This window comes from Rutidosis leptorrhynchoides, chromosome 2 (genome assembly GCF_046630445.1).
Source record: "Rutidosis leptorrhynchoides isolate AG116_Rl617_1_P2 chromosome 2, CSIRO_AGI_Rlap_v1, whole genome shotgun sequence".
NCBI lineage: Eukaryota > Viridiplantae > Streptophyta > Magnoliopsida > Asterales > Asteraceae > Rutidosis > Rutidosis leptorrhynchoides.
The window spans coordinates 87,552,545-87,624,633 of NC_092334.1; the positions used below are offsets into that span (position 1 = coordinate 87,552,545).

The window sequence follows — 72,089 nt, forward strand, 5'->3', positions numbered from 1 at the left end:
TCGAGAAAGTACAAACTGAAGAAAAGAGCATCAATGATGTTCCCATTGCAAAAGAATTTCCCGATGTATTTCCGAAAGAATTACCGGGATTACCCCCACATCGATCCGTTGAATTTCAAATAGATCTTGTACCAGGAGCTGCACCAATAGCTCGTGCTCCTTACAGACTCGCACCCAGCGAGATGAAAGAACTACAAAGCCAATTACAAGAACTTTTAGAGCGTGGTTTCATTCGACCAAGCACATCACCGTGGGGAGCTCCTGTTTTGTTTGTCAAGAAGAAAGATGGTACATTCAGGTTGTGTATCGACTACCGAGAGTTGAACAAACTTACCATCAAGAACCGCTACCCACTACCGAGAATCGACGACTTATTTGATCAACTACAAGGCTCGTCTGTTTTTTCAAAGATTGACTTACGTTCCGGGTATCATCAAATGCGGGTGAAAGAAGATGATATTCCAAAGACTGCTTTCAGAACACGTTATGGTCATTACGAGTTTATGGTCATGCCGTTTGGTTTAACTAATGCACCAGCTGTGTTCATGGACCTTATGAACCGAGTGTGTGGACCATACCTTGACAAGTTTGTCATTGTTTTCATTGATGACATACTTATTTACTCAAAGAATGACCAAGAACACGGTGAACATTTGAGAAAGGTGTTAGAAGTATTGAGGAAGGAAGAATTGTACGCTAAGTTTTCAAAGTGTGCATTTTGGTTGGAAGAAGTTCAATTCCTCGGTCACATAGTGAACAAAGAAGGTATTAAGGTGGATCCGGCAAAGATAGAAACTGTTGAAAAGTGGGAAACCCCGAAAACTCCGAAACACATACGCCAGTTTTTAGGACTAGCTGGTTACTACAGAAGGTTCATCCAAGACTTTTCCAGAATAGCAAAACCCTTGACTGCATTAACGCATAAAGGGAAGAAATTTGAATGGAATGATGAACAAGAGAAAGCGTTTCAGTTATTGAAGAAAAAGCTAACTACGGCACCTATATTGTCATTGCCTGAAGGGAATGATGATTTTGTGATTTATTGTGACGCATCAAAGCAAGGTATCGGTTGTGTATTAATGCAACGAACGAAGGTGATTGCTTATGCGTCTAGACAATTGAAGATTCACGAACAAAATTATACGACGCATGATTTGGAATTAGGCGCGGTTATTTTTGCATTAAAGACTTGGAGGCACTACTTATATGGGGTCAAAAGTATTATATATACCGACCACAAAAGTCTTCAACACATATTTAATCAGAAACAACTGAATATGAGGCAGCGTAGGTGGATTGAATTATTGAATGATTACGATTTTGAGATTCGTTACCACCCGGGGAAGGCAAATGTGGTAGCCGATGCCTTGAGCAGGAAGGATAGAGAACCCATTCGAGTAAAATCTATGAATATAATGATTCATAATAACATTACTACTCAAATAAAGGAGGCGCAACAAGGAGTTTTAAAAGAGGGAAATTTAAAGGATGAAATACCCAAAGGATCGGAGAAGCATCTTAATATTCGGGAAGACGGAACCCGGTATAGGGCTGAAAGGATTTGGGTACCAAAATTTGGAGATATGAGAGAAATGGTACTTAGAGAAGCTCATAAAACCAGATACTCAATACATCCTGGAACGGGGAAGATGTACAAGGATCTCAAGAAACATTTTTGGTGGCCGGGTATGAAAGCCGATGTTGCTAAATACGTAGGAGAATGTTTGACGTGTTCTAAGGTCAAAGCTGAGCATCAGAAACCATCAGGTCTACTTCAACAACCCGAAATCCCGGAATGGAAATGGGAAAACATTACCATGGATTTCATCACAAAATTGCCAAGGACTGCAAGTGGTTTTGATACTATTTGGGTAATAGTTGATCGTCTCACCAAATCAACACACTTCCTGCCAATAAGAGAAGATGACAAGATGGAGAAGTTAGCACGACTGTATTTGAAGGAAGTCGTCTCCAGACATGGAATACCAATCTCTATTATCTCTGATAGGGATGGCAGATTTATTTCAAGATTCTGGCAGACATTACAGCAAGCATTAGGAACTCGTCTAGACATGAGTACTGCCTATCATCCACAAACTGATGGACAGAGCGAAAGGACGATACAAACGCTTGAAGACATGCTACGAGCATGTGTTATTGATTTCGGAAACAGTTGGGATCGACATCTACCATTAGCAGAATTTTCCTACAACAACAGCTACCATTCAAGCATTGAGATGGCACCGTTTGAAGCACTTTATGGTAGAAAGTGCAGGTCTCCAATTTGTTGGAGTGAGGTGGGGGATAGACAGATTACGGGTCCGGAGATTATACAAGAAACTACCGAGAAGATCATCCAAATTCAACAACGGTTGAAAACCGCCCAAAGTCGACAAAAGAGCTACGCTGACATTAAAAGAAAAGATATAGAATTTGAAATTGGAGAGATGGTCATGCTTAAAGTTTCATCTTGGAAAGGCGTTGTTCGATTTGGTAAACGAGGGAAATTAAATCCAAGGTATATTGGACCATTCAAGATTATTGATCGTGTCGGACCAGTAGCTTACCGACTTGAGTTACCTCAACAACTCGCGGCTGTACATAACACTTTCCACGTCTCGAATTTGAAGAAATGTTTTGCTAAAGAAGATCTCACTATTTCGTTAGATGAAATCCAAATCAACGAAAAACTCCAATTCATCGAAGAACCCGTCGAAATAATGGATCGTGAGGTTAAAAGACTTAAGCAAAACAAGATACCAATTGTTAAGGTTCGATGGAATGCTCGTAGAGGACCCGAGTTCACCTGGGAGCGTGAAGATCAGATGAAGAAGAAATACCCGCATCTATTTCCAGAAGATTCGTCAACACCTTCAACAGCTTAAAATTTCGGGACGAAATTTATTTAACGGGTAGGTACTGTAGTGACCCGAACTTTTCCATGTTTATATATATTAATTGAGATTGATGTTTACATGATTAAATGTTTCCAACATGTTAAGCAATCAAACTTGTTAAGTCTTGATTAATTGAAATAGGTTTCATATAGACAATTGACCACCCAAGTTGACCGGTGATTCACGAACGTTAAAACTTGTAAAAACTATATGATGACATATATATGGATATATATATAGTTAACATGATACTATGATAAGTAAACATATCATTAAGTATATTAACAATGAACTACATATGTAAAAACAAGACTACTAACTTAATGATTTTTAAACGAGACATATATGTAACGATTATCGTTGTAAAGACATTTAATGTATATATATCATATTAAGAGATATTCATACATGATAATATCATGATAATATAATAATTTAAAATCTCATTTCATATTATAAACATTGGGTTAACAACATTTAACAAGATCGTTAACCTAAAGGTTTCAAAACAACACTTACATGTAACGACTAACGATGACTTAACGACTCGGTTAAAATGTATATACATGTAGTGTTTTAATATGTATTTATACACTTTTGAAAGACTTCAATAAACTTATCAAAATACTTCTACTTAACAAAAATGCTTACAATTACATCCTCGTTCAGTTTCATCAACAATTCTACTCGTATGCACCCGTATTCGTACTCGTACAATACACAGCTTTTAGATGTATGTACTATTGGTATATACACTCCAATGATCAGATCTTAGCAGCCCATGTGAGTCACCTAACACATGTGGGAACCATCATTTGGCAACTAGCATGAAATATCTCATAAAATTACAAAAATATGAGTAATCATTCATGACTTATTTACATGAAAACAAAATTACATATCCTTTATATCTAATCCATACACCAACGACCAAAAACACCTACAAACACTTTCATTCTTCAATTTTCTTCATCTAATTGAACTCTCTCAAGTTCTATCTTCAAGTTCTAAGTGTTCTTCATAAATTCCAAAAGTTCTAGTTTCATAAAATCAAGAATACTTTCAAGTTTGCTAGCTCACTTCCAATCTTGTAAGGTGATCATCCAACCTCAAGAAATCTTTGTTTCTTACAGTAGGTTATCATTCTAATACAAGGTAATAATCATATTCAAACTTTGGTTCAATTTCTATAACTATAACAATCTTATTTCAAGTGATGATCTTACTTGAACTTGTTTTCGTGTCATGATTTTGCTTCAAGAACTTTGAGCCATCCAAGGATCCATTGAAGCTAGATCCATTTTTCTCTTTTCCAGTAGGTTCATCCAAGGAACTTAAGGTAGTAATGATGTTCATAACATCATTCGATTCATACATATAAAGCTATCTTATTCGAAGGTTTAAACTTGTAATCACTAGAACATAGTTTAGTTAATTCTAAACTTGTTCGCAAACAAAAGTTAATCCTTCTAACTTGACTTTTAAAATCAACTAAACACATGTTCTATATCTATATGATATGCTAACTTAATGATTTAAAACCTGGAAACACGAAAAACACCGTAAAACCGGATTTACGCCGTCGTAGTAACACCGCGGGCTGTTTTGGGTTAGTTAATTAAAAACTATGATAAACTTTGATTTAAAAGTTGTTATTCTGAGAAAATGATTTTTATTATGAACATGAAACTATATCCAAAAATTATGGTTAAACTCAAAGTGGAAGTATGTTTTCTAAAATGGTCATCTAGACGTCGTTCTTTCGACTGAAATGACTACCTTTACAAAAACGACTTGTAACTTATTTTTCCGACTAGAAACCTATACTTTTTTTGTTTAGATTCATAAAATAGAGTTCAATATGAAACCATAGCAATTTGATTCACTCAAAACGGATTTAAAATGAAGAAGTTATGGGTAAAACAAGATTGGATAATTTTTCTCATTTTAGCTACGTGAAAATTGGTAACAAATCTATTCCAACCATAACTTAATCAACTTGTATTATATATTATGTAATCTTGAGATACCATAGACACGTATACAATGTTTCGACCTATCATGTCGACACATCTATATATATTTCGGAACAACCATAGACACTCTATATGTGAATGTTGGAGTTAGCTATACAGGGTTGAGGTTGATTCCAAAATATATATAGTTTGAGTTGTGATCAATACTGAGATACGTATACACTGGGTCGTGGATTGATTCAAGATAATATTTGTCGATTTATTTCTGTACATCTAACTGTGGACAACTAGTTGTAGGTTACTAACGAGGACAGCTGACTTAATAAACTTAAAACATCAAAATATATTAAAAGTGTTGTAAATATATTTTGAACATACTTTGATATATATGTATATATTGTTATAGGTTCGTGAATCAACCAGTGGCCAAGTCTTACTTCCCGACGAAGTAAAAATCTGTGAAAGTGAGTTATAGTCCCACTTTTAAAATCTAATATTTTTGGGATGAGAATACATGCAGGTTTTATAAATGATTTACAAAATAGACACAAGTACGTGAAACTACATTCTATGGTTGAATTATCGAAATCGAATATGCCCCTTTTTATTAAGTCTGGTAATCTAAGAATTAGGGAACAGACACCCTAATTGACGCGAATCCTAAAGATAGATCTATTGGGCCTAACAAACCCCATCCAAAGTACCGGATGCTTTAGTACTTCGAAATTTATATCATATCCGAAGGGTGTCCCGGAATGATGGGGATATTCTTATATATGCATCTTGTTATTGTCGGTTACCAGGTGTTCACCATATGAATGATTTTTATCTCTATGTATGGGATGTGTATTGAAATATGAAATCTTGTGGTCTATTGTTACGATTTGATATATATAGGTTAAACCTATAACTCACCAACATTTTTGTTGACGTTTTAAGCATGTTTATTCTCAGGTGATTATTAAGAGCTTCCGCTGTCGCATACTTAAATAAGGACAAGATTTGGAGTCCATGCTTGTATGATATTGTGTAAAAACTGCATTCAAGAAACTTATTTTGTTGTAACATATTTGTATTGTAAACCATTATGTAATGGTCGTGTGTAAACAGGATATTTTAGCTTATCATTATTTGATAATCTAATTAAAGCTTTTTAAACCTTTATTGATGAAATAAAGGTTATGGTTTGTTTAAAAATGAATGCAGTCTTTGAAAAACGTCTCATATAGAGGTCAAAACCTCGCAACGAAATCAATTAATATGGAACGTTTTTAATCAATAAGAACGGGACATTTCAGAAGGAGTGGCACGAACAAGCCGACTTGGCCCGAGCATCACTAGATAAGGCGGCCAAGAAAATGAAGAAATGGGCGGATGAGAAAAGGCGACATGTTGAGTTCAAAGTTGGGGACCAAGTGATGGTGAAGCTTTTACCTCAACAATTCAAAACATTTAGGAAGGTGCACAAAGGATTGATCCGGAGATATGAAGGCCCATTCCCAGTAATTGGACGTGTTGGGAACGTATCTTATCGAGTCCAACTACCGCCCAAGTTAAAGATTCATCCAGTCTTCCACGTAAGTTTTCTAAAACCTTATCATGGGGACGAGGAAGAACCAGAACGAGGAGTTTCCAAACGAGCACCAATGGCAGTTGCGACTTCGTTTGATCGTGAGGTGGAAGATATCTTGTTACATCGAACGGTACGAAGACGAGGTGTGCCGAGCTATAGAGAATACCTAGTTAAGTGGCGTAACTTACCCGATAGTGAAGCAAGCTGGGAGGCCGAAGACCTATTGTGGCAGTTCACAGACAAAATCAAGAAGTATCACGAGGATCACACGACGAGGACGTCGTGAGCTTAGGTGGGGGAGAATGTCACAATCCAACAATTTTATGGCCCAACCCACTAAGTTTATGGCCCAATATGTGAAAATCAAAGAAGGCCCAAGAACCTCATGGAAGTTCACTAGAACTTTCCCATGAGTTCTTCCATGTAATGGTATAGAATGTCCATGGAAATATCTAGATACATGAAGCTTCTAGTTCTTAGATCTTAGCCATCTATTGTATTTAATCCTAGCCATCCATTTTGTGATATGAGTAGTATAAATAGGGGTGGCCTCATTTGGCACACCACACCTCAAAACTCAAGTATTCTCTCTTGTAAAGCTTACATAATCAATATAAGCACTTTCTTTAAGTTCCCACTTGTTCTCTATTTTGTTCTCTTTTAGTCACTTAAATCATTAGAAGGTCCGAGCTAGGCTGACTTAGTAGAGACTAAGTGCCGCACGGTGAGCTTATCGAGATAAGTCCGTGACATTAAAGCTCACATACATTTTTTTTTTTTTAAATTTAATCACTAACTAAATATTTTCAATAACATTTTTAACTATGGGCTATATGCTAATTATTAATATTTTTTCTTTGACGACGTTTAGTTTTGAGCTATATCTTTTCTATTGAAATCTATAGTTTCTATTAAAAATCCTATAATGATGATTTCATTATTAGGCTAATTCCTTTGTTAAGAAAAAATCAAAAAGAAAAATAAAAAAATCTAGGTCATTTAGATGATGTCATTAATTCTAAATATTTTATTATTAAAAAAAACTGTAATTATAGTAACTAATTATTTAATAACTTAAATAAATTATTACCCCGTAATTATTATTATTAAAATATAAATACTTAATTTTAAAACAAACTTTATTATTATTATTATTATTATTATTATTATTATTAATAATAATAATAATAATAATAATAATAATAATAATAATATTATTATTATTATTATTATTATTATTATTATTATTATTATTATTATTATTATTATTATTATTATTATTATTATTATTATTATGAGTTCTCTTTACGGGATTACTTACGTTACATATGTACCCGAACTACATGTATCAATAAAAGGTTGTAATGTAGGTTTTTATGACAAAAAAAACAATAATTGTGATGAAAATTGGAAGAGGGTGGTAAGAGAATGAATGTAGTTCATTTATTCTAACCAAGTTACGTACAACAATATGTTTGTAAAAACAACGAAAAGTTTTTTAATCGGAATCCGTGGTTCCACGGGTCATTAAACTAAATGACTTTAACATTAACATTCACTTAATACCTAAAACATATCATTAAACTATTTCGTTTAAACAAACCCGTGATTACACACGTCATTTCACTAGTATTATTAATTATTAATATGTTCCTTATATTTGAAACTTTCGATTTAAATAATTCTAACAAACTTATACTACGTATACGGTTCTTTCAATATTTTCAATTTTAATATTTTAAATTTTGCCTCTACGTCGTTGAACCTGATACCCACATAAACAAGTAACATTCGTTCAAATAAGCTAAGAAGTCCCCCCTCGTTCATTAATTCCGCATTCTCTTTTCAATTCCGGCAGCCACCATCGAATATCCGGTAACCTGATCCTCTTCGGTACTACTATTTTTATACATATACACCACGGCTCGTGCTATATGGTATAAACCCAGGGTTTATGCGGATCGTACTTATAATTTAGTGTTGTTAGATGCTCGATTTGTGTTAAATCATGATGTTAGCTCTTCAATATCTGGAATCACTGTGTTAAGTGTTCAATAAACCTAGGGTTTGTGCGTAATTTAGTGTCGTTGAATCACATTGACTCAGTAGGTTTGATTTCGTTAAGCCGTGCTTACGATCGCCTTCTACCTTTCCGTTATACAATTATAATTAGATAATTAGATTAAATACATGTTTATCCCCGTTTAAGTTTGTTGTAGTATTAGTGTATTATGAATGCATATAATGCTTCGTTTGATGAACTTCTAAGTTCTAAGCCTGTCATGATTTTAGGGCTGGATTTAATGTTTTGGAGCGACTGTTCATCAATTTAGGGATAGATCTAGGGTTTGTGATAGCTGCTGATAATAAGATATATATGTATATGTATCTGTTTATGGATACTTTTATTGAGATGTCGATTACAATTATCTGCAATTGCCTATTTAATGTGAATGATGAGAAGAATGTGACTTTATAAAGCTCTTGCAAGCAATGTTGTGTCAATACAGGTGTCACTAAATGAAATATAGGAAAGGAACCTCAAGTGGAATATAGAGCCAAAATTTCATGTGCTTGTATAGTTGTATCACATTTTTAGTTCAATAGTTGGAGTTAAATGCAATTAGTCTTACATATAAGTTGTGTTGCCAGACCGCTTAACTCGTTGAATGTCAAAGGAGACCTCGAATTTCCTATAAGTTTTAATCATACATGCACATATATTACACAATATACTTCACTGTAAACAATCATAAATAAGTAGTTCCTATCTGTAATTCGCGTTACAATGATAAATTTCTTGTTACGGAGTGCTAAATTAAACTTGATCAATATGGGCGGATTTTTTTATTTATATTTTTAACATAGCTTTATGTGTTTACATTGACAATGAGTAACTAACTCTTTTTTTTTTTTTTTTTTTTAATTCTTTCTAAGCAGATTAAGTAATGGATAACGAAATCGTAGTTGTTGTCGAATCGAGCAACAAAGTCGGTCAAGCTTGGAACACCATAAGGAATGAGCTCTTAAACAAAATGATTGGGTAACTGTTATACCAATCTTTGTTCTTATTAATGTTTTGTCTGTTTTAGTTTCATTTTAGTCAAACATATGTTAAATCATCTATGTTAGATTTATATCACATGCAGCCCAAACGAGGGTAAAATAGTCTTTTTTTTTATTTTCTGTCTTTAATAACATATGGACACCACAAGTAAACTTTGTTGGATAATCTTGATAATGTGTTTGGCCCAAGTTGAAGCCTGATTTGTTGCCAGCAGCCAAAAGTAAAGTATGTGATCCAGTAGCAGTAGTAAGTTTAAAGTAATAAAGGAGTTGACCAATTAATTAATTTGTTGCATTTGGAATTGGCATTCGTAGACCAAATCACATGTGACTAAAAGTGATAAAGGAGTTCAGATGCTAGCTCTGCATCTGTTTCCTTCACTGCTTCCTGTTTTTATTTTTTTTTATTTTGGGTCATGTTTGTAAATGTGTGAGCTTTGGGTCTGTGCATGAGTATCTATGTCATGCTCTCTAGTTTTGGTTCTTCTTTGTACTATTGCAAGTTTTATTTATATATTTAGTTTGCTTGGCCTTTCAAAAAAAAAAATATGTGACTAAAAGTGGGAAAAGTATAACGTGTGAGAGTGGCGGTGTACCAATTCTTAAGGGGTAGGGACGTGTGTTAGTGGTTTTATTTTCTGTACGTGTGCACATACATGTAGTGGCTAATGGAAGTACTGTAAATAGGAAGTGGTAATATGCAGTGTGTTATGTGGTTTTTGTTTTCTGTACTCAAGTAATATTTGAGCATGATGTTTCAATTAACTTACTTAACTGCAGTAATTAATTTGAGCTCATTGTTGGTGTTTCTTTCAACTGCAGTGTTTTTTGTGAAAAGGGACAGAAGTGTGCATTGGTTGTTTACAGTCCTAGTAAAACCCAAAAGCTGCAGACATACCAGAACGCGTGGACTCGCAATTCGAGTGAGTTTTTTGAGTGGTTAGGGGAAATTAAGTTTGGTTTAGAAACTGATGAAACAACCAGTCGATGTGGAGGAATGAGCCAGGCTTTGGAGCTGGCTTATACTATGCCTCAGTATGATGAGGATGGCCTTGAAAAACCAAGACATTGCGACATTGCGTCTTGGTTGCTGCTCTTGTACCGGAGCATCCTGAGGAGGTTCTATCGGTGGTTGCTAACATGTATAAACAGGGCTCTATTTCATTCTCTGCTGTTTGTTCAAAAGAGTTGGATTTCATATATAAGGAGGTGAGTTAAAATTACTACTCTACTATTAATTAGACTTATATATAAATTGATGATTGATGATTGAGATTGAGATTGAGATTTAATCAAATTTACAGGGTGTTAATGATCAAACACACGTTGTGAAGCCTTTAAGTGAATTCAGAAGTGTCTCATCTATTCGACTATTATTACAAGCTCAAACTGATGACTTTGTCAATGATGCTTTGGGAGGAGGAGGGGCAATTCCTCAGGCTGCTGATTTTAACAACTCTGGCTTTTCATATAAACACGACACCGATGCTGGCCCATCAGTTCAAGGTCTTCAGGAACCAATTCAATCCACTAATGAAGAAGTTCAAGCACCACTAATCATCGATGATCCGTTTCCTTATTTAGATGATTTGGTGATAGGAGAGGAATTGGAATTAAACCTTGATGCACCTTATGACGAAAATTTTGACTTGGGCTTTTTCATGCAACATGAGTTTAATGATGATGTTGATGCTGGGTTATCAACTCCAACAGCAGCAGCAACAGTGCATCCTAATCAACATCCAACTGAAGCACAACAACTTGTTCAACCACAACCACTTCAAATAGTACCAACTCAAGCTGCTATCAATCAACTACTTCAATTAGCACCTCCACCACTGCAGGGAGACGTGGTTCCAGTTACTATTGATGGAGTGGTTATCAATGTCCCTCTACCATATTGCTCGTGTACTGGCGATTCCCATCCTTGCACACATGGTTCAGGCAAATTTCAAAGCAAGTGTTGTAGCTCTACTTATCGTGGTCACCCACTTCCAAATCAGATGAGGGGTCGCACGATGTCCCAATCGGGTTTTGAGAGACTGCTCAAATATTTTGTGGATCGATATCATATTAATCCCCAGGATGTTACACTTGATCTGAGAGACTATTGGAGAACCAGAGGGAATCCAGACTTGAATTGAAGAACTCTACTTGAGAACACAGGGTATCATCTTATCTTAGTGTAGCACCATATTACACCATACCATATTATCTCTTAGTGTAGCACCATCTTTTACTGGTGAACACCAGATATTACTCTATTCTCTATTTGTTGCAAGTCAAACAACACTAACAACTTGATACCTTCCACCCAAGTTTATGCTTTGCTGTTTTTTAACATCTTGTGTTCTAGTTTCTCAAAAAAGCAGTGGTCTTGGTAAGATCAATTTGAGCCCACTTTTATTTAGAATTTAGAATACTAATAATAAAATAATAAATAATAATAATAATAAAAAATGGATTATTTGCGTTTTCCACTCCTCAAAACCGCACAAATCTGACAGTAGGTGGTGATTTACTGTTTCAAAACGCGAATTTCAAAAATTAAATTTAATTCTACCCTTTCAATTTACCATCAGTTAATTAACCTTTATAATAATACTCCGTATAAAAAGCCTACCCCCAGCTGTTCCTGCAACTGTTATGCCTTTGCTTTCTCTTCCCGAGGAATACCTACTTCTTAACAAATTAAGTTTTTATCATATTTACCCTTATTAAGTTTTAAAAATTCATATTTATCCATTTAAACAATATATATATATATATATATATATATATATATATATATATATATATATATATATATATATATATATATATATATATATTTTAACAGCAAACAAATAATTTTATTAGATATGAAAAGATAAGATATTTACAAGCGCCAAGTCTAAACAAAACGAGTACGTTACATCTATGAAAACGTTAAAAACACTATTTTTTTTAAAAAAAAAAACACTAAAGGAAAACGAGAGATATAAGCCCACCGGTATCGTAGGAAAACGCCTTAGTCCGTTCATTATCATTAAGGAGGAGATTTTACTTGAGAGAACAAGCTGAGATGGAAACGAAGCACAGTGTTGACAATTCAACGACAAAGCACCCCGAACCACCCCAATTTCTCTCCTCCAAAACGACTATTCCAGGAGTGGGCCAAAAAACCTACATGGGGGTATATCTATTAGCCAATTCCAGACCGGCTAAAAGCATTCGACATCAAGGAGAGAGGACATGCAACCCATCTATCCCACTCGAGATTAATCAACTTGCATCTATTAGATATCCCTTCAAAGCTTTTGAGCTGAATTTCTTTAAAAATTAAATCGCTCGTGAGTTTGGATTTAGAGAAAGTCTGATTGTTTCGATTTCTCCAAATCATATAACATGTGATCCATTCCGTTGCCTGCCATAATTGTTTAGAAAACGAGTGGGAAAACGAATGACCAGGACCTCCCTGACCTAGAAAAACATCCGCCAAGTTGCGCGAAGGAGGCGGGATAAGATCCCACCACTTCAACACTTTGTCCCAGATATCTTTGGCCGTTTTACAAGAAAGGATCGAATGTTCCACCGTCTCCAAACCATCGTCACAAATTGGACAGCGGATCGTACCCAAGTCGATACCCGGCTTATCAAGTTCTACTCTAGTCGGGAGCCGGTTATGTCTAGCTCGCCACACAAACAATTCCACTTTTAGTGGCACTAGATGATTGCGGATTGTGTGAACAGCGGGGGGTGAATTTGCCAAATCAGCACGCATGAGCAGGTCCGTGAGCTTTTTAACCGAGAAAACGCCATTAGGACTAAGCGACCAATACCAGTCCTCGACACCTGAGCTACAAGGGACAAAACTAGCTAAAACATTAGTAAGATTGGTGATATCTCCTAGCAATCTCCCTGAGATGCTACGAGACCAACACCAATGAGTAAGCGCAAGGTTATTTACCCAATGAACCCGATCCCTAACAGTGGCGTTTTGATTTGTCTCGAGACGAAAAATTCTATTAAATTTATCTTTAAGTAAAAAATCCCCGAGCCAAGGGTCCAACCAAAACTTTGTTTGCGTTCCATCAACAATACGTTTTTTAAATGAAAAAGCAAAAGATGATTCAAGATTATGAAAATTACGACCTACGTCCAGGATGGAGGCCTAAGTTGATCCCATTCGGCCTGCAGCAAGCGAGGAGGAAGGGATGAGCCCACCATCTTGCCCATAGATGCTTTCTATTACTTTTACCCATAAAGAATTACGTTCAGTCTTAAAACGCCACCACCATTTTCCAAGGAGAGCTCGGTTCTTCGTTGCCAAAGAACCAATGTTAAGCCCTCCTTTATCATAAGGTAAAAGACAAGTGTCCCATTTGATCCAAGACATTTTCGAGCCATCGCTAGAACCCCCCAAAAAAAAACGACGTCTCAATCCTTCAAGTTTCTGAACAACACAAGATGGGACTTTAAAAAGAGAGAAAAAGTAAAGGGGTAGACTAGATAATACCGATTTTATAAGCGTGAGTCGTCATCCAAAAGAAAGAGATTTAGTCTTCCAATCAGCAAGCCTTTTACCAAACTTTTCGAAAACCGGATCCCAGTCTTTCACACGTTTCATTGAGGAACCGATCGGCAATCCAAGGTAAGTGATAGGTAGTGATCCTGAAGCACACCCAAGCCAATCCGCCATTTCCTCCACCGCCTCTTTCGAGACCCCAATACCGTAAACACAACTTTTGTTAATATTGATTTTAAGCCCGGAGGTTGCTTCAAAACATTTTAGGATTTTTAATAGGTTTCGAGCATTCCTTCCATTCCACTCCCCAAAAAATAAAGTATCGTCCGCATATTGTAGGTGAGTTAAACAAACATTTTCACGGCCAATTTTGATCCCACTAAACCGATTGTCATAGGCCGCGAGTTTGGTGAGGTGGTTTAAGCCTTCGGGCACCATGATGAATAAGTACGGGGACAGAGGATCCCCTTGCCGAACGCCTCTCTTTAGGTTAAATTCTTTTGTAGGCGCCCCATTTACTAGAACCGAAATCGAAGCGGAGGTTAAGCAGGCTTTAATCCACGTCCTCCATCTTACCCCAAAACCCATTAAATCCATAATCTCCATCAAAAAATCCCAATTTATACTGTCAAATGCTTTCTCGAAGTCAACCTTAAAGAGAAAACCTTTACGTTTGGTTACTTTGATGTCATGAAGCGCCTCGTTTGCAACGAGGATCCCGTCTAATATGTATCGGTTCTTTATGAAAGCACATTGTTCGAACCCAATAACTGAAGAAATTACCCGTTGTAGCCGCTTAGTTAAAACTTTCGATAAAATTTTGTAGAAGCTACCTATCAAACTTATGGGTCGATAGTCACTAAAACCTTGTGGGTCATTTTTCTTAGGTATCAACGCAATGAATGAGGAGTTGCATCCCTTGGAAATATCACCCACCTCCCAAAAACGAATAAAAGCCGCTAGAAGAGCATCTTTAATGAGATCCCAAAACTTAATAAAAAATTTCATATTATAACCATCGGGACCCGGGGCCTTATCACCACCACACTCTTTCACCGCATTAAAAATCTCGTCGATGTTAAAAGGTTCCTCAAGGAGCGCAGATTCAGTGTGTGAAAGCTTCTTTTCAAGAGGGCCACGCATTTTGAAGGTTCTCGGTTCGGGTTCATTAAATCTCGCTTGAAAATGATGAAGGGCTTCCGCTTTGATAACAATCGGGTCTTCAACCCACATACCATTCAAATTAATACCCCGAATGTTGTTTTTGTTTTGACGTCGTTTGATGCACGAGTGGAAATATTTACTATTTTCGTCACCCTCCACTGCCCATTTAATTCGCGCCTTTTGTTTCAAGATGCTTGCTTTTTCTTTGTCTTTTTGGAGCCATTTTTTCCTAGCTTCAAGCCAAGAGGCAATTTCAGCCTCGTTCAGGTCTCGGCAACCAATGGCCACTTCCCAATCCGCAACTTCTTTCTTTAGGGTATCAATTTCCAAGTTGAGAAGGCTGAACTTCAGATTGTATTTCTCCTTCAGAATCGATTTAACCTTTTTCAACTTGTCACGGAAGATACAGTCCGGCCGCGAATTGCGAGTATCACAAGCCCATGCACTTGCAACTAGGTCTAGGCACTCCTCATCCTCGAACCAGTGATTGAAAATACGAACCGGTCTAGGCCCATAATCAATATTTGAATCCTTCAACATAATAGGGCAGTGATCCGAGTGTTTTCGATCAAGTGTACAAGCGGCAATGTCACTCCAAATATCAATACATGCTTCCGAGACCAAGAATCTATCAAGTTTACTGTACTTCAAACCATCATCACTGATTCTGGTGAATTTCAAACCACCCAAAGGGATCTCAATAAGATTTGATTTATCAACAAAGTCGTTAAACATTTTTGCTCTATTTTCCATGAATAAACAATTTTTCCTTTCCGAAGGCCATCGAACTTCATTGAAGTCCCCACAAATAATCCAATCCTGAATGTTAACCTGCATGATATCAACAAGGCTTTCCCAAAACTTATGTTTGAGATCATCAGTGTGCGGTCCATAAACATTAACGAGGGTCGACTCTGAATCTTTACCCGCCCACCTCCCTTTAATAGCTAGAAAAAATTCCCTTTCGACAGCTTGTGTGACACCAAATTTTAGTGGGTTCCAAATAAGAATTAAGCCGCCCGACAAACCCACCGCAGGTTTAAACACATATTCATAATTCTGATTTCCCCAAAGAACTTCAATAAATCCATCAGTTATACATCTACGTTTAGTTTCTTGAATTGCAAAAATATCGGGGTTATGTTCACGAATTAAATCTTTTACCCAATTGCATTTGTCTTCCCCCAATTTCCCGAGTCCACGTACATTTAAAGAAGTAATCTTCATTTTAAAATAAAAAAGATAATAAGAAAACGTTTTACCACATGGGTGTTAACTCGAATGTGTGGGCCCGATCCAATCTAGTCCAATATCGTTTCCAAACTCTTGAAGGCCGATGCTACAATTAGACAATGATTTTTCAGCAGACTGTGTCGGCTTGGCCATGTGTTTCTGTGATTTTTTTGCAGCTTGACCCTTAACCCTTCGATATTTAGTGATCTTGTTTCTCCATTAGTCTCAGGATGATTCACAGGAATGTACGAAGGTAAATCTAATGTGTGAAGATTAACGGCAGTTGCCGAGGGTGTAACATCAGAATTAGGGGGTAGAAATATGTGTAAGTCGTGTTTGAACTGTGGAGGTGGGCAGAAGCCAGGTGGGCAATCGTCCTCCATCATCTCATTAACCTCGATATTTTTTTTTTCCCAGAAAAGCCATATGAAGGAGCAGGAGGATCACCACTTACGGTTTTGGGATTTTGAACATCTTTGACGGGTTCATACTCGAGGTCAGGAGAGAAATTAGGTATGGGTGGTGGCCCATCTTCCATAGGGGGGAAGGTTGTTGGTGTCAATTTCCTTCTGCCCAACCGAATTATGGGGATCAATCTGGTTGTCACGGGCAAGTGGGGCGTAGGGCAGCACCTGAACCAAAACAGGCTCAAAATTAATGGTTTGTGCAGGCCTGAAGGTACACGGTTATGGGTCAGATTGGTTCACAAGCTGCCCACTTTTCCTACACGATTGGGCCTCATTTTCCTCAGAGAGAACAGTGTTACATTTTCCATGCCCCGAAACCCTTTGGTTATCAACGTTGTCATCGTTAAAATTACTATCAGATACCCAACATTTAGACAATTGGTCCTCCCGAGCGTCGGCATCCACCAAAGTCGTGTTTGAACTGTGGAGGTGGGCAGAAGCCAGGTGGGCAATCGTCCTCCATCATCTCATCAAGATAGGCATCCACCAAAGGATCATATTTACCGCCTTTTATTAATAATATTATATTTACCCATTTTAAACAACTAAACTCATCATATTCACCCATATATTAAAATAGCAATCTAATAAATAAAATACTATCATTTTCTAATGTTTTGTGATACACATGGTATGCTGCTACTTAATTTACTCATGTATACTATTATCGTTGTTGATAACCTTCACCTAACCATCAGTAACATATCAATCGTAAATCTATACACATTATGATTACTACTAGTATGAGTACTCCGTGAATCTTAAGATGTGTTGCACTGATGTACATAGCCCATACATAGTCTACCATATCTTATACGGAGTATAGTTAAATGAAAACACGATTGCTAGTATCGGCTTATAGTTTATGCTTGATTTGATAATAATCACTAACGGTTAAATTGAAAGTCATGAGTTAAATAGCCTTATCTAAATTATCCATACTGGTCCTAGCGTTATTTCATCTAATCAATATGACGGCAGAGGTTTCTACCATTAGCAAATTATCTCGGTGAACACGCATAAAATTATGTAGATGGACAATTATAATTACAGATTTTGGATCCCAATAATGTGTATAGGGGTAGGGACATGTGTGTTGGGGACACGTGGCAGGTTGTAAGTGGTTGGAAAAATTCAACCGTTGGGAGCGGTTCGAATAAAAAAATAAATAATATTTTTTACTTATTATATTTATATCCCCCAAAAACACACACAATATTCAATTCTTTACCTCAAACACTCAATTTCATCTTTTTTTCAAAAAAAATGTTTAACACTCCAAACACTCCACACATCGAAAATTATGATGATTACGATACACCACTATCAAATACCCGTTCGATATCAAATCAATTGGTGTTCGGGAGTGCTAATAGTCCCGGGTTAAACCAACCTCTTCCAACATCAAGTCCACAACAATATGCTAATGTCACAAGAAATTTTATTCGGGTTTAACCAACCACAACAATTGCCGCCGTTGAATCATGAACGACAACAATGGGCATTTTTTCAACACCAACAAATGATGCAAAACTAACAACAAATGTTCCAAAGCCAACCATAACAAATGTTTCAAACCCAACAAACAACTTCTCAAGCCCAATCGCAAGAATCGCAAAAATTGCAAGAACCTCGCGCTACTCGCAAACGCGAAAAAAAAGAAAAAAGGTTTATTATTTATTATATATATATATATATATATATATATATATATATATATATATATATATATATATATATATATATATATATATATATATAGTGGTAGGGTCAAGGGGGAAGTAACCAATCGGAGGGAAGCGGGAGAAGCAAATTTTTTTTTTCGTTTTTTGAAAAAAACTTTGTTCACGAACATTATAGATTGGATGAAAATATGAACATTTAATAAAGACACTTTGTGATAAATGTTTTTATTTTGGCGGGAAAACGCTCGAAGAAGTAATATATAACAACTGCCAAATGAATCCGAACAACGGGCGGGCGGGTATCTTCCATTTTGGTAGGCCATTTGCGTAAACAAATTTGGCTCGTTGATAGTGGTCCAATACTTCACTATCAAAACAAACAAAATTTGGCTCGGTCACCAAAGATCTTGAAGCATGTTTCTGCATAATGAACATAATCTTCCCTACCACAAACCATATACAAAACAAAACATATGTTACATCCAAATCTATCGATTTGAACAGAAGAGCAAGTTTAATCTACATACTGCATTAATGGGCTGAGCCAAGACCCATATCGATCTTGAAGTTCTTGAGGAAAATCGTGATGGTAAATCGTCACAAATAGCGTAATTCCTGCAAGACATGCAAATTTATGGTTACTGTGTACTCTATTAATTATTCATGAAATAGAAATAACTGATGCAAAGAGCAATTAATTGATGTTACCTCTGAGTATAAGTTCATCCAATATTTTGTTATAAAACATAACCCCATCTGAATTAACTTCACCAAATCTTCCTCCTGATACAACGCAAAAACATCTTCGTGTTAGAAATATGTTCTCGGGTTGGCTACGGTTCGATCGTGGTTTGACCGTGGTACATATATTCCGAAGATATGCCCATGACATTAAATAATAAAAGTCCATTTATCCTATTCGGTCACACACAAAGGCCAATCGTAAATTGTTTGATATACATTCTAATCGGAAATTAATTTATTAATCATTAGTTAATGGTTTAATAAATTAAGTAAGTTTTTTTTATGTGTGTACATATACTTACAAATCTAAATATATAAGATTTGATTTGATTTGTAAATCTTATTTTATATAAAGATTTGTACTATAATCATATTTTATATAATATATAAGATTTGATTTGATATAAATAAGATTTGATTTGATTTGTAAATCTTATTTTATATAAAGATTTGATTTTGCAAATCTTTTAAAATCTTTCCAAATCTTTATATTTGTATTATATGTATCAATTTTATTCTATATAATACCAAGTCTTGGTATTGAAAATATAGAAGAATATTCAAATGAAATCTATATTTAAGTTGAGATTGAGGGGACAAATCTCAGCCTTTAGATTGAGATTGATCAACGGATCAGATTAAAAGTCCCAATATATGGCGGAGGGATATTTTCGTCCACACAGGAAAAATATGTTATACACCCACCGCTTGGAATTTCATTCCATCGTATCTGTATTTCACACACAAACACACACTTCTTTCTAGGGTTTCAACATCGACCGCTAATTTCCTTCGATCAACACCGATCAAAGCTGCCATTATCAACAATCATCAACAGCTATACACATTAATCGATTATCTTCCATCAAACATGGCTAAATCGGAGCATTCTCTAATCAAAAAATCGTCGTCGGCTGAAAAGCATGTTCCGGCTAATAAAAAAGCTCCGGCCAAAATTACTGGTAATTTTAACAAGTTTTGTTGATGTTCGTTTATAATCAATCAAGTTTGTTTGTATTCCTTTGATGATTTCAAATTTCAGGGTTTCGTCATATAGCATTCGTGTGTGTGCTTTGAAAGGATCCGAAACTAATCATCCGGACGATGTCCATATTGATTACAAACGAATTACAACAGTTGATAACATCGCGAGGTACTTGACCTCTATATGATACATTTTACAAACGTTGCATTTATTCTTAAAAGGCAATCTATCTTTACATAAAAAAAAAATTAATAAACTCGTCAAACATTTCTCGATATCCAAATGACCTAAACTGTCATTTACTTAATAAATGTCTTTAATGATCTTCAATGACTCGAATGCAACGTTCTTGTATCATGGCTTAAATGGTCCCAACTAGTATCCTTAATATGAGCTAACGCACAGCGGAAGTCTTAATTCATACCTGAGAATAACATGCTTTAAAACGTCAACATAAAGTTGGTGAGATATATAGGTTTGATGCTAGCAGCGATATAACGATGGACCACAAGATTTCATATATAAACATTTTAATAAAAATATTCTAAGTGGTTGAGCACTTGGTAACCATACTTAACAATTAATCACGTCGCATATTCCCTTTAATATGAAATCTTACTACACTGTACCAAGTGTAGTCACGAAACGAAGTACTGTGCAACCGTTGAATACTGGTCGTCCAGTCCGGTTGGGGTTGTCAGGCCCGATAGATCTATCAACAGGATTCGCGTTTACAATACCGCTGTAAATATTAGTTACCAAGCTACAGGGAAGTATGCCAGTGGTACAACTCAACGTAGAATATATTTTTCAGTTACTTGTGTCCATAATGTAAAACTTAAAATACATGTATTCTCATCCCGAAATATTTAGAGTTTAAAAGTGGGACTATATACTCACCACACTGTATTTTGTAGTAAAAATACATATAACATCATTTAACATGTGCTAGGTTGGCCTTCGATTCACGAACCTATATCATTTGTGTATATATTAACATACATAATCGTAATCAAATAAATGTATATCTATATACAATAATTTATAAGTTATATCATTTTTATGTTAATAACCTATATTTTCCATATATTTATTTTATATATTTAAAATAAACAAACATATAAATTTTGTTATATTATATGTATTTAATACACTTTTGTATATACATATATTTATATCTTTTATTTGTTAAATCATATTAGAGATAATAAAATATATTAATAATAATAATAGAGTTTTTTTTTTAAAAAAAAATGATACTTTTAATTTTAATGATAAAATAATAACTTAAAATGTTACTTTTAATAATAATATATACTAATAATAATAATTCTAAAAGTAATGACTTTTCTAATAATAATGGTGATAAAATTAAAAATGATACTTTTCATAGTTTTGCTAATAATAATAATAATTCTAATAATACATATAATAATTCTATTAAAAATAATAGTAATAATAATAGTAATACCTTTAAATAAGCTTTGTATAAAAAGGATGCCTGAAGTTGGGACCGAACCCGAGACCCCTTACATACACACACACGTCTCTAACCACACATCTGTCCTTGTTTTTCTGATATTATACTCCGTAATAATATAGTTAATCTATAACTTTCTGTTCCTCTCCTTTCTTCCTCTTCCTTAAAAATTAATCGACTAGGGTTTTATCAAAATCAAATATTGATGTTAATTATTGCTTTAAGACCTACAAACGATTTTAAAACTCTCTATGATCGTTACAGTAAAAAAAAATTAAGAAATCCTGCTGTTTCAGTCCACGATGGTGTTCTTCAAAAACTAATAATCAATTTTAATTTGTAAAAAGTTTTAGACTAGACTAATAACATGAAAAAGTTTCCAAATGGTTCATGTAATCTTTCTGCATCGTCAATTTAATTCAAAACATACAAACGAATCCAAATTTGGAGATGAATCAAACGTTTGACTTTTTGAAACATAAGTTTTGACTTCGAAATTACAATTCGTTATGAAGAATTAGCATTTGAAACTTTACAGCAAGTTTAAGTAAGAGATTTCTAACATATTTGCATTTATAGAATTTAAAATAAGATTCAACTTCGAGGTTTTTGAGAAATTAAGAAGAAACAGGGGTACGTGCTTTATTCCTGGATTTTGCTGGATTAAAAATCGGTTTAATAGCAGGCTGTAAAGGGTATTTGTGATTATTAGATGTGGTTGTAAGTTAAATAAGGTACCAGTCGACTGGATTGTATTCCTTTATAGTACAAGTGGCCGATTAGTTTTATTGAAACAGACATGGATAAAAAAAAATAAAAAAAAATAAAAACTATATTAAAGGTTGATGCCAAGTTGTAACTGATTTTGTTGTTATTGAAACATAAAGAATCGATGGTACTGGATATTTGACAAAAATAGATTTTATGAATCAGTTGGAAAACGATGGGGATAAAAAAAAATATATACACTTTTATTAATCCATGTATTTATATAATTTAGTATTTCATTTAATTAAATTAAAATTAATAATAATACAGGTTTTATATTGGTCTGTATGTATATATATATCTGTAAGGGTATTAATAATATCACTAATACTATATACATAATAATACAATTAATATTCATAATGATTTGTATTATTTTTATGATACAACATATAATAACTATAATATCTTTATTGATTATAACATCCTAATATTACTCATAATTTTACTACTAATTATATTAATAATGTTATAATTAATAATAATAATAATCTCAATAATATCTAAAATTACAATTTATAATAATAATTATATATGTAACAATTTAAATATATCTCAATTTTATGTATTATATTATAATAACCATATAATGATATTAATATTAATATTAATATTAATACTAACAATAAAAGTAATATAATAATATAACAATTATAATTAAACTTATATACGTTTAGGTAAAGTATTATATATCTACTACCTTTGTTAACATTTTCTATTAACAAGTCTATACATATTTATATACACATAATAGTTCGTGAATCGTCAAACACGGTCAAAGGGTAACTGATTATCCGAATATAGATTTCAAACTTTCTAGACTCAACATTACAGGTTTTTTTTTCTTATCGTGTCGGAAACATATAGAGATTAGGGTTTAAATTTGGTCGGAAATTTCCGGGTCGTTACAGTACCCACCCGTTAAAGAAATTTCGTCCCCGAAATTTTGGTAGAGGTTGTCATAAATAACAATAGGAATGTTTTCATGACGAATATGAGGTAATAATAGAGTTTTATCATTATTGGAAGATATGGATAAAACGATTCGATCATGTGAAGCGTACGAGTGAAGCTATCACAAAAGAGTGAAATGGGTAAATATGAGATTGTTTTAACCGATGACGTAGTTATGATTGATTAATGCAATAATCTTCGTAATAGGATCTAGTTCTGCGGCAATCTAGGAAATCAAAATCTTCTTTGATTAATGCAATAATCTGTTCTGATTTCTCTGTCGGATATATTGCTATAAATCCACCCCCTTCGTTTCCTTATTCTCCACACCTTTTATTCTTCCTTCCTCTACTCATTCTTAATATGCTCCATCCAATCCTGATTCTTACTATATTTCATATCTTTCATTCTTCTTTTTCATTTGCCACCAGAAGAATCTATTCACTTTTATGATTTCCTTAGAATTATAATGTTTCTAATTCTCCCGTGCCTTTACGTTGCAATACGTATTGATATACATGATTTGTAGTTTCTGGGTGGTTATTGGGTTTTATATCTTCCCGTTCTCGAGTCAAGCGAGCAAGAGTCCGAGATTCGTAAGTATGAAATTCAGAATGAACATAGCTAATTCTCTTAGAAGGAAATGGAAATGACAAAATTTTGATTTGTCAAATTACCAAAATATCTTGGAAAAGACCGAATCATCAAGAGAATATTTTCTTGATATGTTTAGAGATTGGATAGAATGTATGAGCCGTGTAACATGGCACATGATGACGGTACTGTGAATCATCACATTCCATTAGAAACTTAACATGACTTACTGTAATATAATGAAGTTGATCAAGTTTCATTATATTATACTAATTCATGCATCAATTCCCAACACTGCTTCAGAACATTCCTATTTTAAACTCGAAGGTTTTGGAACTTAGAAACTAACACAGTTTCTTTTATGTTGTAACGCATATGTTACGGAGGAATAAATGATTTCAGATAAGGATAGTTGTGAAAGTATCTTCAGAAATATTGAGGATATTTATAATGAAAGATATGATAATATCTTGGAATTTCTAATGTCGAAGGATGATGATGAAGATTGACCCGTAAGGGTTTAGATTCAGAAGCAAGGTGTTTGCTACAGAATCGTCATGATTCTTTATGTACAAGTTTAGTCCTTGAAATTTGTTCAGAGTCTCCTTCACGGTTTGCTCAATCCGGTTTTTAGTACCAAATTTTCTATCGAGCGTTCCTAACACTTCCTTCTTTTATCATCAACTTTTGGTCATTAAGACCATCTACAACCTACTGCTTTGTCAGCATTTTCAAAGTTATCGGATCTGGGTCATCGGTTATCAAACCAAGATGGTTTCAGGAGAATTGTATTTTTAGATGATTAAACGCTGATGGTAATATGATGGGATATAAAAGGTTCTCCGGTAATAATGGCGAAAGAACAACGTATATATATCGAGGTTATACTAAGAGTAATCTTACTGAGAAGTCGAAGTGGAGCTGTGACAAAATTGACTACTTTGGAGAGGAACTGCAAAGTTATTTTTGATAATAACAGCGCCAAAGGAGCTAACACAGATATGGGTTAAACGTTTACTCAGTTTTCGAGAGTTTTCAGGTGCATAAATTTTATGCAACGATCTTTTCTTCCAGAGATGAGGTGCGGTTGGTTCAACCTCTCAATTGAGGTGTTTTCAAGAATCGTGAATTGTGACTGTCGAGGTACAAATGAGGTTTAAGATGAAATCAAGTGGCAAGCTTGAAGAATTGTTTAGTTTCATATGTTATAATCAACATTTTAATTCATTTTAATTGTCCAAAGTTAGCAGTCCAATAGTCCGATAGTCCAATAGTCCAATGAATTCATATATAAATTAAATATATAATATTCGAATTAATTAATACGTATCGTGACCCGTGTACCGGTCTCAGTGTCGATCACAACTCAAAGTATATATATATTTTGGAATCCACCTCAACCCTGTATAGCCAACTATAGAGTGTCTATGGTCGTTCCGAAATATATATATAGATGGGTCGATATGATAGGTCGAAACCTTGTATACGTGTCCCGTTATTTAAAGTGCGTAAAATAAATAAATATATATCATGACCCATTATACAACGTGTTGTCTCAGAATTAATCCGACGTATTGTTGTACATGTGTCTCGACGGTATGTAAAGTGCAGAAATTAAATAACAATAAATAAAATTGCAAGAATGTAAATTGCGATAAATTAAATGTTAATCAGTTAGCTGGGAACAGTTAGCTAGGAATAGTTAGCGTGGAATCTTAACAATATTTCAATTAGTTAATCCGTTTGTTTCTAACAAATTTTATTTTATCCAATGTTTTCTTCTTTATGCCACTTGTTGGATTCTGATAGGTAAAAATCCGAATATGAAATTTGAATGAAAATGGTTATTCTGTGATGAACGGATACGTATATCGATAGTTGTAAGTAGGATAGTATATGATCGTTGAATCAGATTCGAAGAATGTAAAGTGTAACTTATTAATGTGAATTTTAAATATTCCTCGGGTACTACCCACCCGTTAAAATATTTTCATCATTAACAGTTTGTACGAAAGAATTTTTAATTACAATCTTTATGAAAATACACTTGCATATATATTTTCTTCAGAGATAATCATAGATTTAATGAGTCAATAAGATATTAAACTCATTTGATTTATCGTTAATTCTAGATTACATAATCTCTAAGACTTTATAAATTACATAATCGTCATACGATACGTAAAGCGAAGATAATCGATGTAGAACGATATATAGAACGAAGATCATACTCGAAGTACAGATATTGAGTCGTGTGATGTTGATATTCGAGATACAGATTGTGATGTTGAGATTGTGATTGGGGTGATAAAGGTACTGTCGGCGTTGACGATGGTAGTACGGATTATGCTGCTGGTGCTGCTGTTGGTGTTTGTAACCTTCGCACCATATTCTCCAAAACCACTACCCGAGCACGGAGTTCGTTGACTTCTTCTATTATACCGGGATGATTGACGGTTGGAACGAGCGAATGAACAAGATTTGAAATATGGGATAATATGTAATCATGACGAGATACTCTAGAAATGAGCGAGAAAATGGTGTTTCGAATGGGTTCGCCGGTAAGTGCTTCAGGTTCATCGTTAAGAGGGCAATTTGGTGGATGAAATGGATCACCTTCTTCTTGCCTCCAGAAATTTAGTATATTACGAACCCATCCCCAGTTCATCCAGAATAGATGATGGGAAATTGGTTGATCCATTCCGGTGACGCTGTTCTCGGAGCTCGAATGGAAATCCATGTCGGCGTAGCTATCGAAGTTGGAGGAATTCGAACTGGATGAAGAATCCATCTTGTATAGTTGGAGAAATGAATTTTTTTTTTTTTTTTTTTTTTGGAATAGATTATAGGAGTTGGGTTTGGTACTCTTCAATACATAATTTTCATATGTATATATAATACCGAAATCCCGTGAATTACGGAGAATCTTTGAAATTCGTCGGGCAATGTTTATAGTAATAGATACGCTAGGATATGAATTTTGTCTATACACTATCGATGCACTAGATGCAATAAGACGTGTCTAAACTAAAGAATGATAAGCAGGCAACTCCCTAAGGATGATAAGCAGATGGTTTCCGACTAGAAATGATAAGCAAAACTTTTTAGCAGGTAGTACGGTCAAAGTCCAGACTCACTAATGTATCCTAACAACTACCAGTTAGACACACTAATGCAAGGCCTGGTTCGCTAAGACCGACGCTCTGATACCAACTGAAAGGATCCGAAACTAATCATCCGGACGATGTCCATATTGATTACAAACGAATTACAACAGTTGATAACATCGCGAGGTACTTGACCTCTATATGATACATTTTACAAACGTTGCATTTATTCTTAAAAAGCAATCTATCTTTACATAAAAAAAAAATTAATAAACTCGTCAAACATTTCTCGATATCCAAATGACCTAAACTGTCATTTACTTAATAAATGTCTTTAATGATCTTCAATGACTCGAATGCAACGTTCTTGTATCATGGCTTAAATGGTCCCAACTAGTATCCTTAATATGAGCTAACGCACAGCGGAAGTCTTAATTCATACCTGAGAATAACATGCTTTAAAACGTCAACATAAAGTTGGTGAGATATATAGGTTTGATGCTAGCAGCGATATAACGATGGACCACAAGATTTCATATATAAACATTTTAATAAAAATATTCTAAGTGGTTGAGCACTTGGTAACCATACTTAACAATTAATCACGTCGCATATTCCCTTTAATATGAAATCTTACTACACTGTACCAAGTGTAGTCACGAAACGAAGTACTGTGCAACCGTTGAATACTGGTCGTCCAGTCCGGTTGGGGTTGTTAGGCCCGATAGATCTATCAACAGGATTCGCGTTTACAATACCGCTGTAAATATTAGTTACCAAGCTACAGGGAAGTATGCCAGTGGTACAACTCAACGTAGAATATATTTTTCAGTTACTTGTGTCCATAATGTAAAACTTAAAATACATGTATTCTCATCCCGAAATATTTAGAGTTTAAAAGTGGGACTATATACTCACCACACTGTATTTTGTAGTAAAAATACATATAACATCATTTAACATGTGCTAGGTTGGCCTTCGATTCACGAACCTATATCATTTGTGTATATATTAACATACATAATCGTAATCAAATAAATGTATATCTATATACAATAATTTATAAGTTATATCATTTTTATGTTAATAACCTATATTTTCCATATATTTATTTTATATATTTAAAATAAACAAACATATAAATTTTGTTATATTATATGTATTTAATACACTTTTGTATATACATATATTTATATCTTTTATTTGTTAAATCATATTAGAGATAATAAAATATATTAATAATAATAATAGAGTTTTTTTTTTTAAAAAAATGATACTTTTAATTTTAATGATAAAATAATAACTTAAAATGTTACTTTTAATAATAATATATACTAATAATAATAATTCTAAAAGTAATGACTTTTCTAATAATAATGGTGATAAAATTAAAAATGATACTTTTCATAGTTTTGCTAATAATAATAATAATTCTAATAATACATATAATAATTCTATTAAAAATAATAGTAATAATAATAGTAATACCTTTAAATAAGCTTTGTATAAAAAGGATGCCTGAAGTTGGGCACGAACCCGAGACCCCTTACATACACACACACGTCTCTAACCACACATCTGTCCTTGTTTTTCTGATATTATACTCCGTAATAATATAGTTAATCTATAACTTTCTGTTCCTCTCCTTTCTTCCTCTTCCTTAAAAATTAATCGACTAGGGTTTTATCAAAATCAAATATTGATGTTAATTATTGCTTTAAGACCTACAAACGATTTTAAAACTCTCTATGATCGTTACAGTAAAAAAAAAAATAAGAAATCCTGCTGTTTCAGTCCACGATGGTGTTCTTCAAAAACTAATAATCAATTTTAATTTGTAAAAAGTTTTAGACTAGACTAATAACATGAAAAAGTTTCCAAATGGTTCATGTAATCTTTCTACATCGTCAATTTAATTCAAAACATACAAACGAATCCAAATTTGGAGATGAATCAGACGTTTGACTTTTTGAAACATAAGTTTTGACTTCGAAATTACAATTCGTTATGAAGAATTAGCATTTGAAACTTTACAGCAAGTTTAAGTAAGAGATTTCTAACATATTTGCATTTATAGAATTTAAAATAAGATTCAACTTCGAGGTTTTTGAGAAATTAAGAAGAAACATGGGTACGTGCTTTATTCCTGGATTTTGCTGGATTAAAAATCGGTTTAATAGCAGGCTGTAAAGGGTATTTGTGATTATTAGATGTGGTTGTAAGTTAAATAAGGTACCAGTCGACTGGATTGTATTCCTTTATAGTACAAGTGGCCGATTAGTTTTATTGAAACAGACATGGATAAAAAAAAAAAATAAATAAATAAAAACTATATTAAAGGTTGATGCCAAGTTGTAACTGATTTTGTTGTTATTGAAACATAAAGAATCGATGGTACTGGATATTTGACAAAAATAGATTTTATGAATCAGTTGGAAAACGATGGGGATAAAAAAAAATATATACACTTTTATTAATCCATGTATTTATATAATTTAGTATTTCATTTAATTAAATTAAAATTAATAATAATACTGGTTTTATATTGGTCTGTATGTATATATATATCTGTAAGGGTATTAATAATATCACTAATACTATATACATAATAATACAATTAATATTCATAATGATTTGTATTATTTTTATGATACAACATATAATAACTATAATATCTTTATTGATTAAAACATCCTAATATTACTCATAATTTTACTACTAATTATATTAATAATGTTATAATTAATAATAATAATAATCTCAATAATATCTAAAATTACAATTTATAATAATAATTATATATGTAACAATTTAAATATATCTCAATTTTATGTATTATATTATAATAACCATATAATGATATTAATATTAATATTAATATTAATACTAACAATAAAAGTAATATAATAATATAACAATTATAATTAAACTTATATACGTTTAGGTAAAGTATTATATATCTACTACCTTTGTTAACATTTTCTATTAACAAGTCTATACATATTTATATACACATAATAGTTCGTGAATCGTCAAACACGGTCAAAGGGTAACTGATTATCCGAATATAGATTTCAAACTTTCTAGACTCAACATTACAGGTTTTTTTTTCTTATCGTGTCGGAAACATATAGAGATTAGGGTTTAAATTTGGTCGGAAATTTCCGGGTCGTTACATGCTTCTTTAAGCACATGATTTTTGTTGTGATTGTTTAATATGTGCTTTTTATCTTCTTTATGAGTTGCACATTTGTTGTTCTTAAATCAGATTGTATGTATAAGTTTTGTTATTACCTTTTAGGTTTTATCAATCACATGTGATTATTACAAGAAATCACTTTCGAATACACATTTAGCTGTTATATTTGCTTCTTTAATCACATGTTATTCGTTGTGATTGTTTAATATGTGCTTTTTATCTTTTGTATAAGTTGCACACCTTTTAGGTTTTATTCAATCACATGTGATTATATAATAAATCACTTTTGAAATCTGTTAACAAATGTTATTTGCTTCTTTAATCACATGTTATTTGTTGTGATTGTTTAATATGTGCCTTTTATCTGTGTATGAGTTGCATATCTGTTGTTGCTAAATCAGAGTGTAAGTATAAATTTTGTGAGTATCTTCTAGGTTTTTTCAATCACATGTGATTATACAAGAAATCACTATGGAATTCACATTTAGCTGTTAACAAATGATATCACCTTTGATTTGTTTTGTTCAATGTTACTGATTTACTTTTGTAAATCACATTTTTCAGGTAAAAGAAAACAACAGTCTGTTACCAATGCCGTTGATAATCCCAAACAGAAACACAAAGTTAAGGATGTTCCTTCTGATGATGAAGTTGAGTCTAAGCTACCTGCTCTTAGGCCAAGGACAACACCAGCGCAGTTTGCAAAGGTGATGTGTTCGTTGACCCCCGAACAAAAAGTTTGTGTCACGAGACTTGGGTTTCGTTCTTTAATTGGGTTTAATATAGACCAATTGCCGGGTAATCTTGTTTACTATGTTGTTGACAATTTCGATGGTGATGAGATGATAATAAAGACTCAAAAAGGAAACATTAAGGTTGATTCCCAAGCTGTCCACGATGTGTTTGGACTCGAAGATGTTGGTACTGATATAGACACCTTGGAACTCAAGCTTGGTAGTCTTTTTGTTCAAAATTGGTTGAATCAGTTTCCACCACCCCCGTTTGTCACCCGTTCATCTTCACTGTGTTCTAAGATCCTGACCTCAACGGAAGTTGATAGTATCTTTCAGATGAACTTTATCATGTTGTTTGCAAGCACGATGGTGTCATGTGAAAGAAATGGGAAAGTGAGTTCGTATGTGTTGATGAGGTTGTCTGACGATGTTGATATTTCAAGTATCAACTGTTCCATGTTTCTTCTTTCTTCATTGAAATATAGCAAAAATGGATGGAACAGAATACTGTACTAAGCAGCTACTTTTCTCACCGTGAGTACCGTGAGTTATCTTTTCATTATCTATATATCATATATGATTTTCAACAATCTTTTTTACGAATTGGTTTGATAACTATGATTTTTTTTCGTGTTTGTTTCTTAGCTGCTCTATCTCGACCGTACAAAGTTTGATTCTTTTCCTGTTGTTCGTGGGCGTCCAGTTTTCAAGAACTGGAAAGGAGCCATTGCGGTTCGTGCAAAGAAAGAGGCTGAGCTCGGATCATTTGGGCTGTTGGAACTTGCAGATGAATATGACGAAGAAGCAGAAAATGGGGAGGGTTTTCTCAAACTTGAAGATGAGGATAAGGCTGATCTGCGTGCGATTGAGGTAGGTTTTTTTTTTTTTTTTTTTTTTTATAATTCAAACACCTGTTTTTACTAATTAAATCATGCTGTGTTAGTATGATTTTTTGTATACAATCACCTGTGATTGAATTTTTGTATACAATCACATGTGATTTTATGATAAAATCACATGTGATTATTTTTTGTATACAATCACCTGTTTTCACTAATTAAATAATACTTGGTCTGATTATACATTCAGTAAATAATATTATATTATGCGATAACTTTGATCTTTTTTTATAACTATTCTAAGCTTTTTGCACATTATATGCAGGGTTATTGTGAAGTTATCGAGGAGAAGTTTAAATTGGTCAATGAGTTGAAGCATTTTTTATCACGGACAATACGTGAAAGTTTGTCCAAGTACCCAGATGAGAAGATATTGATATCTTATGAAAAGAAGTTGAACGAAGTCTTTAAAATGGATGTGTGTGATGTGAAGACTGACGATGAGATGGAGGATGAGTCAGAGGGAAAAGACGATGATGATGTCAACAATGATGAGTCAGAGGGAAAAGACGATGATGATGAGAAGAAGGCCGAGTCAGAGGGAACTGACGATGATGATGACGATGATGATGACCACGATGATGATGAGAAGAATGCTGATTCGGAGAAAAAAGATGATGAATGTGTTGATGTAAACAAGGTTGAGTCTGAGAAAAAGATTGATGATGGGCAATCCAAGGATGATGATGATGTGAATGATGAGCAAGAAGTTAATCTTGATTCCGATGATCCAATTGTTCCAGTTGTGACAGAAGTTGTAGGTCCAAAGGTTGCTGAGAAAGATGTTGACAAAGATCAAAATGAAGAAGAGTACACATCTTTGACACAATAGTTTAACAACAACGTTAATGAGGTCGTTGATATTTGTGAAATTATATCTTTACTTAATGCACCAACAAGCCTTACATGGTTACCTGTTCATAATACTCCAACAATGATGAATTTAACACCACCTACTTTTCATCTCTTATCTCAGGAGGATAAATATGAGAACAAGGAGCATGATGAAGCTGTGAAATTGTTAGACAAGGGCAAGTTGGCAAGCAGCCCTGAAGTTGGAAAAACGTTACCGAAACAAACGGCTGTCCAGTCAAAGAAATTTTGTAAAAAAGCTATAAAGAAAGATCGGACAATCGTTCTTAGATCTGCTTATATCAACAAGCTGACTGTTGTGTCTGACATTCTGACAAACTCTGAGCTTATTTTGGCTATGGAATTATTTTCGATGACGCTTAGCCCTTCGTGAGTTTTCTAAAATTTTTCCTTTTAATACATACAAATCCTTCTGCTTTATAAGCCAATCACATGTGATTATATTATGAAATCACATGTGATTTTATTATGAAATCACATGTGATTATATTCTGAAATCACATGTATTAAACTAACCCCCCCTTTTTTTGTTTGTTAGTGAGACTGTTTTTGAATCAAGAAAAGGCAGCATGATACACCGTCTTAGTTTGGAATCACTTTGCCCCGATGTTTATGTTGAGGCTAGTGTAATTGATTTATGGAGCTTTATACTGAACGAAGAGCAAAAGTACAGAGGACAATCTAGCCCGTCTAGGTTTTTTTTCCCTTCTTCAATCATTGTAAGTTTTATCGTTTAAAAATTTTTATGTACTATATTAGCTTGCTGTTTCTATCTGTGCGTTATGGTTCTTAATACTTAGTCACATGTGATTGTTATATATAATCACATGTGATTGTTATATATATAATCACATGTGATTATTATAGATATAATTACATATTATTGTTATATATGATCACATGTGTTATTTTATTTACAGTATTCTTACTTGTATGACAACAAGAACATGAAAAAGGAAGATAAGCTGATGATAATCAAAGAAAGTACTAATGCTTGGTTTCGATTTTTTCCAAAGCTTGCGTCACTCCGAAAAGTTGATCTTGTATGTTATTTCTAGCTTACATTTGTAGGTCTATTTGCCTTTATATCATAATCAATTATTTGTGTTCTAATAATTTCTTTCTTTTTTGATTTTTTACAACAGGTATTTTTCCCAATCTGCAGACATGGGCATTTCTTTGTCTTGGTGATTGACATGAAAGTTCCCAAGCTCTACATACTTGACAACTCTTCGGTAGTTAAAAACTATGCTGCAAGATACGCCAAAGTTTTCAATCTTTTGGTTAGTGTTTATTATAATATCATTACTTGTACGTTTTCCACTTCAATATCAGTTTTTTTTGCTTCCCCTGTTTACACTTAATGTTTTTAAACATCTGCTCAATCATTAATTTAATAACTATTCATTTTTTATGATTTTGTTTTTTCCAGCTATATGCTTTTGCTGAACATATGAAATTTCATAAGCATCCTTTTGCAAATCAAATTGAAAAATTGGAACGAATTAGGATTTCGCTGCCATGGAAAACAATAGATAATGTTGTGGATTGTGGCGTGTTTGCTATGTTCCACATGGACATGTTTAAAGCAAGATCAGAGAATGAGTGGTCTGATGTATTGGTGCCTGAGTCGGCTGAACAAAAGAATCAGCTACGGAAGCTGAGGATTCGCTATGCATCGAAGATTTTGTCGCATGATCTAAACATACATGCTGAGCAGATGTTAAGAAATGCAAGAAATTTTGCCGCATTCCATGAAAAGAAAGATTATAGGAAGGTTATCATTTCTGCAAAACAATCAAGAGGTGTCCGAGTTGAAAAAGCTAAAAATCAAGAGGTGCATGACCAGCAATCTAATGAAGAGTGAAGTTTTTTGAAGATGTATTTTATTGTTCTGCTTTGATAGTTCAGTGTATGGTTAGATGTAGATGGTTGGAAAGATGTGTTTTGGTTAATGACATGTTAGTGGTTAGATGTTGATGGCTCTTTTGGTCAAGATGTTTTTTGGTTAATGACATGCTACTTGATATTTTAATGCATGATTTAGATGTTCATATATTTATTGTCTCTAATGCTTGGATGGTTATGATTCTTGGTGGTTGATGGTTGATTAAAAATACTATACAGCTACAAGTTATTCCTCATGCAATCACATGTGATTTTTGCATTTGCAATCACAAGTGATAATACATAACAATCACATGTGATATTACATATATAATCACTTGTCTTATTCAATCAAATCTGATGGTAATATAAAATCACATGTGATTGAACTACTTAATCACATGTGATTTTAGTATATAATCACAACCGTTAACATACTTTATGTGATATAAAATCACATGTGATTGAACTACTTAATCACATGTGATTTTAGTATATAATCACAACCGTTAACATACATTATGTGATATAAAATTACATGTGATTGAACTACTTAATCTCATGTCATTGTCTTATTCAATCAAATCTGATTGTAATATAAAATCACATGTGATTGAACTACTTAATCACATATGATTTTAGTACATAATCACAACCGTTAACTACATTCTTTTACAAATTGATTTTGCAAAGACCTCTCACCACCATTAGGACCCATCACATGGTTTTTGGGTTTAGGGACTAATTGATTTTACAAATGATTCTTAATGTCATTGGCTTTATTCAATCACATGTGATTATAATATAAAATCACATGTGATTGAACTACTTAATCACATGTGATTACAGTATATAATCACAACTGTTGATATACATTCTGTAAAATCAAAACCATAAATAAAAAATGTTCCAAACACATTAACAATTTTTAACAGTTGTTCTTGAAATAAAGTAACAAAATATAAAAAAATGAAAGTCAAACATTTAATAGGAACACCAAAATTAACAATTGTACGAATATAAAAAATAAAAAATAAAAAATAAAATCAACGTTTGTCTTTGTCACAACCCCTGCAATTGTGTTCATGTGATCCACAATTACTGCAAGTAATCTTTCTTTTTTTGCTTTCCAAAATTCCTTTCTCTTTTCCACTCATGAGACGCTTATCTTTTCCACAACCTTTGTATCTCCCAACCGGTGGGTTTTGTATGTCTAATGAATTAGGTTTTGAAACACCAACCATTTCTTGTATGACATCATCTTTTTTCTTAAACTGTTTTGGCACTTGAGCCTCAACTTCTTTCTTCATCATTTTAACTTTTTCAAGAAGCACTTGTAGCATCGTTTCATCCTGCCCAATTAGTTCAACACAATCATCAACAACTGATGTGATTTCATTAATAGAATTTTGAACAACAATGTTTTCGTTGCCATATCTGTTTCTCCTTGATCTTAACTCTGGTGGTATTATATCCCTTCTCCAACGCCTCATTATGTATTTTTCAGGGATTTCATCTATATTATCGTTCTTCAATACCCAAAAACAATGTCTACAAAGAAGACCAAATCTTAGATAGTGTCTACATGTACATATTATTGATCCATCTTGGCGGTTATGAAGTACCTTCATAATGAAAAAAGTATGAAACTGATGTATAAGCCAATCACAAGTGATAAGTACCTATTTAAATATGACAACTGATGTATAAGTCAATCACAAGTGATAAGTACCTATTTAAACTATTTTAACAAGTGAGATTCAAACTATTGCACAAATGTTATTCCATACATGAAAAAATATGTAAATTAGTTTACCTTGTATTTGAAGAACTCTTTTTCTTCATTCGAGCCTTCCCTTTTATCCTCCATACTTGAGCCTTCATCTTTTTTCCCTTCATTCGAACCTTCATTTTTCTTCCCTTCATTCGAGCATTCCTTTCTCTTTTCCAATTTCTCTTTAACAACAAATATTTCCGTGTATTCCTCTTTGTCCATTTTATCCAACGAACATTTATACAAAGCTGCAACAATCTCTTGTTGAATAATCAGAAAAATTGTATTCGTGTATACCTTCGATGCATGTTTTTCAATTCTTAGCAACGTTAATAATTTTGGGTTTTTCTTGATTGTCTGTACATCCAAAGATTCTTGTTTTGACCTCTGTTTTAACATGGCAGATTCAAAGCCGTCCATAAAAGTCAACAGATTTGATGCAGATCTTGTAAAGTGTGAAAAAAGCATTTTCACTCTCTGATCTTGAAGTAGTTCGCATCAAACCAAACATTTCAGTCTCGATGAAATATGCTGGTATCCAACTTGATCTAACATCAAACATATATTTGAACCAACTGTCATTCTTCAATGAAAAATCGTCCATCAACTTTTCCCATTTTTCTTCAAAAACAGTTGGTTCTATGTACATATTTCACACAATTTTATCAAATCTCTTCTTGAAGTCTTTTTCTTGTTTGTCTTCAATATTAGGATTTGCTTCTTGAATCTGTAATCACATTTGATTGGTTAATAATTCATATTAAGAAAATTATGTATATGTATCATTAACCATTTCAATCGCATGTGATTAGTTACATGTAGTCTTCAATAACAAAACTCATACCTTTGATGGCACCTTCCTCATAATGTGCCACATGCATAGTCTATGCTTTGCCGTCTTAAAGACCTCTTTTATGGCTATCGCCATTGATTTATCCTGATCTGTCACAATCATGTTTGGCTCTTTCCCGAATGTCTTCATGAAGCAATTAAGTAGCCATTTGTAACTCTCGGCTGTTTCATCCCTGATCATTGCCGCAGCAACAGTGACACACCTACGGTGGTTATCTATTCCAGTAAATGGTACAAACTTGAGGTTGTACCTGTTAATAAAAAGACAATGTTAGAAACTCAAATAAGCCAAACAACCTGTCAATCACATGTGATTAGAAGCTGTAAAAACCAGGTATCATACCTGTTAGTTCTATATGTTGCATCAAATGAGATAACATCACTAAACTCCTTGTAGTTGCACTTTGCAACTTCATCCGCCCAGAAAATGGAATGTAATTGACTTTTTTCAAGCTTGTACTCAAATGAAAAACCAGGAACATATTTTTTCCTTTCTTCCATTTTGTTAACGAGCATTTGAGAATCAGTTGCATTGATAAACACATTCAAATCTCGTTTCCAGTTTCTGAAGTCAATTACAGTTCCATGAACATTTTTTTCAGACCCTTTCATATTGCTGTAAACTTCGTATGCCTTTGTTGGACCAATATTTGATACCATCGAATGGTATACAAACAACTTCTCTACATACCTCATTTGTCTTTCCTTTTTACTTAAATGTCTGTATTCTATCGGTAGCAACTCATGATTATGTTGTTCTTCAAAGTCAGCAAGAACGAAAGTATCTGTTCCATACACCCGGTCGAATCTAACTTTAGCCCTACATCCTGTGCATTCCATGTTGATTTTCCGAATTGGCTTTTTAGTTTCTTGTAATGTGTCAAAGTAGACTTCCTTTGGTGTGCCAGCCTTGTTGCATAAGTACTATTTTTGTTTCACTAATCCAGATTTTGCAGTTTTTTGTCCAGTCTTTCTTATGTCAAAACATGCATGATATGCATATAACCTATACATCTCTTCACATTGATCAAGTGTTCCATAATTATGACCAATGACCGGTAAGAAAAGTTTGTCAACAATTGGTGCATAATACAATGATCCACCCGGTGTTTCGTTTTTACGTGTTGCAGTTGCTTTTGGTGAATTATAATCTGTGGAAAACAAATTACAATGTTAATTAAATGTTTAACTGAAATAAGAGACAATATACATATCACATAATATATTATCATATAACGCAATCACATGTGATTCAATAAGTAAAAATTTACAACAATTCTATTTTCAACTTCATCTTCATTGTATTCATCAGTAATCACTTTAAATCCCAGTAATGTATTATCATAAAACAATCACATGTGATTTTTACAAGAAATTACATGTGATTTTACACCAGATATTACTTAAAGTCACAAAAACACTAATTCATTAAAAGCTAATCACATGTGATTGAATGAGTAAAAATTTACAACAATTCGATTTTTATCTTCATCTTCATTGTATTCATCAGGAACCACTTTTAAATCCCAGTAATGTATTATCATAAAACAATCACATGTGATTTTACAATATATTACATGTGATTTTACACAAGACATTACTTAAAGTCACAAAAACACTAATTCATTAAAAGCTAATCACATGTGATTGAAGACGAAACGATATACATACCATCATCATTCTGGATTTCGTTGATGTCTTCATCACTGATATCGTATTCCCTCTCTGGTTCCATTGCTTAAATTGAAGGTGTATATGAATTGATTGATCAATGAATTCGTATGTTAAGCAATTCGGAGTGAACGAGTGATTATCAATCTAAGTTAACGACGTTAGGTAATCGTATAATCAAGCAATCCGACTGAATTAATCAGAGTTAATGACGGAATCGAACTGATTGTTCGCCGGATAATCGTCAATCGCCATCACCAGGATCGTTTAGGGTTTTTGAAGGTTTTCGTTCGAGAGTGATTTGTTTCGTAGTAGGATTTCTATTTTTTGTAAAATGACCATAATACCCTCGCTGTATTAATTGGTGCTTTAATCTGGATCATTGATTAAAAGTGATCCAAAGGCTGAGAACCGCCCCTTGGATTTCAACCTTTTTAATGGTTTCTTTAGAATACAACTCTGAAAATATATATAGAAACTTGAGATACAAAAACACACATACAAAATGATATTTCTCTTTCTCTTTTTCAAGTAACCAAAATACTTGAGATCTATAATTGGGTTCGGTTTTGGTGGAAATAAGGAAAAAGAAAAGATCCGTTAAGTAGAAGGTATAGATTGAAACAAGGTTGGAACTTTGGGTGTCTACCGTTTAGAGGAACTCTTCTTTGAGTTTTTCAGATTCGATCTTCAAAAGGCTACAAAGGTTGTATTCTAATCTTCTCTTGTTTAATTTCGTTAATTTTGTTTTGTTTGCTAAAGTTTTGTACAATGATCCGTGGAAGAGTATGATTTTGTAAAGTTTTAAAAATGCTTCCGCTCGCTTTGAATTTGTATCATACTCCAACAGTGGTATCCGAGCCATCTTGTACAAGTTTTAAGAAACTTTTCTTATGATATTTAGTTTTGATGGATGCGTTGTGCATGATTCTTGGAGATGATCATGCATAACAAACATGCAAAACAAGTATCATAATTTATGTTTTATGTTTCCTAAATACTAATTTGAATCTTGGATTTTGGTAAAATGTAAAATGGGTTAAATTCATTTTTTTCATTTAAGAAATTTTTTTCAGCCTGGATAGTCCGTATTTGATGGACTGTTTCGGGGCTTTAAACTCAATATTATTGTATGAGACCAATTGCATTTGAAAGCTAACTGAAAGAACTTAAATTTGAAAAAAAAATTCATCGAAAACGGATTAGAAATGAGTAAGATATGACCATTTAAAGTTACATGTATGAATCTGCCAAAATCCGAAAATTTTAATGGTAACTTGCATGTTGACTATTAAAGATTCAATGTTTAGGAAAATAAAGTACATGAATTCTTTTCATGTTTTACATGAAATGAGAAAATTAAAATTATTAATTTTAGACTTTATGCTTTGGTAAGGTGAATAAATCTCCAACATGTTTTGATTCACTTAATATGTTTATTTGGATGGTTTTGGCATGAAAACCATACTTACAAAATATGAAGTGGGTTTACATACATATGTTATGTAAACAAGGATTGAATAATATAAGTGCCATTAAGTGTTGTTTAAATCAATCCTTATCGAAACATGTTATATGAAAATGGACGGTTGGCACTCCATTTGTTATGTATGCGATTGTTGTATGAAATCGGTAGTATTTGCCTCAATAAGACCCTTGTGTGAATGTTTGGTTGTATGATTTAATTTATTATTTATTCGGAATGAATGTAATAATTTATTAAACGACTTGCATGTCGTCTTTCTATTTATATTGTATTTGTAATAGTATAGAAAATAGAATAGTTATTTTGTAAGATAATGCAACCAAGATTGAAATCAAGAAGACGATGTTCACAAGGCGGCCCATCCGAGCATATAATGGAGATGGCGGTTTTAGTGGGAGCCAATTCTCACACAAGGTTATGTCCCTAGTTGACCATGTTTTTCCGTGTGTTGGCTCACCGGAAAAACGCATAGGACTCGAGGCATACTACCGATAATTGCGTGTCATGATTATTATTGTTTTATTATTTGTCTATGCCATGCTAGCTAGAAAATGTTTAAAAAAAAAAACAAAAAGGACAATAATCATATAAAACGGTTTGGTTAAAATTAGTTTAACAAACGCAACACGCAATACATAATTAGCAAATGTTTTAAAATGGTGTAAACTACTTTTGCTAAAAGAAAACAAAAACCCGTTTAAAATGTAAACTTTACGCTATCCATGAGTAGTACACACATCCGAACCTTCTACCTGTTAGAGTTCGCGATACCCGAGAGTCTTGGGCCGGACTTTAATTGGGTGTTGGAAAGGGTGAGGTGAATTTTGCGATACCCGAGAGTCTTGGGCCAGATTTCACGTGTATCTATCACGGACGGTTTACAATCTGAAATCGTGGTTTGCGGCAAACCCGCCACGAGGAAGGATTAGCGTAGAAGAGATTAAACATGCCAAGTGAAATAATTGATTATCACTAAATCCAGCAGAACCTAAGAATTTCATAATGGATGAAATTGGTAATATAGTTACCTACCTAAATAGCTTATGTTGGCGATCCGCGGCGAACCCGTCGTTAACATAAGTGAAATATGGATCTTAGCCTTGTTAATTATAATTGTTTGAATATTAAACACACTTGGGTAATTATCTTAACAAGGTTTAAACATATCAAACTAACTAATACAACTTACTTTAAAAATAAAAATATGACAGATGTCTGCAACAAACACAAATCCTACTCCATCATCAATCACTAATTTCTGCCTTAAAGGGCTCCTCGAAAAGGACAAGCTTACGGGCTTGAACTACATGGACTGGCTTCGCAACCTAAGAATTGCTCTTAGGATGGAAGGAAAGATCAGGGCAATTGAGGAACCCTTACCGGCAGAACCCGGATCGAGAGCTACTCAAGCGGCTAGGGACGAGTTTGAAAAACGGCGTTCCGAGTCTAATGAGGTAGCATGCTTGATGTTGGCGACCATGTCTCCAGAGCTCCAAAAGGGCATGGAGAGCTTAGGGTCATATGACATGCTTAACCAACTCAAGGACATGTTCCAACAACAAGCAAAGCAAGAAAGGTTTGACACCGTGAAAGCTCTCGTATCTTGCAAAATGGCAACGGGAAGTAGTGTTAGTGTCCATGTACTACAAATGAAAGGGTACATAGACCGGTTGGAGCGCCTTGGTTTTTCCATAAGTCAGGAGCTTGCAACGGATTTTATCCTGAACTCGCTGACTAGTGCATATGAAGGATTCATTATGAACTATAATATGAACAATATGGAGAAAACAATCATGGAGCTCCATGGCATGTTAAAAACCGCTGAGGTTAACATGGCCAAAGCTAAACCCGCAACTACCGTTCTAGCCATTCGTGAAGGTGGGATTAAGAAGAAGAAAAACAAAGCAAAGGGCAAGAACAAGGGCAAGGGTAAGGTTGGCACGTCCAACTTCAAACCTAAACCTAAGGGCATTGCTAACTCTTCTACTTCAAAGATCCCGCAAACCAAGTCTCCTGAAGAAGCAATATGCTTTCATTGTGGGGATAAAGGACATTGGAGGAGCAATTGTACTAAGTACTTGAAGGAACTTAATGAACTACGGGCTAAGGGAGTCGCCGTACCTTCAGGTTTGTTTATGATTGAACTAAACAATACTACTATTTCTAATTCCTGGGTATTGGACACGGGATGTGGTACTCACATTTGTACAAATGTGCAGGGACTCACAAGAAGTAGGAAGCTGAAGACCTGGGAGCTTAATCTAATCATGGGGAATAAGAATGTTGCCTCTGTTGACATGATTGGAGAATACAAGCTTTCTTTTGATTCTGGTTTATGTATTGTTTTATCTAATGTTTGCTACAGTGCCGAAATGGCAAGAAACATTATATCTTTTGATGCTTTATTTAATGATGGTTTTAATTTTAGTTTTGATAATGGATCAATACTTGTTCACAAAAATGGAATGTTTTATTTCAAGGCTAGTCCTTGTAAAGGCATCTTAGAAAACACAGCAAAGCTAAATGATAGTTCAATCTACAATGTTGATTCATCCAAAGATGTTTTGGATAAAACGTATCTATGGCATTGTCGTTTAGGCCACATAAACAAGAAACGCATAGCCAAACTCCAGTCAGATGGAATTCTAGAATCATTTGATATAATATCGTATGATGAATGCGAATCTTGCTTATCAGGAAAAATGACAAAGGCACCTTTCACAGGAAGCTGTGAACGGGCAAAGGATCTGTTGGGGTTGGTACACACTGATGTGTGCGGTCCGTTCAGATCGCCTACTAGACACAAGGAACGATACTTCGTTACATTTACTGATGACTTCAGTAGATATGGCTATGTTTATTTAATTAAACAAAAGTCTGAAACTTTTGGAGTGTTCATTGCATACCAAAACGAAGTAGAAAATCAACTGAACAAAAGAATTAAGATTCTCCGATCTGATAGAGGTGGTGAATATCTTAATGATGAATTTTGTGATCATCTACGGGGTTGTGGGATAATCTCACAATTAGCTCCTCCTAGAACACCACAACATAATGGTGTGGCTTAAAGGAGGAATCGAACATTACTTGATATGGTTCGATCCATGATGAGCCGCACAATGCTTCCAATCAGTTTTTGGGGTTAAGCCCTACAAACTGCCGCAAGGATCCTTAACCTCATCCCAACCAAGAAAGTTTCCAAAACACCTTATGAGATATGGCATGGTAAAACTGTGTCTCTCTCATATCTAAGAATCTGGGGTTGTGAGGCTTACGTTCGTCGTGAAGCTCAAGATAAACTTGAACCCAGATCTGAAAAGTGTTTATTTGTTGGCTACCCGACTGATTCTTTTGGATATTTGTTTTACAACCCTACTGAGAACAAAGTCTTTGTGTCTCGAAGGGGAGTCTTCCTTGAAAAGGATCTCATATCGAAAGGAACCAGTGGGAGCAAAATTGACCTTGAAGAAATTCAAGAATCAACCGACATGGAAACCGATATTGGAACCGATTCTCCTCAAGAGGTCGACGAGCCTGCAATTGAAAAAGAAACTGACCTACAGCCACCACCCATACGTAGATCTGATAGAGTGCGTTGAACACCAAAGAAATATAGTTTACACATATTTGAGGGTGATGACGAAAATATAGATTCTGATGAACCTATTACCTATCAGGAAGCGATGACAGGCCCCGAGTCTGCCAAATGGAAGGAGGCTATGGACAACGAGATCCAATCCATGCATGATAATCAAGTCTGGACCTTGATTGATCATATACCAGGTATTAAAACCATTGGGTGTAAGTGGGTCTTCAAGAAGAAGACCGATATGGATGGAAATGTACACACATTCAAAGCCAGACTGGTAGCTAAGGGTTACACGCAACAATATGGTGTAGACTATGATGAAACTTTTTCACCAGTAGCTATGTTGAAATCTATTAGAATACTTCTTGCCATAGCTGCATTTTATGACTATGAGATATGGCAAATGGATGTAAAAACAGCTTTCCTTAATGGTAAACTAACAGATGATGTGTTTATGACACAACCTGAGGGTTATGTACATCCTAAGTATCCTAATAGTGTGTGCAAGCTTCAAAGGTCCATTTATGGACTTAAACAAGCTTCTCGTACCTGGAATCTTTGCTTTAATGAGAAGATCAAAGAATTTGATTTTATTAGAGGCGAAGATGAGCCATGTGTCTATGTTAGGTCTAGTGGGAGTGTTGTAATCTTCCATGTACTATATGTCGATGACATATTACTCATGGGAAACGATATCCCGACATTGAAAGATGTCAAAGCTTGGCTAGGGAAATGTTTCTCCATGAAAGACATAGGAGATGCATCATATATTTTGGGTATAAAGATTTATCGAGATAGGTCAAGGAGATTAATTGGGCTAAACCAAAGTGCATATATAGATAAGATACTGAAGAAATTCGGTATGCATAACTCCAAGAAAGGGTGCGTTCCTATGAACCCTGGAATGATATTGAGCAAGTCTCAATGTCCTAATTCTGACTTGGAATCGGCTACCATGAGTCGGACTCCATATGCTTCAGCTATAGGATCGATCATGTATGCGATGATATGCACTAGGCCTGACGTGTCGTATGCACTAAGCATGACTAGTCGTTATCAGGCCAATCCTGGTGAAGCTCATTGGATAGCAGTTAAGAACATTCTAAAGTATCTTAGGAGGACTAAAGAGATGTTCTTGGTCTATGGTGGGAATGACGAGCTGAGCGTCAAAGGATACTCAGACGCTAGTTTCCAATCAGATAGAGATGATTGCTCTTCACAATCAGGATTTGTATTTATGTTGAACGGTGGAGCCGTCACATGGAGAAGTGGCAAGCAAAGTACTATTGCTGATTCTACAACAGAAGCCGAGTATATAGCGGTAAATGAAGCTGCTAAAGAGGCCATGTGGATAAAGAAATTCATCGGGGATCTAGGAGTGGTTCCTACAATCCATGATCCTGTTGAGATTTTCTGCGACAATGTGAGTGCGGTTGTCTTGGCTCAAGAACCGAGGTCACAAAAGCGCACACGGCACATACTCAGAAAGTACCATTACATCCGTCAACTTGTAGCAGAAAATGACATATTATTAAGTAGAGTAGACACGACTAAGAACTTGGCTGATCCTTTCACCAAGCCTTTGCCACAGACTAAGCATGATGCTCATAGCATGTCTATTGGCATTCGTGTCATCGATGATAAAGTTTGATTGTATTTATTATGTTAAGTTTGAAACTTTAAACATTGGGCAATAATATATGTTGCAATTGATCTGATGATTAATATATTGAGATTATATTATACGCACGATGCGATCATTTCATTGTATATTGCCATGTTTCATTTTGCATGTTTTAACTTCCAATGAATATTATTTCATAAACTTCCACAGTCGATCATTCTCTAAGGAAGAGAGAATTGAATTAAGGCTGCTATGAAGTGTAGTAATATAGGCTTATATGAAACTACATTCATGAGGAACTTGATAGTTGATTCAAGGTTCTGGAATGACCACACTTAGACATTACTTCATGGTTTTAAGTCACAAGTAAGCTCTAAGATGGCAATATCATTTATCCTAGAGTGGATATGTATGAGGAATCCTGACACAAACTATATTCTACTTTGACCTGTATTTAACGCTGTGCGTAAATGCCAGTCATAAGGGTGCAGATCAGGTACAATATGGGATGTGGTGAATGTCTATACAGTTGAAGCAATTTGTTCCTTCTTCTCATAGCAAGTTGAAGCGATATCTCTGGGCCCCTCGTTGATTTGTGCTGCATTAAATGCATGGCCATGCTACGACTGAATTGATGCAATAGCAGTCTATTTGATCACCACAAATCTCTATCGGGAAACATAATCTTGAATGATGATGATTGACACTTAACCATGTCACACGTTCATATAGATATCTTGAACAAAAGGATGACTGATATAAATCAAAATATAGGAGTGTAACGTAGCAGACTAGTTGTTACACACGGTGTGTCTTTTAAGACATGCCAATATTATTAATGTCAGTGCAAGTGGGAGTCTGTTAGAAATATGTTCTCGGGTTGGCTACGGTTCGATCGTGGTTTGACCGTGGTACATATATTCCGAAGATATGCCCATGACATTAAATAATAAAAGTCCATTTATCCTATTCGGTCACACACAAAGGCCAATCGTAAATTGTTTGATATACCTTCTAATCGGAAATTAATTTATTAATCATTAGTTAATGGTTTAATAAATTAAGTAAATTTTTTTTTATGTGTGTACATATACTTACAAATCTAAATATATAAGATTTGATTTGATATAAATAAGATTTGATTTGATTTGTAAATCTTATTTTATATAAAGATTTGTACTATAATCATATTTTATATAATATATAAGATTTGATTTGATATAAATAAGATTTGATTTGATTTGTAAATCTTATTTTATATAAAGATTTGATTTTGCAAATCTTTTAAAATCTTTCCAAATCTTTATATTTGTATTATATGTATCAATTTTATTCTATATAATACCAAGTCTTGGTATTGAAAATATATATAGAAACTTGAGATACAAAAACACACATACAAAATGATATTTCTCTTTCTCTTTTTCAAGTAACCAAAATACTTGAGATCTATAATTGGGTTCGGTTTTGGTGGAAATAAGGAAAAAGAAAAGATCCGTTAAGTAGAAGGTATAGATTGAAACAAGGTTGGAACTTTGGGTGTCTACCGTTTAGAGGAACTCTTCTTTGGATTTTTCAGATTCGATCTTCAAAAGGCTACAAATGTTGTATTCTAATCTTCTCTTGTTTAATTTCGTTAATTTTGTTTTGTTTGCTAAAGTTTTGTACAATGATCCGTGGAAGAGTATGATTTTGTAAAGTTTTAAAAATGCTTCCGCTCGCTTTGAATTTGTATCATACTCCAACACTTCGATTAACAAACGCAACGATTAGTTTTTTTAATGTAAATTTTAACTGCTATAAATGGCTATCTTACTAGGAAGAATTCTTGCCCAAGATATAGAGAAGCGGTAAACGTCTACACCGAGAGATTGTAAGATGTCAAAATCTTTCTACCATTGTAGTTTAGTCAGAAACAAAATCGTTTTTGATAATAAATAATGATTATATTAATAATTGAAAACACTTTAGTGATGAATACTGGTGTAAAATCGGCTAGAAAACTTGTGTATATTTCTTAAGCAATATAATTAACGAGTTCAAGCCAAAAAAATTAATATACCAGATATCGATGGTAATGGTCATTAGCTATGAATCCATTGTCATCATTTCGAATGTGGCCTACACATGGAAAACCAAATTAACGAAATCAATAAAGAAAACATGATTAAATACCTAACGAAAAAAATATCATAAAAAGTGAACCAACAAAGAACATTGTTGTTACCGGGGGGAAGAGAGAAAACATCCCAATTGTTGAGACTTTTTCCATCTTCACGATACGCTCCTTCAATCTACAACACATTACAAAGAAAAATTCATACATAATCCATTTTTGAGTCCAAATTAAAAAACAAAAACAAAAGGAGTATAACATACTTGGTAGGCCAGAGGTACCAACTCCAAACATAAAATTTTCTGGGAAATCTGATCGTTTTATGTCGTCTCCATGAGCCAAAAAGAAGAAGCAGCAGTACAAAAGCAACCATTGGAGTTGACTATTGTTGACCATACTGCAACGAATGATGTCACGCCATTCGTGCCACAATGTCATGCTTATGGTGCCCCCTACAAGTGTTTAACTCGGGATTCGTATTTACCGAACTAATCTATCAACAGGGTCCTCAATGTACACAAGGGAACATACAAATCCAATCTCACCACAGGTTATATCTATACAATTCAATAACAAACTTATACTGAACTTGCGGGCATAGCCCAACGGTTCACCCCATGTACTTTGTGTCATGGGATAGGGAGAGGTCATGGGTTCGATTCTTAGGATGACATGATTTTCTTTAAAACAATTGAACACCAATAATGGTGGTATATATTGACCATATAGGGAGGTTTTACCGGATTCGTTCACGGACCTCTACCCAGGAACACTGCCCGAATGGATGTGTTTCCGGGTACCGTCGATCGTGTTCGGGTTTCGCCCGAACGTGTGTGATACGTGCAAATGATGAGGGTCCTTGAAATAAATGATCTAGCCAAAAAAATCACCGTTCAAAAAAAAAAAAATAACAAACTTATACTACTATGGTTCATGAAGATTATATCGTACATATATTAACAAATTAACACACACAACAAAAACTAATATGCCTAAATAACACAAAAACTAATATAATATCAAATACAATATAGTCATTTTATATGTCTATAATGAAAGATATATACCTCTTAATATATTACAGTAATAATAATACTTTTCAATGCTTGTGGCCACTGATATTCAATTGGATCTGAAAAATCATCATTTGGGTTCTAAAACAATGATCTAGAGTGCCAAAGTAGGCCAAAGTCACCACCTTGCAGTTTTTGACTATTTATTATCAATAAACTCAATTCTCTGGACTTTGGCACCAAAATTAAATGATGAACCAAAGAGCTTCATGTTACTTTATTTTTACCAAAAATAACAGAATTATAAATAGGGGCTAAAACTGTAACTTCTAAAACCTCTAGTTAATTATACAATTGTGTCCAAAGAGTAATTTATAAATACTTGAGGACTACATTTGACTATGAACTCAAACTAATCAAACCCATATCTCCGAGACCCGTACCCGGTTTGCAAATGTGTTCCTAATTAAACATCAGGATAGAAACTTACTTCAATCGCGTGGTTTAAATCTGAACAAAAGCTGAAACTCTGAATCCTGAAACTAAATTGAGAATTTTTTTGGAGTTTTTGATAGAGATTATTAGTTAGTTTAATGTATGTATCTGATTTATTGAAGTGACATGTATATGTACGAATGCACGATATGTGACTTGGAGCTTATCCATCTTGAATTTATTTTAATTTTAATTTTTTTTTGTTAAATTATCAAATCGAGAAGGTTTGAACGGGTAGTGGTGATTATGTTTTATTCTAATTTTAATTTTATTTAATACACAATAATAGAATAATAACTAGTACTAGTTTTTTACGGAATACTATTCTAATTTTTTAATATACATAATTAATATTAATATTTAATGTTAATATTAATATACTCCATATTATATTAGTGGAAATAAGCTAAAACTGTACTGCAATTTCGTGCAAATTCTTGTATACCAATACCACATAACCATGTCTTACCATTAGGTTAATAAAATTTTAGATCATCAGTTAAAACTACACTAGATACTACTAAACTTGCACATCCTACAATTCAATTGGATTGTCAATGCATGATCCAAATTCAAAGGAATTGCACATTTTTTCCTTCTTCATTCTTTTTAATGGCCCACCTTTTTCACTTGTGCTCAAAGGAATTGCACCATCCTTCTGTTGACTTTGTGAATTGTTTTGATCCACATCCTGTTTCCAAATGACAATAGTTGTTGTTAGTTGTTACTACATTACTGTATTAGTTACCGAGTATAACTTTAAAAAAAAAAAAAAAAAAAAGTCATTGATTAAATTGTGACATTACCTTCACATCAACACCTTGGCCTCTCTACCATTATCACTTAAAGTACCACTAGGCAAAAAATATATCAAACGTAAATATATGAAAATTAAGAAAATAACCAAACTTTCTTCACACTTACAATGCCACATCATCTATTAGTAAGTTAGATGCTGTTTTTACCTGTGGAGTTATCACCTATTAGAGGCTTATCACCATTATCAAGTAGCTCAAGTGAAAACTTATCCCCCAACTTTATTCCGTTTGCAAATAACATACCCCGTGTTTTCCTAATTCGAACATGGACACCTAGCTTGCGGTTTATGATTCTTAGTGGCCAATACCTTTATTTTTCGTCTATATACCCTAGTTATGTGACAGTTCCTGACCAACCCATTTGATTTTTTTGCAAAACCCAATTGAACATTCTGCAAAACATATAAAAAATTTTGGGTTACAACCGTTGATGAACTTAGTACTAACGTATGCAATATTTATAAAAAATTATCACAAAAAAAACGGTGGTACGAATTGTAGCAAATGCAAATGCGTGCAACATATGCAATATCTACACAGAATTACCACATAGTTCTTCCAGTGCTATAATTCGATAGCAGTGGCCTCAAAATATCGGCCAACTTGTGCCTGTACCCTTGCTGAAATTAACAAATATCGCTTTTAATAAATCATACAATGATGATAAGTTTTATTGTTATTATTGTTGTTTGGATCATATCAAAATCATGGTGTAGTAGCTACAAGCTTTGGAAGAACTTGAGGTCCTTACAGTGCAATGTAAACTTCCCTTTTTGGATCTTTTTTTCTTGGTACAGATTCATGTAAACATTCATAAATCATTACCACTTGAAAAGAACTCAAATCTTAATGTCTTTTTGAAACAAATGGTACTATTAGATACGAAAAATCGCACCAACCATTAGTGTCCTGATTAGTTGGATTTTCTTCTTTCGCACTAACTAGAGTCGAAAACCATGGTTAACCAAATCCCTTACATGTTATCTTCCACACCATTATCCCTCACAAAATTACTTTTCTTTACATTGTATAAACTTTGTACATAAATTACATAAAACAAATAACGGAATGAAACAGTACTCCCAAACACTTTTTTGCAGATAAGAAAGAAAAAACTTATGCATCTGCTTTTGATATATTTATTATGCCATCTTTCTGAAATGATCTTCTGTCTCTTGGTACATACATACTGGTAAACTCACTAGTGTTTGTTAAGAAATTCAAATACCATCTTGCAGAAAGTTTCGGTACTCGAGTTAATGTTTGACGATCCACATAGTAGAACCCGTACCTCACATTGTAACCTTGCAACCATTCATAGCTATCCATCAATGACCATGCGAAATAACCACGTACGTCTGCTCCCCTTCTGTTAGTTGTTTGAAACAGTCGATTTTATAATCAATACGTACACTTTAACATTTGAACTCAAACAGACAAAAATTCATGGATGGTGGCTAAATATCATGGCCACATGATTTAGACATTTTTTTGTGTCTGGCTCCCAATGCAATTGAAAGTCATTACATTTTTGATATGTTATGGCTGGCTACAGATGAAATCGAATTAATATTTAATATTTATTTCAATTATTTCTTGCAAGTTAATCTCAAACAATTGTGTCCTTGCGGTGTGGTGGCAGTTTTTACAACATAAATCATGTTACAACTTGTCAAAAGTGCTCAAAGATTGCAGAGCTAACCTTATAGACTTTAATAATGAAGCAAGGTATGATGTGTAATACTCAATTCGCTTAACATCGTTTAATAACTCATTGACACCTTGCTCGTGGCCGTTGGGTGAAGAATATCCTGCGGAAAGTATATAGAAGACGAGGACACATGCACAATAAAATTACTGAAATTTTTCAAATCCATAAATTGTGACACTTACCATTTTCAGTTATGAACATGGGTTTATTATTGTAACGAATCTTGATAAGGTTAACAATCTTCTCCATTCCGCTTGGAACAACATATGATCCTTCTACCCCTGTCTGATTTGCAGTAAACAACAATGTTCATGTTATCAACTAAATAGATACACGTATTAAGAAAAGAATTAATTAGGTTAAATATCATAATTCCCTACAAGTTCACCGATTAACACGCCATCACGTTCTCCAACAGTGTCCACGATACCTTCGATTGCACGATTTGCAGTTGCAGAACAGCTAGAATTAGTACAATCCTTTGCATATATACTTGAATAATGGTTGATGCCAATAAAATCAATACTATTCTTCATAAAATTCTTTTCTTCAAGAGAAAAACTTGGTAATTCACTTCCTAAGTATTCTTGTATTTCTTCAGGGTAGTGTCCAAATATTGAGGGATCGAGTACCCTGTTTAACATTAAGATGTCTAATCGAGATCCTAAATATTGTTAATGATCTTTATTTGGGACAAATGTTAAATCAAAAATATTACCAGCCAGCATGGAAAGCAAATGCCCTTTTGGCAGCTTCACGATCAAGTTCGGTATCGGTTAGCGGTTCATACATGCAAGCGTGCACAATGAGCCCGATTAAACCACCTTGTTTAGGCTACAAATACAAATCAAAGATGTCAAAATACTCATTACACTGAGATCATAATTCATTACAGTAAAGATTATTACTTCACACAACTACTTGTAAAACAAGTAAAGGCTAGTTTAGAATTTTTATTGCCTGAAAATATTCATGATATAGCTTAGATGCTCTGCCATGGGCCAATAACATGTTGTGCATAGCGATGAGTGGCTCGATATCAGAATTTCCTTCAATGCAGTTTCCAAAGGGCTCAGAACAATGAGATGGTGGAACAAGCCCCTTTTCGTAAGCCATTTCTACGACAAATTTAGGTTCGTTTATCGTCATCCAATACTTGACTCGGTCTCCAAAATATTTGAAACAAACTTCTGCCAAGTACAAAAACTCTTCCCTACAAATACAAAACATAATGCATCAAGGAGAGTACCAATTGTATATATATAACTGTTAAGAATCGTATAGCCCAAACACAATGTCCTGCAATATAAGCCCAAGAGTCCATTGGTGATAGAGGGACTTCCCCTTAGACTTATATATTGTTTTATCCCATGACCGATGTGGGACTTTGGTTTGCACCCTTACAAAGCTCCCCTCAAACCTAAGTCCATCTAGGCCTCCCCTCCAACGATAGTCTGGATCCAACCTTTACCGCCGCCAACTCGGAACTCTCAACCTGGTGGGAGGGCAGAGAGATTTCGAAACAAAGGCTTCTAGGATCAACTCATCGTGCTAGGGTCCCCTCGAACGAAAGCTGGGTCCACTCATCGCTGGCAACACCGAGGGATGCGCCACGCCACACCGTGCGCTCAGGGGTGCGCCCTACTGCGCCGTCCACCACATCGGGGCTATGACCCAGCTCTGATACCATTTGTTAAGAATCGTATAGCCCAAACACAATGTCCTGCAATATAAGCCCAAGAGTCCATCCTTTTCTAAAACCAATTGGTGATAGAGGGACTTCCCTTTAGACTTATATACATACATTTGTTTTATCCCATGACCGATGTGGGACTTTGGTTTGCACCCTTACAATAACTTATGAAGAACCGCAACAAATTTAAACGTACTGCATTTCAGGGTTTAGCCACGACCCATATCTATCTTCAAGTTCTTGAGGAAAATCGGCATGGTAAATTGTCACAAATGGTTCTATCCCTGTATAATAATTTTATTCATAAATTATACTTTAATCACAAAAACATATACCAACAATTGTGTAAAACCTGTCCACACCTTTGAGAATCACATTGTCTAAGATCTTGTTATAGAATATGATGGCATCCGGATTAACTTCACCAAATCTTCCTCCTGAATAAAAAATGCAAAATTGAAGAGCAGATGGAAATTTATTACAGTAAAAATTTAGGGATGGTAAGATTGGAGAAAATACGTGGAAGAATTCTGGCCCAAGATATTGAAAATTTGTATGCTTGTATACCAAGAGAGTGCATCAGTTCAATGTCACTCTGTATTATTAAAAAAAATCAAAAATCAGATATAGAAATGAAAAAATAATACATGAAATTGATGGATGAACATAGATGAACCAAGAATAAATGATAGTGATCATCTGCAATATCTCCATTGTCACCGTTTTCTGCACAACCTAGTAAAAGTGACAATAGGTATATAGAAGTTAAAATAAGATTACTTTTCAAGCAGAACATCGTTAACATTTGGGATTTTAGCACTTAAAACCACTGATATTACTTAAATCCACATACTGTGTTAGATATAGGGTGGACCTCGATACACCTTTGAATCGTGAAACACTTTTTTAATGAAGTGTTTTGACCCTATATATTGACTTTGGATTACACGAGATCTTTATTTAGATAAGACAATATAGGCAATCAATAATTGGAGTCAAGTACAAAGAGTTTTGTGTATGTGAATAATTGTTCATTCTAGTGAAATATATCTCAATCATTAGATCACTATGTAACTATTACATTAAGAAAAGGTATATATATGGAGTGGTTAAAGGAAATGAGTAATATAGTGGAATAAATCTCGATGATTATTAGATCATTGACACAAAATAGTATTATTGTAGACACTTTCGAAATTAATTTTTCATGAAGTTATTATTAACCTTTATAAATATAAAACTTTTAACTTATGTATGTCTCCATTCCAGTGTTGTAAAAAACCCAATTACTCGCCGATTAATCTCCGATTAATCATTTTTAAGAGCAACCCGTTCCGATTTTCAAAAATCCGTTTAATTAAACGCTTAACGTCAATTGATGGGTCAAAATTGAATTTGATAACCAAAATATGTCAAAGTCAAAAATGGTTACCATTTTAACATGAATTTAAACCAGAACGTTATAGTTTTGGAGCAAAATGAACAAGTTTATACAATTATGTTAAATTTTATTTTTATATTTTATGATTTTTTTTTGTATATTTACACATATAATTTGTAAAATTTAATATTTCAATGTATACAGTACAATCCGATTAATCTCTTCAAAGTCCCGACCGATTAATCTCCGAATAGCGAATTTTGCAACCTTGCTCCATTCTACTACAACACTCTCATTAAAACATCTACCTTTACTAGAACACACCCCTTGAAACATCTACCTATATCTACCTATCAAGCTATGAAAAATCAAAAGAAAGGTCTTTGAAAATAAGGTTATATTTTATATACGTACACAACACTAACCTATAGAATGACAGAATACATCCCAGTTGCTTAGAGATTTACCATCTTCAAGATAAGCTCCTTCCACCTGCAAAAACTTTGTGTGTTAAATAACAGAAAATATTTAATATTAATTAATATGTATTCATAAAATAATGAGCAAAAAGGTGAGAAAAAGAGTAGATAATTGACTTGGTAAGCAGAAGTGGCGGTTCCGAAGAGAAACCCGGATGCAAAATCGGATCTTTTAATACGGGTTTGATCATCATTGTTGAAGGCTTGAAGGTGTGGTACAGAAGAATATATCACAAAAAACAAAATACAAATGGTGGTTGATTCGAGTTTCATAGTGGAGTCCTTACCAAAAATGTAAATATCATTCTAAACTAGGATAGTTCTTATTAAAGCTATCTTACATTTCAGGGCAAATTCCATAAAAATGTAATTCTTATTAAAGCTATCTTACATTTCAGGGCAAATTTCATAAAAATGTAACCTATTTTCTTTGTTTTTCTATTTTAGTTAATTTATTTCATTCGGATATAAATAAAGGAGTCTTTTTTTAAAAGTTAATAAAAAAGAGGGGTGTTGTTAACTTTTGTTAACTTTCTCAGTTAAGTGTCAACTCCGCATAACATGTCAAGTCCTTTATCGACCAACATTTTCAACTCGCGGTTTCGACGCACGTTTTCGAAACGCTGTACCGACATGCGTTTTCGACCTGCGTTTTCGACGCGCATTTTCGACCTGCGTTTTCGCGTCAAAAACGCATGTCGAAAACGCTTGTCGGAATCGCTTGTCGAAAACGTGCGTTGAAATCGCGAGTTGAAAATGTTGGTCGATAAAGGACTTGACATGTTATGCGAAATTGATACTTAAATGATAAAGTTAACAAAAGTTAACGACACCTCTCTTTTTGATTAACTTTTGAAAAAAGACTCATTTTTTTATATTCGAATGAAATAGATTACCTAAAATATAGGAAAAAAAATAGGTTACCTTTTTTTATGTAATTTGCCTTGCATTTTATCAACTTGCAAATACCAATCATTTGTCAACGCATTCTTTTCCACCTCATATTTATTCATTTGCATATGCCAATTTGTCATTAAGTTTTACAGTAACTTTTATTATAAGTTGGCATAAAAAAAATAGAATAGAATAGAAAGGTACCGATTTATCGTGATAATTCAAGTCAGTTATCTTTGGTTTAGCGTTGACCAAGTTACACCTTGTTATATTGCTTCACAAAAATTCTTATGAGATACTATTAAAAAGATACTTGTAACACTTATGTAGTTATGTGGTTTGATGGTAAAATATTTGAAAAGTTTTAAAAGGACGTAGGTTCAATCCCCACTACTTTGAAGGACTTGTCTTAAAAAAAAAGTCTTAAAAAAAACACTTTATATAGTTATTGTTTGATGTTGATAAATGGTAACCATAAATTATAGACTTTTTTTTTTCCGTTAGTCTCTATTATACCCCATATTGCTAACAACGTTCCGGGTTACTTTTTTGCCTTCAGAATCTTTTGGAAAATAAAATTATTTCAAATGCATCTCTTCGTCAAAATTCCGTTAATTAAATCCGTTAAATTTTAACGTGCATTACATGTGAGTGAGTGTAAAATTGTCTTTTTACCTTCTACTTCATGTGAATATGAAGTTTACTCTCCTTGTTCTTCCCCAAAATTACTTGTTCTTCCCCAAAATTACAAACCCCAATTTTTTATTTTTATTTTTAAAAATAAAATCAAAAATCTAAAAACTAAACCTAAATCAACACAAACCTAATTATTAACCTTATATTACTAAAAGTGGTGAAAAGTTATGTAGTTTTAGTTATATTTGGTTGTAGTTTTGAGTTTGCGTAAAAGTTGTGGAGTCATGTAGTTTTAGTCTTATATTACTAAAAGTGGTGAAAAGTTATGTAGTTTTAGTTATATTTGGTTGTAGTTTTGAGTTTGCGTAAAAGTTGTGGAGTCATGTAGTTTTAGTTATATTTGGTTGTAGTTTTGAGTTTGCGTTCACACTATAAACGGTCCCTCAACTTTGCCTATATTTCTACACCGGTCCCTCAAGTTTACATTTTTTAGGGGTGAAAAGTGTAAATTACATAATTTAATTAAAATATAAAAAACTAAATCCACCCGAATTTATAACGGTCCCTATCTTCTCGCTGGGTGCGAGTTAAATTTTTCAGAGACCACCGTTCAACCCGAAAAAATCTTACCAACCCAACGGGACTAACTATACGTGAAACGGACACTTCTCAAAAAAACGCTAAACACAACGACAACCCTTATCTTCACGCTCGGCACGAGTTAAATTTTTTCGACGGCAGCGCCAGACTCGAAATAATCTTATGAAAAAAACGAAACTAACCAAGTTCGAAACATACATTTTTTAAAAAACGCTAAACACAACAACAACCCGTATCTTCCTCCTCGACGCGAGTTAAATTTTTCCGACAGCACCGTTATACTCGAAATAATTTTATCAACAAAACGAAACTAACTACGTTCGAAACAGATACTTTTTAAAAAACACTGAAGACGGCGACACCTACAACGGCGCTTAACACATGACCCGTTTTCCTCTCTGTAAATACACAACACTACATTAAATATGAATACGCAGGCCGAAAGTCCCCACCGCAACGCGCGGGCCGATCCGGACTAGTTTTTCCCTAACTATAATTTGCAAAACATAATAAGATTCACCCGAATTCAACATCCGTAAAAAACATTCCGTGGCATTTGACCAAACAATCACACTTGAAACCCATGATGGATTTTTACGTCATAAAATGCCTAATTCTTGTTATCAATTGGAAGCTTTTATGAATTATAAAAGTTCAAAAGTGTTATAGAGGTTATCGTACTCGTCGTCTTTTGGCTGATTCTGCTGTTGTTGCTGAAGAACTTTGGTATGATTCTACAATTATCTTTTTTCATTTTATTTTATTTTAGCAAAAACCACCCAAGTCTTTTGAGAAACCACAACCATCGCCACCACCTGCAACAACCGCCGCCGGCCACCACTTGCAAAGATCTGCGACAGAGACGGTGAGACAACACGGGTGAACCTTAAATCATTGTTGTTGTTGTTGTTGCAAAAACTGAACCCTAAATCTCGCTGTTTAAAAGATGTGTACTAACACAGTAAAGGATGTCGAATTTTAGACCCAAGAACCCCACCGGCGTTTACGTACGCCTCCGAACTTTTTGGACCCATTTGTTGAACTAAAGTGAAGTAATATTAATTGTCAGTGATACGGAGATGATAATAAGCAAGTGAATATAAAGAGGGAAGTGAGTAACACAAGAAATTAATATTAATACTCCGCAATATTATTTGAGAAAAATAATAGGGAATATATTCCAGTATATATGTTAAGAAGATAATGAACCATTAATACTCAGTACACTAGATCGTCAAGACTTAAAGGGATTTTGGTGTTTCTGATGCCTATGATTCATCTTCAAGCTAACGGAAGAATCTTTTTTTTAAAGATAATGAACAATTTTCCAGTATATATGTTTAAAAAGTTTTTTTTTTATCTTCCTACATAATAAAATGCGTAGCTAGATATCGAATTTGTCATTTTAAGTTTACGTTCCCACTGTAATCGGTCTTTCACTTTACACAACGACCTCTCAAGTTTTCACTTTTTCCGGGGTAGAAAAAACGTAATTATATAATTTTATTAAAATAAAATAAACTAATTTCACCCGAATTTTTAACGGGCCCGATCTTCTCGCTCGGTACGAGTTAAATTTTTCCGAGACCATCGTTCAACTCTAAAAAATCTGATGAACACAACGCGACTAACTATACGCGAAACGGACATCGTTAAAAAAAACTAAATATTTCGGGCTGTATTTCATACATATACATACATGTCCAACAAACAACTCAGCTTACTAGATATATTATGTACCAAACAACGTATATCCAAATTCGACCGCGAGTTGAATACAACCCCAACAACGCGCGGTCGAATTTTTTTCTAGTTTAGATTAGATTTAAAGGATGTAAAAGAAAAATAAAAGATGAAAATACCCATCACGTGTTACTCATGTAATGGTACTTAACGGACAATTTGGCTGGCAGTTTAACGGAGGGACGTGGATTGCAAAATTTTGATAACCAAAGGATTCTAAAGGCGAAAAAACAACTTGGAAGACACTGTTAGCAATATGAAGTATAATAGAGGGACCAATAGAGCATAAAAGTCTAAATTAAATCAATTATATTATATTAAATTATAATAATATATAACTATAACTATAATTATAATTTATAATTATAATTAATAAGACATGTTTGAATTGCCGAGTAACTAAATCATACCGTAACAATCACACATGAAACTTGACACAGAAAACAAATGAAACAGGACAATTTTACAACTTTCTTGACAAAAAACTGTTACATAACATCCTTCTGCAATGAACTGTTGTCTCTAGACGCAAACTTACTGATAAAATCACTAGTGTTTGTTAAGAAGTTCTTATACCATCTTGCAGAAAGCTTCGGTATTCGAGTTAGTGTTTCACGATCCACGTAGTGCAGCCCGTATCTCACATTGTATCCTTTCAACCATTCATAGCTATCCATCAATGTCCATATAAAATACCCACGCACATCTGCTCCTTTTCTGTTATATCAAATAATCAATAATTCAATATGCATGGTACACTTTTGACATCATAATTAATTCTCAAAAATAAATTATATTACAAACTGACTGATGAGACACGAATGATTATTATTATAAGATATACGGAGTATATAACATTATGAATGAATAGCACACCTGATAGACTTGGCTAAAGAAGCAAGGTATTTTTTGTGATATTCAACTCGCTTGACATCATTCGATAGCTCATTAACTCGTTTCTCTTGCAAATCGGGTGAAGAATACCCTGCAAAAACCAAAATATTAGCACGGATACAATTAAGTCGAATAACATATCCATATTTTATCATAGGCCGAAAAATGTGGCACTTACCATTTTCAGTTATGAACATGGGTTTATTATTGTAACGAATCTTGATAAGGCTAACAATTTCATCCATCCCCCTTGGAACAACATAGGATTTTTCTGCCCCTGTCTGCGGTTGCAGTAAACAACAACGTTCTTATTATTAACTTTTTTTCAAATAAAATGATAAATTAAGTCAAAGATCTTGATTTCCTACAAGTTCACCAATTGGCACGCCATCACGTTCTCCAACAGTGTCCACAAAACCTGTAATTGCACGATTCGCTGTTGCAGAACAGCTAGAATTTGTACAATCCTTGACGTATATAGTCGAATAATGATTGAGGCCAATAAAATCAATACTGCTCTTCATGAAGTTTTTTTCTTCAAGTGAGAAACTTGGTAATTCGCTACCGACATATTTTTGAATTTCTTCAGGATAGTGTCCAAATATTGTGGGATCAAGTTCCCTGTTTAAAAAAATGCATTTAATTTAATTCTATATTATTTTTCTCTTTGAAGAAAAATTTTAAAATCGTTACCAGCCAGTATTGAAAGCGAATGCCCGTTTAGCAGCTTCACGATCAAGATCACTATCTGTTAACGGTTCATACATGTAACAGTGCACACTTAGCCCGATTAGACCACCTTGTTTAGGCTGTACATACATACATTACATATACAAGAGGTTAAATGTTGATTTTAATTAGTTTGAAGATTGATTTAAATTTAGAGTTGAATGACTGATTGCCTGGAAATTTTCATGATACAATTTGGCTACTCTGCCATGAGCCAACAGGATATGGTGCATAGCGATTATAGGCTCGACGTCTGAGTTTCCGTCATGACAGTTTCCAAAAGGTTCCGAACAACGACCTGGTGGAATAGTCCCATCTCCGTAAGCCGAGTCTGCGAATAGTTTAGGTTCGTTAAACGTGATCCAATGTTTCACTTTGTCCCCAAAAGACTTGAAACAAACTTCAGCCAAATGTAAAAACTGTTCCCTGCCAGTAAAGTACAAATTATATATTCAGTTATATTTAACTTAAGGAACAATTTAAATAATGGCATTATTTTATACATACTGCATCTCTGGGTATAGCCAACCCCCATATCTGTCTTCAAGCTCTTGAGGGAATTCAACATGTTGAAGCGTCACAAACGGTTCAATCCCTGTATCAAACATATATGGCATTTTATATTCATGTTTCATGAATCTTAAATAAAGTTCCTAGTAAAAAACACCAGAGTTGGTATTTAAATTTAAGTACTAATTCATAGCACCTTTTGAAATAAGATTGTCTATGATCTTATTATAAAATATGATGCCAGCAGGATTAACTTCACCGAACCTTCCTCCTAGTGAAAATAATAATAATAATAATAATAATATAATAATAATAATAATAATAATAATAATAATAATAATAATAATAATAATAATAATAATAATAATAAGTACAAAAAATAAATTACAGATATAATTAACAGATGGTAAGAAACGGTTGAATACTTGGAAGAATTCTAGACCATGAAATCGAAAATCGGTATGCTTGTACACCAAGGGAATGTATCAACTCAATGTCGTTCTGTATTATTTACACAAATCACAACTCAAATAAATCGAATTATTCTTATTCTTGTAAGTAAATAAAAAAATTAATGAGAGAAAACAGAAAAGAACCAAGAACAAGTGATAATGATCATCTGCAATATCTCCATTTCCTCCGCTCTTACCACAACCTAATAAAAATATATAGTCACTGGTAATCAAAATCATGTAATGGTACGTACAAGGTTAAAAACTACAAACTATAATTAATAATGCGGAGAATCAATTAAGTATGATATATTATTAACCGGTTTCTGAGTGGCAAAATACATCCCATGTGCTCAATGATTTAGCATCTTCTAAATAAGCTCCTTCAATCTGCATGCAAGAATTCACGTTTGAATATGATACATATACATATACTGATATACATATACATATATGATCATTATATTAAGAATGGCATTTTTACTTGGTAAGCAGAAGTAGCTGAACCAAATAGAAACCCATCTGGAAAATCGGATTTTTTTATATCAGGTTCGTCGTTTTGTTCAAAATTGAATGTGTTGTGATGATTGTTGGCGGTACAAGTAGAAATGAATAAGAATAGTAGTAGATAGACAATGAGTAGTTTCATCATGCATGGAACACAATTAAGAATATATATTACTCCGTATCAGTTACCAAACAATAAGCTAACAATGTACTATATATATCAAAGTATCATTTTTTTCAACTTTGGCCAGCAGTAAAACTTCTTGTAGACATTTATTTCCATTCAAAGTTTGAAAAATCAACAAATTCGATTCTTTGAGCTTAAGTCGTCATGAATAATTACCAAGTATAGAATGCCAAATTAAATACGCACGTAGTTGCTTATCATTATAATATATTAATTTAATTTAATTGAAATTACAAAAAGTCCATAAAAATATATAATCTTCTTCCTAAAACTTGCATTCACCGTTTCTCATCTTTTACATTACTTTTTCCTGTCGGGGTCGGATATGAAGCACGTAAAGTGTGCAATTGTACATAACCTAATATTCGAAAGACCCAATATGTATAAGCACGTAAAGTGTATAATTGTACAAAACCTAATATTCGAAAGACCCAAAATATATAAGCACGTAAAATCTACAATTATACAGAACCTAATAATCGAAAGACCCAAAATATAGAACCCATCATTATATATCTAGGTCCATTTATTTAATAAGTATTTGAAAATAAAAAATTATTGTAACGCCCCCAAATCCGTTTACCAAAAACGAAGCACACATTTTTTTTTATAAGTTAGGTCCCAATATAGCGTTCATAATACATAACATTTCCAACTCTGTTTTAACCAAAAACATAATATCATAACGTTACGTTTAACAACTTATAATGACCCTTGGTACACAAATGACACATTACAAAAGCATTTGTAATAATGACCCAATTACACAAAATACGGGTTAAGACTCAATAACCCAACCCGATACCAAGAGCATAATCCCTGGGACTACCAAATCCCCAATCCGCGTTCAAATATCCAAAAGCTCCCCCATCGAGCCCAAGCGCTCCTACGCATCTAGTCTATCAACTAGCTAGCTTCACAATCACAATAACTGTAAAAAGGTAAACAATGAGAGGGGTAAACATAAAGCTTAGTGAATGCAATAATTATACATATATATATATAATCTACTTACTTGCAAACACTTACACAAATACCACATACGAGCTAGCAATTCAACAACCATGCAATCTCAATGCATAAACTAAATATCCGCAATTCATAATAAGCTAGCATCGCCAATAGCATATAGTTCAAAATTTAATACGCTAAATACAAAAATCACACAACCATGGTTAACCAATAGTACAAGGGAATGGTGCTCGCGAAAGACCACCGGTGTTCACAACAACCATTAGTGTACAACGACATATGTCACTAACCCCGGGGTGGTATCGAACGCCCGAACTTTAAGCCCACCCGTCACGTGAAATGTGGTATCGAACGCCCGAACTTTAAACCCACACTTCACGCCCACACACACACACACACACACATGATGATGAGGTATCGAACGTCCGAACTTTAAACCCTCATCCCATGCCAACACGATGTGGTATCGCACGCCCCAATTTTAATCCCACATCGCATCCCACACAAATAAATACATTATATACATACACGTATAATTATTCCACTCACCTTGGAATGCCCGCACAAGTCATGTGTAACATGATCTCCGTCCTCCAATCCGAGCAAGTAACCACCTATATCACACATATGTACAATATACACACAAATAGCCATCCTCTAAAAGAGAACCCGACACTCACATCCCTTAGTCGAGGGATCTCACCTTGCTCGTTTGACACGCTCATTTATCTCCTAATGAGCTCAACCCAATTACCACTTCGGGTGGTAACTTAAACCCACACTAATAAGTATAAGTTAACCCAATTTGCACTTTACACTAACTAGACCAACCTAGGTCCCGACACTAGATTACTACTTGGGTAGTAATCATTTCAAACACCATTTACACCAAAATTGCATCATGTGCAATATTGACCCGTGTTGCACTTGACCACATTTGACTTATATTAAAAACACCACTTTGACTCAAAATCACTTCTCATGTGTGATTACTTCCAAAAATGCCATTTAATAGTTAACACAAGTGTTTAAACATTCATTTGACCAAAACTAGTGTCATCATCAAATTTGACCCAATTTACCCATTTTGACACAAGTCACAAAAATGTCCATAATCACTAACGGCTAGTGATTATATTTCCAAAATACCAATTAACACATAAACCAAGTATTTACATACTTGATTCACCAAAACTTGACTGAAAACTTAGTTTGACACTAAATCAAGGTTAACACCCATTTTGACCAACAACATGTTCTTAAGAACACCAAAAACACCAACACACTTACTACCTAGTGATTTAACACCCAAACCCATGATAAATACTTCCAAATTCGTCATCAAACCCCAAACCCACAATAATCAGGTTCACTTACACTAACAATACTCAAAACTCCCAAATTTTACCATAAATGGGGTTTATAACCCTAACTAGCACAACCCTAAACTCAAAAAAGAATCTGAAACAATGAAATTCGGATTCGAGATTTACCACTACAACCAAAACGTAGCTAGGAACGAGATGAGCAACTTTAATGCTTGAGCTTTGTCGAGAATCAAGCTTCTTCTCCAAGATATCGAGCTTTCTCTCTCTAAGAGAGCTTCCTCTCTCTAAAAGGTTGAGAGTGTTTGGAGAGGATGAAGATGGGGTGAAATGAAGATGTGGATGAGGTTTGGCCAGATTTAAGGCCTCAAAACCGTTCATGACATAAAAAGACCAAAGTGCCCTTCATTTAACCTCTTTAAAAATAGAAAAGAATGTTGATGCAGGTCTTGGCACGACGTGCCACCTAACTGGAATGGCGTGCCACTTAGGTTATGAATTTATTGATGTTTGCCTTGGCACGTTGTGCCACTTTCTTGGCACGACGCGCCACTCTGAAACTGGTTTTGCTGAATTTTGCTGTGGCACGGCGTGCCACTTTCTTGGTACGACGTGCCACTCTGAAACTGAATGTGATGCATAAAATTCAGGGTCTTACAACTCTCCCCCACATAAACTGGATCACGTCCCAGTGATCTCCGTCACTTAACAAACCGGATCCACACTCAATGGTCCTCCGACATACCTCCAAAATCTATGTCCACAACGATTTCCATTAACTCGAATATCTCACCACACGCTAATAATCACTAGCGTGCATTACCGCAACAAACGGTATCTCATACAGTCAACGTCCAAATGCCTACTTAGGAAAATACGAAAAACATTATTATCCCTTCAAGTTCTCTCGGCTAAAACTCGCAACAAGCTACTGATATCGCATATTTTATACGCATTTTCCTTAGCGATATCGGGTACATTTTGGTCCTTTTGGATACAATTTGGAATTATTTCGGTGAAAGTTGTGAAAAGTTTGAGTTCCAAGACCAAGGAGGTTAATTTTGAAGTTATTTGATGGTTTTGGGTGATTTTCGATGTAAACGAGTGAAAGGGTTTGGTCCGATTCGAGTTTTGGTGTTTGTATTAAGTTTTTCAGCTCATTTCAGCAAAAGTGATATGGAGCGCCGCTCCAAAAGGTGGCGCGCCGCGCCATTACACATAAAATACAGTTCGAGCGTTTTTAAAAGGCAGATTTCAGCTCATCGTTATTTGGCGCGCCGCGCGAGGAAATGGCGCGCCGCGCGAATAAGGTCGCGCCGCGCAGTGTCTTAACCGGGTTCAGAATTTCACCTATTTAAAGCCCGAAAATTACCCTAATTGATCATCATCGTATCCAGACGAATTCCAGCAACTTTTTGACGAACTTAGGTGATTTTTGGGGATTTCCAAGGTCATTCTAAGGTATCAATTATTCCGGAAACAAGTCTCGATTCGTTTATCTTTCAGGATTCAATCATTGATTAGGTTAATCTCTTGTCATAAACAATGAATTTCTCTATTACTTTATTTGTAATTTTTATTGTTGCCATGATTATTGGCTAAGTTCTTTAATGTTTGTCTAGATTTAATAACCTATGTATTGGATGCTACTTATCAGTTGTTTGATTAATTTATGATGATTTGACGTTTAGATTAAAGAACCATTCTTATTGAAGCTAGACTCTTCGATTCAATTGGTTGTGTACTTGTTTGATAGGACGAGAGTTCATTAATTTAGTGCATTAATTTACAATTGGTTTGTCTTAATTGATTGTTTGCTTACTCGGAGACGAGAGTAAATTGAATTCAAAAGGCTAGACGAAATAGGGGTGAATTATGCGCAACGAGAGTTGGTGTGATTGTGATTTGAGTCTTCATCTCAGTTGAACTGTTTAGTCACAATTAGGAGGTCTTAGGCTACGGGGAATTCCGTGTCGTGTAATCTTAATTGAAGTGTTTGCGCTGGGGAATTCCAGGTGAACCGACTAGATAATTCACATAAGTTAGATAATAACTGGGGCTTAATCTAAATGCATCCAATACTAGGTGAAAAAGGTCTAGACAAGCATTCGTTTTCTTTATTGTTTACAACTATCTTATTTTACTCGTTTGTTTGCTTTAAAGCTTAAAACTGAAAACACCAAAAATATTGTTCAATCTTGTTATTAATTAAAGCTATCTTTGATTTTGGCTAATCGTTAAATAGCCAACCAAACAAACTATCTCGTAATTCAATTTTCTAGATTTAACTTAGTTTAATTCATTAGTTACAATCTTAATTTTCACGTCTAAACTGTCCTTGGAACGATCTTGGATTTACCAACTTTATACTATTGCACGATCGGGTACACTGCCCATTAGTGTGTAGTAAATCTTTAAACCGGTTTTCCCATTATAAATAATAGACACGATTTCATACATCAAGTTTTTGGCGCCGCTGCCGGGGACAGTTGTGTTGAAGATTAAGATTGCTATCTAATTGTTCTTAGTTTAGTTTAGTTATAGATTATTATTTCTTTCCGTTATTCTCAAGTTGAATTGGTGCGTTTAATCGGTTGTTAGTGGTGATTTCGCAGGTAATAGGTAGTGCATGCCACATACGCGTTCTTCTAATTCTTCGATTTTTCAACCATTTGCAGAACCCGAAAGAGAGTTATTCAGAGCGTTAAGTCACGAACAACAGTCTACAGTGGATTCATTTTTTTCTTCAAGTGCTAATATAATTAATTTGGGAAGTAGTTCTGAAACTGTGGTGCCCGACACACCACCTGAAATCAGAGAAGAAGAAGAATCTTACATTTCCTTAGATCTTTTCGAGACTGAAGATATGGTTGACCAAGAACAACCACCTCGTCCTCAGACTATGGCACAAAAGTTGAAGGCCACACGAGGGGGCCAAGGCAATTCGATTACTCAACCAGACATCACTCAGCCTTTTCAAATTACAGGGCCGATCCTGAATTTGATTTCTTCTGATTACCGATTTTATGGCAAGGATACTGAGGATGCTAACGAGCATCTTCGTAATTTTAATGATGTTTGCAATTTGTTTAAGCTACATGAGGTTGCCGATACTTCAATCAAGACAAGGCTTTTCCCTTGGACTCTTAAGGGAGAAGCTAAGAGATGGTTAGATAAGCAACCAGAGGGCACGATTACCTCTTGGGAGACTTTGGAGGATAAGTTTTTGTCGAAGTTTTTCCCCGCGTCTCGAGCTGCTAGACTTCAAGCAGAAATTTCACAATTTAGACAAAAGAGCAGTGAGACATTATTTGATGCTTGGGACCATTTTGCTACTTTGCTACGCTTGTGTCCGCAACACGGGTTGAATGATTTACAAAAGGTTCAGATTTTCTACAAAGGTTGTGACATTCCAACTCGTCAGAGTATTGATCAAGCAGCAGGTGGTACGTTAATGGATAAGACCGAAGAAGAGGCGTTAGAGATAATTGAAAAGCAAGCTGCTTACTCTCACGAATGGCATCAAGATCATGAGTCATCCCATTCAGCTTCAGTTAAGAGAACCGAGACCACTGGTGCGTATGATGATTTTGGGTCTATCAGTGCTAAGTTGGATTCTTTTGGTAGAAATTTAGAGAAGATGAATAAGGATATTCATGGTATGAAGGTTGGTTGTGAATATTGTGGGGGTTTACATTTAGCTAAAGATTGTGATGCGGGGTTAACGATAGGTCAAAAGGAAGAGATAGCGTACATCAGTCAGCAAAATAATAATCAGTTTCAAGGGTGCGCTCAGTTCAACCGCAATTTTAATAATCCCTACAATCCTCAAGGTCGTCAGGGAGGTAGTAACAGTAATTATCAGAATTCGCCGGGTGGAGGATTTCAGCAACAAGCTCCTGGGTATTTTCAAAAGCCCCAAGCTGAAGAGAAAAAGTCGAATCTTGAAGCTATGATCGAAAAGCTTGTGATATCTCAAACTCAGCTTGTTACTACTGTTACTCAGAATAATGAGAAGAATGATCAGATGTTCCGGAATCAACAAGCCGCGATTCATAATTTGGAACAACAGATTGGTCAACTTGCTAATCAGAGAAATGAGAGAAAACCAGGGGAGTTACCAAGTAACACGGATGCTAACCCGAAAACTGGGCACGTTAATGCTATCACCACCCGAAGTGGTATAGCATATGATCCACCAAAGAAGCCTGCTGAGTATGATTTGTGAGTTCCATTGGTTAAATATAGTGAACCGGTAGTTGATAGTGAACCGGAGGGGGATAAGGAGCCGGAACAGGTGATTGAGGAAGTTGAAAATATACCGGTAAAGGTTGCTGCTAAACCGGTAGCTAAGGAGTATCAACCACCGCTCCCATACCCGAGAAAATAGAGGTTAGAGAAGTTAGAGGCGGAAAAATCAAAGTTCATGGAGTTGATCAAGAAAGTGAATGTCAACTTACCTTTCATTGATGTTATTGCGGGGATGCCCAAGTATGCTCGGTTCATGAAGGATTTGCTTACCAACCGAAAGAAGATGGAAAGTGTTTCATCCGTGACATTAAATGCAGCATGTACAGCGGTGGTGACAAACCAACTTCCCGAGAAGTTGGAAGATCCGGGTTGTTTTACTATTCCTTGTTTATTGGGGGATCTTGCTTGTATGCGGGCATTGGCTGATTTGGGTGCTAGTATTAATTTAATGCCCTACTCTATTTACCTTAAACTAGCACCTGGGGAACTTAGACCCACTCGTATGGCCATACAACTAGCGGACCGCTCTATTAAATACCCTCATGGGATTATAGAGAACATGCTAGTTAAGACCGGGACATTAGTTTTCCCCGCCGACTTTGTAGTTCTAGACATGGAAGTGGATGAAAGGATTCCACTCATTTTGGGAAGGCCATTTTTGAATACCGCTAGATGTCTAATTGATGTTTATGGCCAACAGTTGACCCTTAGAATAGGTGACCAAAAGGTGTCCTTTGCTATTGATAAGGCATTAAAATACCCCGGTTACCTAGATGACACTTGTTTTTTTTTGCAAACCGTGGACACACATGTTGAGTTTTTGCAGGAGTTTCCAGAATTGCAGGGAACAGGGGAATGTGAAATAGCAAGTGATGAAGGGGATGTGTTAGATGAGGTGGATTTGATGACCACCCTAATGGCTGAAGGTTATGAGCCAACCGAAGAAGAGCATGAGAAGTTGGAGAAAGCAAATGCATACAGGAGCAAAACTTTAATTGAAGAGGCTCCTGAATTAGAGTTGAAACCACTCCCGGATAATTTGGAGTATGCTTTTCTTGGGGAGGAGTCTAAACTCCCGGTGATTATTGCTTCCGATCTTTCTGTAAGTCAAAAGTCTAAACTTGTCTCCATGTTAAAAGCCCACAAACCGGCTATTGCATGGAAAATTCAGGATATTAAGGGTATTAGTCCCTCTTATTGTACACACAAAATCCTAATGGAAGATAACTTCAAACCGTGTGTGCAACGACAAAAGCGACTAAACCCACATATGCAGGAAGTGGTTAAAAAGGAGATTGTTAAACTCCTTGATGCAGGTCTTATTTATCCTATCTCTGACAGTCCTTGGGTGAGTCCGGTTCAATGTGTGCCCAAAAAGGGTGGCATGACCGTGATCACAAACGAAAAGAATGAATTAATTTCTACCAGGACTGTCACGGGATGGCGGGTGTGCATTGACTATCGAAAATTAAATGATGCCACCCGAAAGGACCATTTTCCCCTACCCTTCATCGATCAAATGTTGGAGAGGTTGGTGGGAAAAAGTTTCTATTGTTTTCTTGATGGTTTTTCGGGATATTTCCAAATCCCTATTGCACCCGAAGACCAAGAGAAAACCACGTTCACGTGCCCGTATGGCACATTCTCTTATCGGCGTATGCCGTTCGGTTTATGTAACGCCCCTGCTACCTTTCAAAGGTGTATGGTGGCGATTTTCCATGATATGATCGAAGACTGCATGGAGGTGTTTATGGACGACTTTTCAGTCTACGGAGACACCTTCGAGTCATGTCTTCTTAATCTTGAGCGTATGTTGATTCGGAGCGAAAAAGCCAGTCTTGTGCTCAACTGGGAGAAATGCCACTTTATGGTTCGTGAGGGCATCGTTCTCGGGCACAAGATTTCTAAAGTTGGAATTGAGGTAGATAAGGCGAAAATCAATGTTATCACCGGGCTTAAAGCCCCTACCGATGTTAAAGGTGTTCGAAGTTTTCTTGGGCACGCCGGGTTTTACCGGCGGTTTATCAAGGATTTTTCCAAAATTGCCACGCCCTTAAATAAACTTCTTGAAAAGGACGCTCCGTTTGTTTTCTCGGAGGAGTGTCACAAAGCTTTCAATCTTCTTAAAGCAAAGCTCACTAATTAACCTATCCTTATTAGTCCGGATTGGTCTATGCCATTCGAACTTATGTGTGATGCTAGTGACTTTGCAATCGGATCCGTCTTGGGGCAACGTGTTGGTAAACATTTCCAGCCCATTTACTATGCTAGTAAGACATTGCAAGGAGCGCAACTAAATTATACCACCACCGAAAAGGAACTCCTAGCAATTGTTTTCTCTTTTGACAAATTTCATGCGTATCTCATACTAGCAAAGACGGTTGTGTATACGGACCACTCGGCCCTTAAGCATTTGCTCTCTAAATCCGATGCTAAACCGAGATTGATACGTTGGGTATTGCTTTTGCAAGAATTCGATGTAGAAATCCGGGATAAAAAGGGTGCCGAGAATTTAGCGGCCAATCACCTTTCACGTCTTGAGAACCCCTCCCGTGAGGTTCTCGATGAGACTTCTATTCATGATGATTTTCCCGATGAATATCTCATGAAGGTGGAGGAGTGTGAAGACCCTTGGTTCGTTGATTTTGCGAATTATCTAGTTGGTGGATTCTTAGAGAAGGGTTGGTCACATCATAAACGTAAGAAGTTCTTTAGTGACCTTAAGTATTATTTTTGGGAGGACCCTTATCTCTTTAGGCGGTGTTCCGATGGAATGATCCGCCGGTGTGTTTTCGGAGAAGAATGCGAATGCATTCTTGTCCAATGTCATCATGGTCCGACAGGTGGGCATTATGGTCCCCAAGTTACGGGGCGGAAAGTCTTTGAGGCCGGGTT

General features: G+C 34.6%; 5 protein-coding genes and 1 long non-coding RNA gene across 7 annotated transcripts; 2 read left to right on the forward strand and 4 right to left on the reverse strand.

Annotated features, from left to right (window-relative positions):
• Window positions 1–12,696: 12,696 nt before the first annotated feature.
• On the reverse strand, window positions 12,697–13,901 carry LOC139888045 (uncharacterized). Its single transcript, XM_071871079.1, has 2 exons — window positions 13,753–13,901; window positions 12,697–13,351 (listed from the first exon to the last, which is right to left on the reverse strand). The coding sequence occupies exons 1-2, from the start codon at window positions 13,899–13,901 to the stop codon at window positions 12,697–12,699; spliced, it is 804 nt and encodes a 267-aa protein (XP_071727180.1).
• A 5,057-nt stretch (window positions 13,902–18,958) lies between these two features.
• On the reverse strand, window positions 18,959–47,910 carry LOC139894354 (uncharacterized). Of its 2 annotated transcripts, none has more exons than XR_011774941.1 (5): window positions 47,851–47,910; window positions 47,605–47,680; window positions 19,277–19,351; window positions 19,096–19,183; window positions 18,959–19,006 (listed from the first exon to the last, which is right to left on the reverse strand). It is a non-coding gene; the product is annotated as an uncharacterized lncRNA (long non-coding RNA). The 2 variants fall into 2 exon arrangements; XR_011774940.1 differs by having other exon boundaries at window positions 18,959–19,011.
• LOC139894228 (uncharacterized) lies at window positions 20,184–32,864 on the forward strand. Its single transcript, XM_071877438.1, has 4 exons — window positions 20,184–20,274; window positions 30,964–31,526; window positions 31,779–32,003; window positions 32,298–32,864. Exons 1-4 carry the CDS (start codon window positions 20,184–20,186, stop codon window positions 32,862–32,864), a joined length of 1,446 nt encoding a protein of 481 aa, XP_071733539.1.
• Window positions 32,967–34,919, forward strand: LOC139894229 (uncharacterized). The gene is made up of 5 exons (XM_071877439.1): window positions 32,967–33,274; window positions 33,444–33,624; window positions 33,826–33,948; window positions 34,051–34,188; window positions 34,338–34,919. The coding sequence occupies exons 1-5, from the start codon at window positions 32,967–32,969 to the stop codon at window positions 34,770–34,772; spliced, it is 1,185 nt and encodes a 394-aa protein (XP_071733540.1). The 3' UTR covers window positions 34,773–34,919.
• Window positions 47,911–51,146: 3,236 nt separating the features above from the next.
• On the reverse strand, window positions 51,147–55,794 carry LOC139891125 (beta-glucosidase 18-like). The gene is made up of 12 exons (XM_071874059.1): window positions 55,612–55,794; window positions 55,441–55,507; window positions 54,311–54,369; window positions 54,154–54,229; window positions 53,997–54,071; window positions 53,831–53,918; window positions 52,902–53,154; window positions 52,660–52,775; window positions 52,322–52,574; window positions 52,124–52,226; window positions 51,933–52,041; window positions 51,147–51,599 (listed from the first exon to the last, which is right to left on the reverse strand). The coding sequence occupies exons 1-12, from the start codon at window positions 55,765–55,767 to the stop codon at window positions 51,347–51,349; spliced, it is 1,608 nt and encodes a 535-aa protein (XP_071730160.1). The 5' UTR covers window positions 55,768–55,794; the 3' UTR covers window positions 51,147–51,346.
• A 3,967-nt stretch (window positions 55,795–59,761) lies between these two features.
• On the reverse strand, window positions 59,762–62,630 carry LOC139891126 (probable inactive beta-glucosidase 14). Its single transcript, XM_071874060.1, has 12 exons — window positions 62,437–62,630; window positions 62,273–62,342; window positions 62,097–62,155; window positions 61,926–62,001; window positions 61,697–61,771; window positions 61,498–61,585; window positions 61,164–61,416; window positions 60,955–61,070; window positions 60,630–60,882; window positions 60,440–60,542; window positions 60,244–60,352; window positions 59,762–60,084 (listed from the first exon to the last, which is right to left on the reverse strand). Exons 1-12 carry the CDS (start codon window positions 62,602–62,604, stop codon window positions 59,856–59,858), a joined length of 1,599 nt encoding a protein of 532 aa, XP_071730161.1. The 5' UTR covers window positions 62,605–62,630; the 3' UTR covers window positions 59,762–59,855.
• Between the last annotated feature and the right edge of the window lie 9,459 nt (window positions 62,631–72,089).

Coding starts and splice junctions, on each gene's coding strand:
- LOC139894228 (XM_071877438.1), top strand. CDS start 20,184: ATGGCTAAATCGGAGCATTCTCTAATCAAAAAATCGTCGTCGGCTGAA. Junction 31,527..31,778: donor CATGTGAAAGAAATGGGAAA/GTGAGTTCGTAT, acceptor TTTGTTTCTTAG/CTGCTCTATCTCGACCGTAC. Junction 32,004..32,297: donor CTGATCTGCGTGCGATTGAG/GTAGGTTTTTTT, acceptor CATTATATGCAG/GGTTATTGTGAAGTTATCGA.
- LOC139888045 (XM_071871079.1), bottom strand. CDS start 13,901: ATGGCTCGAAAATGTCTTGGATCAAATGGGACACTTGTCTTTTACCTT. Junction 13,352..13,752: donor CTGAACGTAATTCTTTATGG/GTAAAAGTAATA, acceptor TGTCCCTTGTAG/CTCAGGTGTCGAGGACTGGT.
- LOC139891125 (XM_071874059.1), bottom strand. CDS start 55,767: ATGAAACTCGAATCAACCACCATTTGTATTTTGTTTTTTGTGATATAT. Junction 52,575..52,659: donor TTTGCTTTCCATGCTGGCTG/GTAATATTTTTG, acceptor AATGTTAAACAG/GGTACTCGATCCCTCAATAT. Junction 52,227..52,321: donor GCGTGTTAATCGGTGAACTT/GTAGGGAATTAT, acceptor ACTGCAAATCAG/ACAGGGGTAGAAGGATCATA.
- LOC139891126 (XM_071874060.1), bottom strand. CDS start 62,604: ATGATGAAACTACTCATTGTCTATCTACTACTATTCTTATTCATTTCT. Junction 61,586..61,696: donor AGACAATCTTATTTCAAAAG/GTGCTATGAATT, acceptor TGTTTGATACAG/GGATTGAACCGTTTGTGACG. Junction 60,883..60,954: donor TTCGCTTTCAATACTGGCTG/GTAACGATTTTA, acceptor TTTTTTAAACAG/GGAACTTGATCCCACAATAT.
- LOC139894229 (XM_071877439.1), top strand. CDS start 32,967: ATGATGAATTTAACACCACCTACTTTTCATCTCTTATCTCAGGAGGAT. Junction 33,275..33,443: donor TCGATGACGCTTAGCCCTTC/GTGAGTTTTCTA, acceptor TTTGTTTGTTAG/TGAGACTGTTTTTGAATCAA. Junction 33,949..34,050: donor CACTCCGAAAAGTTGATCTT/GTATGTTATTTC, acceptor TTTTTACAACAG/GTATTTTTCCCAATCTGCAG.